The following is a 72,089-nucleotide window of genomic DNA, read 5'->3' as shown; positions in this document are numbered from 1 at the left end:
TGTGGTGTTTGGTTTTTCTGCTCCTGTGTTAGTTTTCTGAGAATTATGGGTTCCAACTTCATCCTTTTTTATGGCTACATAGTATTCCATGGTGTATATGTGCCACATTTTCTTTATCCAGTCTATCATTAATGGGCTTTCGGGTTGGTTCAGAGTCTTTGCTATTGTGAATAGTGTTGCAATAAACATACGTGTGCATGTGTCTTTATGGAAGAATGTTTTATAATCCTTTAGGTATATACCACCCAGTACTTTAACTGCATAATTGTATCCATATGAAATATCTAGTGGATTGTGAATCTCTAAACTTTACATAATTTTCTTGTAGCAGACTTTTGTTGAAACTTGTTTTTTACATTCAACATTAGGTTTTAGAGATTTTGTTATACTTATTCCTATAACAATTTATTATTTTAGTTATGATATAGTATCTTGTTGTATGGAAACCTTGATTTTGTATAGGTTTTATATTTTCTTCTTGGTGGACACTACCATGTTTCCAAACTTTATGTCATTGTTAAATACATATTGCGTGAAGTCTTTGTATATATTCCTTATGCACATTTGATATTTTTGTGTTTCGTTTATAGTTACAGATTTATAATTGTTGTAAAACTCATCTGAAATTCAATACATATTGACAAATTACTTTCCAAAGCAGTTAACAATTTAGTTTCCTGAGTGTATGATATACAATGATATCTCCTTGTTTTTCTTCTTTGGCATTTATGTAATTACCATTATTCTTAAACAAATTCAACAGTCATCTTCCCATAAATGGATTGCTTGTAGAAAACATATTTTTTACTTGGCTATGTAAAACATATTTTTTTTACTTGTTGATGTTTAAAGTTTCTAAAAAGGGTTGCATATACATTGTTTGTAAATTTGAATTTTTATTGCAATTTTGTCAGTCTCCCTATACTTCTTTTTAATTTTTATCACTCATAGCCTAGTATATTTGAGATATAGAAATTCTCCTCTTTAATAGTTTCATCACATCACTTCTAAAACTACAATTTATATATTAATCAGCAAAATTTTATTCATATTTTATATTTTCTGAATTTTTTCTATGGTAAGATATGACAAGCTATGGTAAGATTTTTATTGTGCAGTCTTGATTTGACTTGAAGTGTTTTTTTAATTACTTCTACTGTATTCACATTTTTATGGTTAATCTTGTCCATTTTCTGCCTTGATAAGTTGCAAAATTAAGGTATTATTTATATAATATACATCAATTAATTTCTACTTAGCTTTTTAACTATATGCCACTTGTTTTTACATGACATATTTTTATTGCTATTTAGTTATAGAAGTGTAAGGTCCAATGTTATCTTACTCTTTAACCTCTATAATATTTAAGAGTACTTTTATCTTTTAGTCCACATGTGTAAGGGATTTTCTCATTCTTGTTGATGTACACTTTTTTATTGCACTTTTTTTAGATTTTTCTCCTCACTTTCACTTTTTAAAATGCTGATAATTTTTTACAACATATGTTTAATTTGGTAACTTTTCTGAATAATTGTAGAATGTGTGTATATCCTCTTTTGGTATGTTTGGTGCAATCTCAGCTCCCTGCAACGGTCACTTCCCAAGTTCAAGTAATCTCCTGCCTCAGCTTCCTAAATAGCTGGGATTACAGGTGCCGGCTACCATTCCAGGCTAATTTTTGTGTTTTTAGTAGAGACAGGGTTTCACCATATTGGCCAGGCTGATCTTGAACTCCTGACTTCAAGTGATCTGCCCTCCTCAGCCTCCCAAAGTGCTATTTTTACAGGTATGAGCCACCACACCCAGCCAGATTTGTTAATTGCACTGCTAAAATATTATCCTTTTTCTAATTTTGAATGTTTTTTATTTATAAAACTTTAATTCTTTCTAGGTATTGCAACTTTTATTTTTTTCTTTACGTTTCTATAAATGTATGATTTCTATATCATTGCGGTAGTTTTTACTATTACCATTCTCTAGTATTTTTTTGACAAAAATTAACTATTATTTTTAGGTACTTATATTAATAAATGTGCTTTTGTGGTTACTTTTTAACAGAAATATATTTCTTCTTTTTCAGTAGAACTTTAAATCATTGTATTTTAGGCGAATTTCTTTTAGAGAGCATATTATTTAGCTTTGTTTGTTTATTGAATCAGAAAGATTCTATTTGGAAAGTCCTATTCACTTGTATTTATTTAGTACTTTTATTATATTTTGACACACTGTTCTTCTTTGATTCTCTAAAAATATTTTTGTAAAATATTGATTCTCATTTCTCTGCATGTATGAGAGAGAGAAAGAGGGACGGAATGAGAGCGGAGAGAGATTAATCATATGCATGTGTCGCTATGTGAATGATGGCTTAAATGAAAATGGAATTAGATATCTACATTTAATTCTGCACACGCAAGTCCATATCTGTTCTTTACCACCATGTAGAAAAACAATTCTTTAATATGCCTTTGCTTTCTCCTACTTGCTAGTAAAGACTGTTTTTACCTTTTAAGATTAATTACATTTCGACTTTAAAGTGCTATTTCGTCTTAATACTTTTATTTTTTTACTTTTTAAAAAAATGTTATTTTTGGTTTGGGGGTACACATGAAGCTGTGTTACATGAGTAAACACATGTCACAGGGGTTTGTTGTACAGATTATTTCATCACCCAGGTATTAAGCCCAATACCCAATAGCTATCTTTCCTGCTCCTCTCCCTCCTCCCCTGCTCCCCACTCAAGTAGACCCCAGTGTCTATTGTTTCCTTCTTTGTGTTCGTAAGTTCTTGTCATTTAACTCCCACTTGTGAGTGAGAATATGCAATATTTGGTTATCTGTTCCTCCGTTAGCTTGCTAAGGATAACTAAAACCAAATAATTTAAGAAGTCTTATTTTGATATTACATTTTCTTTTATTTTAAAATTTGATCTTTTTAAATCTCTGTAGACTTATTCTATAAACTCCATTTCTTACTTTTTTCTTTATTCCGTCTCCTTAATAGTAGAATTATAATAATGATATATCTTTTTTTTTTTTTTTTTTTTTTTTTTTGAGACAAGGCCTTGCCTCTGTCACCCAGACTGGAGCGGAGTGGTGCAATCATGGTTCACTGCCACCTCCACCTCCCTGATTCAAATGATCCTACCACTTCGGCTTCCCAAGTAGCTGGAACTACTGGCATGCACCATCACGCCCGTCTAATTTTTGTATTTTTTGTGGAGAAAGGGTTTCACCAGGTTGCCCAGGTTGGTCTCGAATTCCTGGGGTCAAGCGATCCCCCTGCCTTGGCTTCCCAAATTGCTGAGACTGCAGGCGTGAGTCACCAGGCACGTTCATGGTACATCTTTTGACTTTTAAGTAAGCTCACTGTTCATGGTGTAGAATTTCTGTTGCACTTTTATCAGAAATAAATTTCTACCTTAGTAACGTTTACTGTTTATAAATATCATCAACACACAACTATTCTTTTCTCTCAATGTTTACTGTATAGGATATTATTTTCATCTTAATTATCATAGTTAGCTTTTTGTAATACTTAAGATTCATTGAGATAAATAATGTCTTACTAAAAAGTATAATTTGATAAGAATAACAACCTTTGTAATTTAAAAATATTTAGCAACTTCCAATGAGACATTTTACTTTAGAGAATGGCAAGATTTCTGAAGATCTGAAAATATGGGTCTTGTTGTTTTATGCTTGAATTGATTTCTAAATAGTATATATATCTGGCTATTTTTCAGTGTTTTCAGAACTAAAACCGTTTCAATATTCTTGCCTTTATAGTTTGGGGAACAACAGAGAGATAAAAAGAGAAACAGATTCATTTTCTCACAGTAAAGTTTCTTTATGTTGCCATTTGTCCTGACTCAGTTTCACTGTCTTAATGAATCATTCAGAGTGGCCTTGTGATTGAAACCAGTTACTTTTCTGATAACAAGGATGTAATTTGACAAAAAGTATATGGGGTTTAATGAACATAAGTTCTGCCACTTTAAGTAATTTGTTGCTTTGGCAAATTTCTTAACCACTCTGTGTCATAGAACCTTGGAAATAAAATCCCTGATAAGGATGACATAAGATTATTGTGAAGACTACAGAAAATAAGTTATGCAAAAATCCATTGAAAGATTATAGTAATATAATTGTTACATACTTATTTTCATTTCCACGGGGCAAAAAAATATTTTTTTCTGACTTGCATTTTACACATTAGAAAATTGTACTAATAAAATTAGATTAACCATTATCTCTATAAGAGTAACTATTCAAACCTTAGCTTAAACAACAGATTCATTTTATCTACAATTGCTTTACCTTTTCCTATTAAACTCAACCATATTTTTATATTACGTACACTGTCTTGGATAGTCACTCTATCCTCTAAGGTTTAGGATAGAATAATGAGGAAAATACATTAAATATTTCATTATAAATGAGCTAATATTTTTTCTATAGTTCTATCCTAAACTAAAGAAATGTTTTACTATTATCATGACGTTTTATTCTTACTTAACAGTTAAATTGGCTTTCTATCTATATTCACGTTTATCTAAAAAACAGATATTGTGGGAGATATTTTATGCCTATAGGTCTATCTTTGATTGAATCATGACTTTTTATATCTACCTTTTTTCTCAGAACACTTTCTACAAAAATTCTACTCTTAAAATATTTGCCACTTTACAATCTCTATTTAATTATCTGGATTTATCCATGAGGGCTACTCTTAGATGTCTTAATTATTTCCTTAAAAACATGGAACTTCATTACTTGCTACATGACAACCCTTTGCAAGGTATTGAAATCAAAGAGACAACATGACTCATTCTAAAAGATATTATAGTTTAATGTCTTTTACAGGACATTTTAAAGACATTAACATGTAACATTAATGTAACATCTTCCCTACCCATGCTACTAGGGTATAGGTGTTACATTTTGCAACAGAGGCTGCAATTTTTCAACAGAACAAACTATACAAAATATTAAAGGTGCCAGTAAATATTTTATATATGCTTACATATGTATATATTATATACATACATATTATATTATATATGTACTTATCTATGTGTGTGTGTATATATGTTAGTTGGGTTGCAAAATATAGATCAACATAGCCTTTATGGAGAGTTGAAATTAGACAGATTCCCAGACAATAATAATGTATCATTTAGATAGATGATGGGAGAAAATTCATTGTAGGTAAATAAACCAAGGAGAGCAAAGGCAGTGTGGTATTAAAAGGTCGTTCATATTTAATACAATGGAGAAGTGAGTGAATTATTTACAACAGACAATGTGCAGATAGGTGCTTGGCAGGAGCCGCTTTTAAAGGACCACCAATGGACAGACCCTCTGCAAACCATATAGGATCCTGTTGACTCTAACATATCTTTTCAAATTTTATCAGGTAGACTGATGTACCAGTTATCAAGCAATTGGTTCCCAGCTCCAACACCACGCTTATGTAACCTGCTTTGGTAAATTGATACAGGGAATCTGCAAACCACATTGTTTCTTTTCATGCGGAATTTATGTAAGTATACACCAACAGTAAGTAGTGGACTGAGACTGTAAGATTGGAAAAGGAAGACGGGATTTACACTTCCCGTGTACTTCCCTTAGTTTCCTTGTGGGCTTCCTCATTCTGTGGGCAGCTGCCCACCAATGCTTGCTCAGCTTGGCAGCACCCGTCATTTTAACAGTTGCTCAGTGAAGTCTTCAGTTTTTCCAGCATTTGCACAACCAGCATCACTGTGTTCCACCTCAAAGTTATCTGTACCACCCATTAGGTGTCCCAGCTTAGAGGTCTCAATGTCAGCTCCATGGGGGTGAGATGGGATTGAGGGGACTCTTCTCAGCTCAGAAACACTAGTGTAAAAAAGCATCACCTCTGCGTCAGAGGTCTTAATTTTAGTTTCAGTGGCCCCTTCTAGAACTTTCTAAATTTGAATTATTAAAACCACTTCCATTTATTCCCTCAGCACAACGATCAGTAGTTGTTTCTTGCAGTTGATACTTCCATGATATCTTAGAGTTCTCTTAGAGTACTTTTAACATATACAGATAAAAACCTTGTAAATAGTTAAATTTTATTTTTCTAATTTGAAAAGATTGCTGTGCTTTCTGTTTCTGACTTGTACTGACTGGAATAACCAATGCTTCTCAAAAGCAAGAAATTGTACTTTTAAAAACTTGCTGAATGTATTCCCAAAAGATCCCAAGGCTCTTTCTTGGAGATTTTAATTTTATCCTTCTGGGTCTTTAAATATGTGTATTTTTAAGAGAAAGCCATATGATTCTGATGATTAATCAACTTTTGGAAGTGCTGCTGTAAACCCACAGGGAGCCGTTTAGGCACTTTTTAAGTGAATGATTTTAGAAAGATATTTTAACAATCCATGACTATGTGAATTAATTTTGTTGGAGAAAGGCTAGAAGCTTGGTGTCCAGTTAGAAGACATCGTGTGAAAGATTTAAGTTGAATCACGGAATTTGGGCTTAGTGATTGGAGAAGCCATTTCCAAATATTAGACTTAAGGATTAAGATGATAGTTACACCAGCACTCTGGGGGGCGGAGGTGTGAGGGTCATGAGATCAAGAGATCGCGACCATCCTAGCCAACATGGTGAAACCTGATCTGTACAAAAAATACAAAAATTAGCTGGGCGTGGTGGTGCACACCTGTAGTCACAGTTACATGGGGGGCTGAGGCAGGAGAATCGCTGGAACCTGGGAGGTGGAGGTTCCAGTGAGCTGAGATTGCACCCCTACAGAGCTAGACTCCATCCAAAAAAAAAAAAAAAAAGATAATAATTACAAAACAATTATCAGTAGTTCCATCAGTGTTTTGGGAAAATAATCTTCATATCTAGATGATAACATTTTCTTCACAGTCATTGTACATAAATGACTGTATTCTCATCAATGACATATATCAGAGACTCTGCCTTTAGTTTTCCTAAAGATAAATACAGCTATATAGTAAACACTCAATACATATTCACTGGATTAAAGAAAAAGGCTGTAAGAAAAAAAAAATCCATATGCATCCACACACGTGCACATACACACATATATATGCATATATAATCTGTTTTAATGCATAGTCTCATATATATAATTTGAATATTTTAAATTAAATGGGAAATGTAAAACTTTCATTATGCATCTATTAAATAATTCATGCATCATTGATTTTGTCTAGCCACGGAGACATTATATAATCAAGATTAGCAAAGATTCTACTTAAATAAAGCACATGTTCATAATATTCTATTTGATATCTAATTAGATTGTTAAGTATAATTCTAGCAGATACTCATTCTGAGTTTTTGTGGTCTTCCACAAACTTACCATGTGAGCCTATCCATTAACATTTTTCTTTAACTTAACTGTGTTAACATCATTCCTAATATATTCTCTTGAGCCGAGAGTCCCCTACTGCTTGTCTGTTTTAGTGTTTAATTGCTTCACATACTCCCAGATTGAATTCTGTAGCAATTTGCTCTCCTGGTAAAACAGTGAGTTTTTCAGCATGATTTAAATAAAAACGGAAATCATGACATGAAGATAACTCTATGTTAATAAGTCAAAAAGCAAGGGTTTCTGAAATTCTCTATCCTTTCACTTGATTGGACAGTAATGGTGAATTATTTAATACAATAGATTTTTCAGCATGTTTAGTATTATTTCAAGTAACATGTTAAGTCTCTACATTTAAGCCACATCCAGTTGAGCATTTCTAAGACTGTACTTAAAGGCCTTCCTAAGATAGAGGTAACCGCCTTGCATTGTAAAAATAATTCCATCAGTGTTATAAAATTATTTGTAATGATTTCAACCTACTCTTCTTTTAATAGTTTTTTCTAAAATACAAATAAACGAACAAATAAAGATGCATTCCACTATGTTCTGCTTCTATAAACATCTATGGAGCACTGTAAGATCTGAGTTTTGAATATCTATATGCCAACAAATTAAATAACTAATTGGTAAATGACCTTTCAAAATAAAAATGGCACAAATTTTGTGTATAATATAAATTCTCTGATTTTTAATTTTAAGGGCTGTCAAATAACAATTTTACATTGTGATGATGCTCAATTGCAAACCGTAGTGCCACAGTCAACATTCTAAATTGCTGCATATTCTGAATCAGTATCCAACCTTAATAGGACAGTGACATTCTAAATTGATACTTAATAATTACAACTCATTAGAAGTAAAATTAATTTTACTAGCCTAAAGTCATAGTTGCCAATCAAGGTTTCAAGAGTAACTGCCAACACTGAGATGGACTATCATAATCTCTGCAAGTCAAGGTCTGCCATCTGCTGTACCAAGAGCAAACTAACTCGAAATTTGATTAAAATAAAGGGAGTCTCACTGAATGATTTTACGTAAAACCTTCCCACATAAAAATGCAAATGCAATTTTAATCAGTAAAACTCCCCATGGAAAGTATATGTGGACTAAATTTGTAAATATTGTACAGATAATTTTATAAACCAATACCTAATCATTAAACTCTTGCCTTTTCTAGTTCAATTTATTTTACTTCAGAGTACAGGTTTTTATGATATTTCAGAAACTTTAGGAACTCTTACTTTCATAAAAAATTATATTGATTTGCAGGCCTATTAGTGCTCTATTCACTAGAAAGTGCTATGATGGTGAACATGTTTTATATCTGCACTGTCATCTACCATATGTGCCTGATGAGAACTTGGAATATGGCTAGTGTGATGGGAAAAGTAAACATTTAATTCCATCTAATTTTAAGCAATTTAAGTTTTAAAAAATCTCATGTGGATCATAGACACTGTCTATAGGACAGCACAGCTCTTTAGCATTGTTGAACTTATAGCATTGTTGGACATACAGCATTGTTGATTGACTCTGTATTATTCTCTCGTTCTTCAGAAGTTGCTAGAGAATCTAGAATTTTTATTTCTCTCTCTCTTTTTTTTTTTTTTTTTGTTACAGGGTCTCACACTGTCACCCACGTTGGAGTGCAGTGGCAAAATCACAGCTTACTGCAGCCTCCACCTCCTGGACTTAAGTAATCTTCTCTCCTGAGTTGCTGGGACTACAAGTGTTTGCTATCACTTCTAGCCACTATGTTTTTCAATTTTTTGTAGCGATGGGGGGGTCTTCCTTTGATGCCCAGGCTGGTCTTGAACTCGGGCTCAAACACTCATTCTGCCTTGGTCTCCCAAAGTGACGGGATTACAAACATAAGCCAATGAGCCTGACTAGAATTTTTTTTCTACTAAATTACATAAAGTAACATTTTGTGGTTTCTTTCCTAGTGACTTCCAAAGTTTTATGAATGAAGATGTTTGTTTTAGTTAAAAAAAAAAAAAAGAAGAAAATAAACGAAGAAAGCAAGAGGGAAGGAAAGAAGGAAGGAAGGAAGGAAGGAGACTGAAAATTTGTTAATATAAAGTAACAAACATGTTATCAATGAAATGCGTTGCCTTGAGATTTTAAAAAATATTTTCTTCACATGGTTGTGTATATCATATAATTAATAAAAACTATAGTCACTTTGTGTAACTTTTAAAAAAATCACATACATGTTGAAAATGCTCATAAAGAAAATATAATGAGGGGTTTTATCTCTCACACATGTAATGAATAAGATCTAGTATTTGATAGCACAATAGGGTGACTACAGTCAACAATAATTTATTGTGCATTTTAAAATAACTGAAAGAGTATAACCAGATTGTTTATAACACAAAGAAAGGATAATGCTTGAAGTGACAGATGTCCCAATTACCCTGAAAATGAGAGAGTCTCATTAAAATATTTTCTTTCACTGTATGCCTGTATCAAAATATCTCATGTACCTCATGAATATATACAAAAATATTTAAAAATACATAGAATTCTCAAATTTCTGTACTTATGTAAGGTTCTCAAAACAATTTACTTAATTCGTTTATGAATTGTAGGTAATGGAAACACAACCTCCAGATTTCACAACTGACTAAATTATTTAACCAATTGATAGGACTACTTAATTTCAAGGAGAGAAATTGCATCAGATCCCTTCATTTATAATAGACTGGACATATCTTTTCACATGACATGCTGCCTTCCTGATCCAGAGTATTTCCAAATTTCTGCAGTAAAAATAATTTATCTATAATCCCTTCTATCCCTGTCCTGAACAATTGGGTTTAGGGTTTGAATATTTCTTGGAATGTGGTTTTTGGAAACATTTCTCATACCTTCAAAAGCTCCGACTCTAGACTCATGCTCCATGAACTGAATTATAATTAAGTTAAACAAAGTAGGCCTTTTGTTTATAAAGGAGGTGACTACACACAACACACACACACATACACATACATCCACATGTCCATATACTACATACATACACAAAACATGTACTTGTGCATATAAACCTAGGATATAGCAAAAATGATAATTCACAGTTATTATCATATAAAGACATTGATTAATATTCTCATTTGAGGCAATCTTCACAGAATTTTCTTTTAAAAAAACAACTTAACAGTATCTTTATTAAACTGGATTACCTATTACCTGAGAGTGGATGTTAACATTTAAGACTCCAAACAATTTTTTCCCAATGTAAATATTAAAAAAATTCAGTTCATATACATAAAAGATTTGTGAGCTTCTTTGAAGTATTGTGTTACTAAAAAATGATGAAAATCAATAATTTATCATGTATCTATGCTTTGTCAATTATTCCACTAAAGAATCCAGAAACAAGGGTACTTGATAATTATATATACCTTAAAATATGAACATGTTTGTCATTTATTTAAATATTCAGTTGTTGATTTCAACGTTTTAGTTTTTATTAGGTTTTGTAAATGAAATTTATTACAGCTTAATTTGGGTACCTTAATTTATTCTTTAATCCATGCAAGTAAGAAACAGAGCTTTTATTAACTCTGCAAAAGATTTTAAGTTACAGTCTTTCATTATGTGGATTCAAAAAGTCTTCATTAAATTATTATATATTCATATCATCAAATATTCTCAATATAATTCTAATTCATTTAAACAATCTCAATATTTCTGAACGTAATATTTAACAAATTTATATGGAAATATTGACTGTATTTTCCCTAAATATTACAGCCAGCTGAATTATTACAAATTCTTATTGCAATTTTCTGCTCCGTTTCCAATGTGCAGAACTCCCATACCAGCATGCCCCACCCACTGCTACCTTGGACTCTGATTTAGCTTTAACTTTACCAGAAATTATAGCTGGTCAATATGAAAAGCAGGAAATTATAACCAGGGGCAGGAATCATTTCCCAACTCTCTCCCCTTACCTTTCAGTTAGGTGACTCAATCTAACTATTCTTTTCGATGGAATGTCAGTGGAAATAAGATGGGCCATTTCTGGGCTGAATGGCTTAGATGTTGATGTGCCATTCCACACATTCCCATCTCAATTATACATATTCCAACAACAATCTCAGAAGCTACATGTTTTAAAAGTTGAGTGACTGTTTGGAGCAAATTGCATTATCTTGAATACTATAGCACATTTGATTTTTCTGTTCATAGTATCTTCAAAATACACTGTCAATTACACACAAATAATATTTTGTCTTATACTGGTATTCTGTTTTGGCAACGAATACACCATACTTATAGAAAGCAGTTGGATAATGAGAGATTTGGCATAAAGAAAGTGGAATAAAGCTTACAAAATGAAGTATTTACCTAAATCAAAAACTATTTTTAAAAGACTGTATCCGTTATTCTACCCAATTAAAAAATAAAAATAATACATTTGTTGGTTCACTTTTTGTTATTCAATGCAAAATCTTTTAAACTGGCTGTTTGTGGTTTAAATATAATTCCCCAATTTCAGTATTGGAAACCTAATTTCCAAACTCATATGTTGATTGGAAGTGGAGACTTTGGAATGTAATTAGCATTAGATGAGGTCATAAGGCTGGGGCCTCTGTGATGGGACAAGCAACATTATTAAAAGAGAAAGAGATTTGAGCTGGCATGCATGTGTTTGCTCTCTTGCCATGAAATGATCTTCACCAGATGCTGGTGCTGTGGTTTTGGATTTTCCAGTCTCCAGAACTGTAAAACATAAATTTTTTTTTAAATAAATTACTCAGTTTATGGTATTTTATCATACAAACAGAAAAAAAAATACACTTTTTTTAATGAGAACATGAAAATAATTTGTTGAAAATTGGTAGATCAAATAATAATTAAGTACATTATCTAAGAGAAAACGGAACAAAAGTTTAAAATGTGCATGTGTGTGTGCGCGTGTTTGTGTGTATGTGGGTGTTTGTCTTTTCTGACCTTATTTTTGAGACTTCCATTATTTGAATTGTGTAGAATTTATGTGTGACATTTGTATTTCAAAATTTCTTTGAAGCAAATTGGACATCTGTGTTTGAAAATAACTATTTTAATACTTTACCAAAATAAGCATTCCAATTCTGCTAAATTTGCAAAATGATTTATAATTAGAATCTATTTTGCCTTTAACTTTACCAAGAAAATAATACTAGCCATATAAGAAACAGTAAGATTATAGCCTCTATATTTTAATATGTTTTTAGAATATTATCTTCTTATTTACTACTATTAATTTGTGAAAGAAAGAACTTCTGTACATTTGGAAGAAGAATTAACACAAGTCTTTGGTGCCTCATACTTTAGATTAATCTCAAAAGGTCATGTCAAGTCCTTCTTTTGGTTATTTTAGGTTAAAACATTCCAAGCATTCCAAGAGGTATCAACAAAAGACAATGAGTGGAAATGTCCATGAACTCATTTTATTCAGAGATGCAAAATTATCGGTCATATCCCCCATTATCTTTGTCTCTGTGTTAGTTATTTCCTATTGAAAATAACCTTTTTTACTTTGACATATTTTACTCTATTATAAAAGGCAGCCATTGACCCTGAGTTCGAACACATAGCAATCTCAAAAGATAATTGTAATTTACATACTGTATTATCATGTGTGTTCATATCATCTCTAAGCATGATCTCACTAGATGTTCTTACCCTTATCTTTAGCTATGAAATACACATTCTTTGGCCAAAACTGAAAAAGTCTCATTATAATGTTCTCTTACACTGTATACTTACATAGTTGTTTTCTTATTACTTTCTGTTTTTCTTACTTTATTATCATAACCTTCATACATAGAACCACATTTTTTATATCTAGTGTATAATAATCAAAAGGCCAAGAAGCAATAAATATTTATTAAATAAGAAATAATGAATAACTGTTGCTCAAGGAATTCAATGAAGAATCTCAATAGATCCCAAGAGCAAAATATCACTTATGTTAATCAAGGCATGTTTATCAATTCTGCTTACCTTTAAAGAAAAATATAATAATAAAGAATATTGTCTTTGGTTTAATGACTAAGCACTAGTGTTATTACAGAAGTAATTTGTTATTTGTTAATACATACATTTAGAATGATAACTAAGAATAGTGAACTATTATAATTTTGTAGAATAACTATAAAGAAACATACTTGGGTGTAAGAATTTTGATCAGATATCTTATCAGGACTTCTATTTAATCTAGTTTATGCAGCAGAAATAGTGATCAAACTTAATACTGCTTTACAATAATAATCATTTTGTCAAATAATATATAAAAACTTATTGGTCCATATGTTATTGAATCCCTAATCAAGAATAAAATTTTCTGATGTCTTAAAGCAAAAAGGGAACTCAAAATAAGGTTGACAAATAGGCATTGATACCAAATAATCTGGATGTCAGAGGCAGATAAGGATATTTTTCCTAATCTGGCCAAAATTTCACTGGGCAAAAAGGACTGGAAAACTGTATTCCTTACCAGCATGGGTGTTAGATTCAAATGCAAACTATGGATGTTTGGGAAGCACACAGCAAATACGCTCATATAAAAAGTAAATCGGCCAGGCACAGTCCTTTACCCCTCTAATCTCAGCAGCTTCGGAGGCCCAGGAGGGCGGATCACCTGAGGTCAGGAGTTCGAGACCACCCTGGCCAACATGGTGAAACCCTGTCTCTAATAAAAATACAAAAACAATAACTTGGCGTGGTGGTGTGTGCCTGTAGTCTCAGCTACTCCAGAGGCTGAGGCAGGAGAATCGCTTGAACCCAGGAGTTGGAGGTTGCAGTGAGCCGAGATCATGCTGCTGTACTCCTGCATGGGAAACAGAGCAAGGCTGTCTCAAAAAAAAAAAAAAAAAAAAAAACATAACTACTTAAAAAGTGGAGCCTTTATAACCGGCAAACACTAGAAGAGATGTACTTACTTTCACAAGACACAAATTCTGGAGAATATTGGCTTTTAAAAACTTTATAAAAAATACAATGGTATGAGAAAATGTCAACAAAGAAATAAGAAGGACCATTTAAAGTGCAATAACTATAAAAAAAGAGCATTCTGAAAAAGTTAAATATATTTATGTTTTAAATGTGAATAGAGGGAATGTTGACACCGTCTAGGATAGAGTGTTCTGAATTATACTAGAACACCCATTGAAAGCTGATATAAAAGGTGCAAGGATGTGTGTGTTTGTGTGTGTGTGTGGGTGTAAAGGCTTTAAAAAGCTGATGAGACTTGAGGTACTCAATCTCCAAGAGAAGAGAACTGAGCACCCTGAGGACAGTTAGGGAACAGGGCTGTTGAATCACAGCAGAAAGCAACAGGGCCTCTAGTGTGCAAACGGAGTTGGAGTTCAGGGTCCTCCAAAGTGACTGTGAGGCAAAATTGACATGAAATGAACCTCACAGAAGTGAGCAGATATATTTGTATACACTTCTACAAATCCTTTGCAAAATCCAAAACTTTGCATACAGAAGTCAAGACAAAGTAAGACGCTCAGAAGGCTGTAATCTCTGGGAGGCTAAATAATTAAGGAGTATCAGCAATGTAGGATGCAAACAAGAACAAAGTTGATTTTAATCTGAACACAGTAGCACTGGCACTGGCAAACCACTCAGAAATTCAGCCAGTAATCCCAAAGGGTCATGTCCTGTGGCTGAGGGAAAAATAAAAGCAACCTTACAGATCTCCGAAATGAACTCTAATCCTCGATGATACTGAATTGCTAACACTGAATTTGTTGTGAGGGGAAGGACAACAGCAATAACCTTAACCTTCTCAATAAGAAGATTTTATCCTCTAGAGTTTCTCTGAGTTCTAAAACACGAAAACAAAAAGAAAACAAATAGATAAAAAAATTATATGCTAAAATACCAAACCTAGAAATCAAACGCAGAGGAGGGGAAAATAGAAAAAGTCTATCAGGAAATGCAGATAAAGGCATTATGAGATAGACATTTAAAATATACCATTTATATGTTGGGGAAAGAGAACTTTGGAGACTCTACAAAAGTGACTAAATGGAATTTCCTTTTATTTCTAGGTATTTCATGGGTTTTGATACAATTTTTATGGGATTTTTTTTCACTTTATATTATCTTAGGTTTTTTATGAATTTCATATAACCTCAAATGTGTACTTTTTATAGGATACAAAATTGACTTGTATATTGAACTACATCTTGTAACCTTAGTATTTTTGATTATCAATCCAATCAATCCATATTCTTTTGGGCTTTCTATGAGAACAAAAGAAACTTCCAGGGTATGGATATTTTCTATGTGTGTATGTAAGTAAGTATGTAAATGTGTGCTGGTTATGGTAGTTTAAACGCAAGTGTCATGCACATTGTTACAAAGGTGTATTCATCAAGTAATTCTTTGTAATTATTTAAAAGCTACTTCATATAAAGTAAAAACAAGATATATATGATTAAGTCTTTAAATAAATTATAGACATTCAAAAAGATGAACACATAAAAGCAAAGTCTGTGATTATTTTTGGTTAAAAATGATGTGTCAATAGAAGAAAAACATGGCAAGCATAAATATAATAAATACATAAGTATAAGAGAAACATTGTGTCCAAACTGCAGAACCTGAATGACAAAATTTAAATTCTAACAATTACCAGGTAGAAGGTGAAAATTATCCAAAAAACCCAATATTAAGGTGATAACACATTTTTTTATAAGTAAAAGTAAGAGTCAAAGGACCTGAATTAACATATTCAAAGTATTTTGATAGGTATATATCCACTCAGGTTTTTATGTAAATTAAAACTTTCATTCAAGAATGAGAATTAAATCTAAACATTTTTAAGCATATAAACTGTAATTTTTTACTGTATAAATCTTAATTGGAATTTTAAAAGATTTTAAAAGCAATAGAAGAAAAGAATGTGAAGCAAGAAACACAACAGAAACATGATTTAATCACACATATAGGTCTTTGAAATTAAATATTTACATGTAAAATAATAACCACTTTTTGTGGTAAATTAGAAACAAGTAACTTTTTTGTAATCATTCATATTGGCTTCTATAACAAAATACCTCAAATGTAGTAGCTTATAAATAACATAGTTATTTCTCCCAGTTGTAAAGGCTGGGAAGTCTAAGCTGAAGGCATCAGATTTGGTGTCTAATAGGCGCCGCCCAGTTTATTGGTTTATAGACACCTTTCTTACTGTTACTTCACATGGTAGAAGAGCCAGAGGTTCTTTCTTGGTCCCATTTATGAGGGCTGCATCCCCATGACTTAACTGCCTCCCAAAGACCCCACCTCCTACCATTTGCATAGGAGTTAGGGTTTCAATAAAGTAATTTTGGGGAAACACAAACACACAAACATTCAGACTATAGCCTGCCACCCCTGTACCGCAATTTATGTTCTTCTCACATGAAACACATTCATTCCATGCCGGCATTAACCCAAAAGTCCAAATCCGAAGTCTCATTTGAGACAAGGCAAGTCTCTTCCACCTAGGATCCTATAAAACCATAAACAAGTTAGTTACTTCCTAGATACAATGGAGGTATAGACATTGGGTAAATACACCCATTCCAAGTGGGAGAAATTGGCCAAAATGAAGGGGCAATTCAAGTCCAAAATTCAGCGAGGCAGTCAAATCTTAAAGCTCCAAAATGATCTCCTTTGACTTCATGTCTCACATCCAGGGCATGTGATGCAAGAGATGGGCATTCATGGTCTTGGGCATATCCACCCCTGTGGCTTTGCAGGGTACATCCCCCCTCCTGGCTGCATTGATGGGCCTGCAGCTTTTCCAGGCACCCAGTGCAAGCTTTTTCAGTGGATCTACTATTGGCAGGGGTCTGGAGAACAGTGGCCCTGTTCTCACAGCTCTACTAGGCAGTGATACAGTGGGGGCTCTGAGCCCACATTTCCTTTCCACACTTCCCTAGCAGAGGTTCTTCATGACAGCACCACCCCTGTAACAAACTTCTTCCTAGACATCCAGGCATTTTTATACCTCCTCTGAAGTCTAGGTGGAGGTTTCCAAACCTCAATTCTTGATTTCTGGGCACCTGCAGGCCCAACACTGTGTGTAAGCTGCCAAGGCTTTAGGCTTGCAACCTCTGAGGCAGCAGTCTATGCTGTACATGGGGACATTTTAGCCACGCCTGTGACATAGTGCAGCAAGTCCCATGACTGCACAAAGCACCAAGGCCCTGGGCCCGGGTTTTACCTCTTAGTTCTAGGCCTGTGATAGGAGGGTCTCCCCTGAAGACCTCTGACAGGCCCTGGAGACATTTCCCCATTGTCTTAGCAATTAACATTTGGCTCCTCGTTACTTTTACAAATTTCTACAGACAATTAGAATTTCTCCTCAGAATTTTTTTCCTTTTCCATTGCATCATCAGGTTGCACATTTTCTAAGCTTTTATGCTCTGCTGTCCTTTTTAACGTAAGTTTAAATTCCAAAGCGTCTCTTTGTGACTGCATAAAATTGAATGCTTTTAAGAGCACCCAAGTCACCTCTTGAAAGCTTTGATGCTTAGAAATTTCTTCCACCATATACTCTAAATCTTTTCTCTCAAGTTCAAAGTTCTACAGATCTCTAGGACAGGGAGCAAAGTGCTGCCAGTCTCATTGCTAATAGTAAGAGTCACCTTTATTTCAGTTCCCAAAAAGTTCTTCAATGCCATCTGAGATCACCACAGCCTGGACTCCGTTGTCCATATCACTATCAGCATTTTAGTTACCACAATACAGTGTCATTAAACCTTAAATTTCACAAATGATCTCCTTTGACTCCATGTCTCACATTCAGGACACACTGATGCAAAGGGTGGATCCCCACAACAATGGGTAGCTCTGACCCTGTGACTTTGCAGGATACAGCAACCAATCCATTTGCTTTCATGGACTAGTGTTGAGTGTCTATGGCTTTTCCAGGCCCACATTGCAAGCTGTCAGTGGATCTACCGTTCTGGGCTCCACTTTGCAATTCCTCAGTGGGGAATGCCTATGAGGGCTCCATCCCTGCAACAAACTTTTGCCTGGATATCTAAGTGTTTCCATACATCCTCTAAAATCTAGGTAGAGGTTCCTAAAACTCAATTCTTGACTTCTGCATGTCCACAGGCTCGAAAACACATAGAACTCACTAAGGCTTGGGTTTGCACTCTCTGAAGTAATGGCCTGAGGTGTAACTTGGCCCCTTTTAGCCATGGCTGTAGACGAAACAGCATGGACACAGGACACTATGACCTGAGGCTGCACAGAGCAGTGGGGGACCCTGAGTCCATCCCAAGAAATCATTTTTCCCTCCTAGGCCTTCAGGCCTGTGATGGGAGGGGTTGCCTTAAAGGTCTTGGACATGCCTTGGAGACACTTTTCCCATTGTCTTGGTGATTAACATTCAGCTCCCAGTTATTTATGCAAATTTATCCTCTAAAATGTTTTTTCTTTTCTGTTTCATTATCAGGCTGCAAATTTTCCAAATTTTTATGCTCTGCTTCCACTCAAATGCTGTGCAGCTTAGAAATTTCTTCTGCTGGATATCCTAAATCGTCTCTCACAAGTTCAAACTTACACAGACTCCTAGGGCAGGGGCAAAATGCCATCAGTCTTTCTGATAAAGCAAAGCAAGAATAAACTTGAGTTCAGTTCCCAACAAGTTATTTATCTTCATCTGAGATTGCCTCACCCTGGACTTCATTGTCTATATCACTATCAAATGATTGTTAAGTTTCCTGAGACCTTCCCAGCCATATGAAACTGGGAGTCAATTAAACCTCTTTTCTTTATAAATTACCCAGTCTTCAGTATTTCTTTATAGAAGCATGAAAACAAAACAATACACCTTTCAATTAGTTTTAAAACTAGATCAGCAAGTGCTAGTTATAATTTTTTTCTCCTGGTATACAAATTAACAAAGGATGTTACATTTTTCTTTTAAGTACAAAAATTTTCTGTGATATAATGATCTCCTCCAATGGATGTCTTTGTAAGGTCAATATGTAGTATAGTAGTAGGTTCATTTGTAAAGACTGGAAATAGAAAAATAAATTCTAAAAATTACGTGTAAAAATTAAAGTATAGAGGATTAATTCAAAAATAATCCTTAAATACAAAAATGAGACACAAGAAATAAGAAAACAAGCTAAATTAGAATTTAACATATGAAATTAAAAAGATAAAATTCCAAGATGCTAAAAAAAATGCCATGTTAATGCAGGAGGAAAAATGAATGAATGAATCATAGCCAATATATAATTGAGAGGATAAACAACAGAAGGATCACAAACTCCCCTAAAAATCATACTCTATGAATGAATGGTAAGTGGTTATAGAAATAATATGTTACATATAGTGACTCTAGAAAAATTGAAAACCAGACTTTAATGTAAATATCAAAAATATAAAAACTGTCAAACAGAAACACACACACATATACAAATCAACCTGCACTATAGTATACTGTGTGTGCATATACAAATCAACCTGCTACTATACTATGTAACGACCTTACAAAGACATGGAGGAGATTGCTATATCATGGAAAATTTTTACACTTAAAAGAAAAATGCAAGAAAAGATGTTTCTATAAAGATTCATACCATGTCATCTGATTCTCATGAAGTCTAAGAGCTATAAAAAGACAGTGTTAACATCTCATTTAAAGTAGAGGAAGTGTAAGATCTCACTTATAAATATATTTGCAAAAATGCTAGAGATGACTTGAAGTATAAATTTCTCAGTTATTATAAAATCATCACAAAATAGATATATTCCAAGAATGAAGAACTAGCCAATCCTTGATATTCTATAAATAAAATTCATCATATTAAAAGATAATTTTTAATCATAAAATATTTTCTCAGTCTATGCCTAGGAATGTTTGCTTATGCACTGGATTTACATATGAAAATTTGTGAAAATAATTAGAGGCCCATGAAAATCACATCTTCTTCCAGAAGGGAAAGAAGGTCAAAAGGAATTTTTTTCCTTATAACACTAGTGGATTGCTAAATAATTACTTAGATTTGGGCTTGGTACTTTTTATAAATATTAATAACATATGCATTGTTCACTGAGGGCTAAGTTAAATTATTTTTATTCTAATTAGAAACTTAGAAGGCAGTTGCACTTTCTTGGAAATCATGTGTCATAGAATTGAATCAAGGCCCACAGAGGACAAAAATATCTAATTATCTGGGTTTTGAAATCTATAATTTACTTTTATCTAAGTAATTTGACTTTTGAAATGCTGATGATTCATGTCTGTTTACATATACTTATTATTATTTGCTTTTTATTTTTATCATATATATTTAAGGTGTAAAACTTGATGTTTTGATATACATATATATAGAAAAATGATTACTATAGTCAGATAAATTAATCTATCCATCACCTTTCATTGTTAATTTTGTGTATGTGTGTATGTGTGTGTTAAGAGGATCTAAAACTTACTCTAATAGCAATTTTTTTCTACATAAAATTATTAACTATAGTCCTCATACTGAAAAATGATATTGTTAGACTTCTTTATCTTATATAATTATAATTTTTACCCTTTGACCTATTTCTTCTATTTCTTTCCCCTTTCTGCTCATGGTAAACACTGATCCATTCTCAGATTATGCGTTTGCCTTTTTTATATATTTCAGATTCCACATATAAGTGAGATCATGCGGAATTTTTATTTCTGTATCTATCTCATTTTACCTAGCATAATGTCTTCTAGGCTCATCCATATTATCATAAGTAGAAATATCTCCTCTTTTAGAAATGAATAATGTTCTATTATATATGTATATATAATATATTATATATTATTATATATATATGTAATATATAATATATTATATATTATTATATATCTACTGTTATAAATAATGTTAGAATATAATGGTATATATTAGGCATAGATGAGATATATAAAGGATTATATTATTACACATTTTGTAATATATATAATATGAGATCACATATACATATAAAAGTCTATCCGTACATATGTGTATGGACACAGGTTGTTTCCATACCTTCTGAATAATGCTAGAATGACCTGAGAATACAGATATCTCTAGAAGGTGCTTATTATACTTATTTTGGGTATATATCCAATAGAGGAATTGCTGGGTTATACAGCAGTTCTACTTTTAACTTTTTTGATAAAATTTCACACTGTATTCTAGAGTGGCTATATCAATTTACATTCACACCTTCTATAATAAATTCCTGGAAAATACAATTGACCAAGACTGAATCAAAAAGAAATAGAATGCCTGAACACATCAATAACAAACAAAAAGATTGAGGCAGTAAACACAAATCTCTCCCCACAAAAAAGCCCAGGACCAGATGGCTTCAAGGCTGAATTCTAGAAGACATTCAAAGAAAATTTAGTACCACTCATTGTAAATTCTTCCAAAAAAATAGATGTAGAGAGACTACTTTGAAACACATTTTATGGGGCCTGCATCTCTCTGATACCAAAGCTGGACAAATACGTCATCTGTAATTTAAATTTAAATTACATTTGAATAACATTTGGTGTTAAGAAAATCAATGTAAGAAAAGATTTAAACAGTGGTAGTACACTACGATAACTTTTATTTATTTATTTTTTTCTGAAAAGGACAACTAAAAGAAAATCACTGGATTGAAGTTTTTTTTTGTTTTTTTTTTTTAGCAAATTAGACTTAAAGATAATGTAGAGAAAATATTACAAATGATTTAGTTAGCTCTTTTAAAAGCAATAAATTTTAAAGTAATGTATCTAGAGAAAGCAGTGCAAAATAATAAAACAAGAAGGATCTGATATAACATGTAAACATTCAAAAAATATTTCTAAAAGAATCTCTTGAATTTAAAACAAAAATATATCTAGACTGTATTAAGCTACATCACATTACATAATATGTACCATTTGAATGGATGTTTTCATCAATTTTATGGACTTTAATGAAACAATAAGGTTGCTTTTTTACGTTTATGGCACCAGTCATCCAGGGTTTTATACTCACTATTCTGGCAAATGCCACTTGCATACTTATGAGTGAGACAAAACTAAATTTTGCACCTTCATTGTACCTAATCTGAAGCACTTGGAAAGAAAGTCACTTTTGGAACTACTAAACAATGTCAGATTCAAAATCTGTGTTGCAAGTTTTATTCTCATAATTATAACACATGCACAAATCAGGTAATAAACAAAAAAAGATAAGTATTTGTTATGTGAGTACAGCACACCCAACATGGAGAAGAATCAGATTTGAATAATAACTGCAAGTATGCGTTTCCTTTTTTTTTTTTTTTTTTTTTTTGAGACATAGTCTCGCTCTGTCTCCCAGGCTGGACTGCTTTGGCCGGATCTCAGCTCACTGCAAGCTCCGCCTCCCGAGTTTACACCATTCTCCTGCCTCAGCCTCCCGAGTAGCTGGGACTACAGGCGCCCGCCACCTCGCCCAGCTAGTTTTTTGTATTTTTAGTAGAGACGGGGTTTCACCGTGTTAGCCAGGATGGTCTCAATCTCCTGACCTCGTGATCCGCCCGTCTCGGCCTCCCAAAGTGCTGGGATTACAGGCTTGAGCCACCGCGCCCGGCCTGCAAGTACGCGTTTCTGCCAAACTCACTGTGAGGGAAATTTAATTTCACTCTAGAGATATTAATGACACATCTGTAGTGTCATTAAGATCTGCGTTACCTTGGTCTATTCGTTTTGAGGGTTCAGTTTTCCTCAATTGTGTAACCCAAGGGGATATTTTAAAATTCCTCTAACAAGGTTTCTAACATTAAATATCCGTGTTACTCCATATACAATAAATAATATAGAGAATGTAAAAAAAAACTTATTACAATAAAATAGTTGAAAATGAAAAGTAGTTAACCTCTATTAATAGCTTATATTCAAATTTTAGGCTTATTTCAAATATAAAGGAATATTCAGATGCCCTGTATTCTCCATGTCAACAAAGTTATCTTACTAAAATAAAATGAGCTATTTTGTAAATTGTCTTGCCATCCCTAGATTTTGTGACATTTATTTTCCAGTGTATAACAGAGTGTATGACTGTTGTAGCTAGAACTTTGATTATCCCTACCAGATAGTAAGAAACCTCTCTCCTCAGGTCAGGGGGACAGCATGGAAAACCTGAACTTACACAGCATCTGGCGGTAATGAAGCAACTCTTCTTGCTTTGTAGTGTCAGAGGAAGCTCAATGGAGTACCAAGACTTTGACCAGGCTCCGTAGTAGCAGTAAACAGGCATCTTTCTCTCTCTAACCAATCTGGCATCCGTGGAGAATTAGTAAGGAGGCTGAACTCATCTGTACCCAGTGATAAAAAGCCTCTCCCTCATCCATGTCAATGAAGGCTGAGGGGGGCGCTCAAACCTTCACCTGAGAGTAAAGAGACACATCTCTTTTCACCAAATAAGATAGTTTGTTATAACATAATGTAAAACAAATTCAGTTTTGTTACAAATTACTTACTATAGCTCGAGGTTAGAAAATCTGAAATTGAATGAGAGAAGACGGTCAATAGATGCACACTGAGATGCCCCAGATGTTAGAATCATCTAAAAAGAATTTTAAAATAGCCATCATGAAAATATTTTAATGAACAATTCTCAGCATCCTTGCGGTAAATGAAATGCTGTGAAGAATCAGAAAAATGTGGACTCAGCACAAAGGAATATATAAAAAGGAATCAAATAAAAAAATTTGGAACTAAAATATCCAATAACCTGAAGAAAAATCATAACAGACTCAACAGCAGAATTGAAAGGATTGAGTAAAGAATGAGTTAGCTTGAAAACAGAAAATAGAAACGACCTAATCTCAACAACACAGAGAAATGAACTGAAAAAGAAAAATGAGCAGCGACACACAGACATGTGGGAATATAACAGCAATTCTATATTTTGTGATAATTAAATCCTCGGTGTGTATTTATTATCAGGCTATAAGATGCAGCACAGATGTAAAATAGTGCTTATGCATCAAGAGCAGAATGACCTAAAATTTTGTTATAGATTTTGCACCTTTTAGTGTTATGCTTGAGAAATAGCTAATATCATTTTTTTAGCTTATTAAAACATGTTTGTCCATGTCTATTTTGGTTCTATCAGTTTGAAAAAATTCAAGACCACTTATGAAATACAAGAAGAAAATACAAAATGTAACTAGAGATAGAAATTTCTAGAGTAGATTATTTTAAATGGAAATTGTTTTATACAAGCATTTGGTATTACCTGAGTAATGATTCTCAATGTTCTTAATATATATGGATGGTTATAAGGATATCCATAGATGAGAACCAATTCTGCTACACTTTCTTCAAACACAGACACAGAATGTCCAAGAATGGAGTAAATACTGGCCTTAGGAAATGTCAACTATCATGATTTGGTCTCAGCTCAGCAATTACAGGTAGGTAACAGTCTTCTTGATTTTTTTTTTAAACTCTGTAATAAGTGTGGCAAAGATTAATCTGGCATATAAATTATATGTTCTTTTTGTTATAAAATTCCTACATATTATGCAATATTTTTAGTTGATGTAGTTCATTTTCTTCATGGGCTTTTGAAGAAGCTTGCTAATTTTGTAATTAAAGTAATAAAAAACCTAAATCATTGAAACTGCATAAAGGACACGACAATGAAAGGCTGTTATCCAGACAAGAGTGCTGAAAACACACGAACAAAAAGGCACCTTAGCTGTCTCAAATTTAACGCAAATTTGAAAATATATTATCTTTCAGCCGGGAGCGTTGACTCAAGCCTGTAATCCCAGCAGTTTGGGAGGCCGAGGAGGGTGGATCACCTGAGGTCGGGAGCTTGAGACCAGCTTGACACACATGGAGAAGTCCGTCTCCACTAAAAATACAAAATTAGCCGGGCATGGTGGCGCATGCCTGTAATCCCAGCTGCTCGGGAGGCTGAGGCAGGAGAATCGCTTGAATCCAGGAGGCGGAGGTCGCAGTGAGCCGAGATCGCGCCATTGCTCTCCAGCCCGGGCAAAAAGAACCAAACTCCGTCTCAAAAAAACAGAAAGAAAAAAATGTTATCTTTCAATGTTAACATTGTAAAGTATGTTTAATTCATTTCGTACCTTTTCTATTTACTCAAAGGAAATTTTAAGGAAATGTCTATAACTGTCATGTATTTACTACAAATATTTGAACCAAATGTAAAAGTGCTTCAGCAATATTTTTATCGCTTAACTTCCTTCCTAAGACACTGCTATGAAAATATTTATACTGTTCTGCTTTAATCAAATGTTTTGTGAACCTTTTAAACGTTAGCATTTCAAATTACAGGATGTATGAAAATGTAAGTGGATATCTTGGGTCTTCGTATGGAGGCCACTGTGTTACAAATTTTAAATTCATGAATACATTCATAATTGAAACTTTATGTATTAGATTTTAAAGAATATTAATATATTTTCTAATTTTACCTAGGTGTCTAAAAACTTAATAAATTTTTTAAGGTTAAACATGTTTTAAAAAAAGATTATATTAGTATAATTTAAATTAGTCTTAAAATGATGCTAGTGATTCTCTATTTTAATTAAAATTATTGATCAAGTATATTTATAGTGCAATAATATCAATGCTACAGAGAAAATAATACTTATTTTTTAACTTGCATATAACAGTGGTATTAAAAATTCTATAAAATATTTCCAGTTTATGTTTCTAAAATCTAGTTAACTTGCACTTTTTTTAGGAAATCATTTAATTGAATTAATTATACATATAGTGCTCTGGGCTGTTCTGTTTAAATTATTATGTGTAAATTCTTAGGAAACTGAAGAAAAAACAAATATATAAAATAAAATGTAGTAAAGGCATTGTTTTTCAAGGCAGACAATTCTTAGAAAACTATCAAATATTTCAGCTGGGTGCTTAATAAATTACAATAATTAATATTTTTTCAACGAATTTCTTTTGTTTGCATTGGCATATAATGTTATTTTCTGGGAAAGAACAAAATGAAAAATTAACTGACATATAAAAGAAAAATGTGATCTGGGAACTTTTCCAATAAGTTAAATTTTTCACTTATTCAAGTTATAAATGTTTTCAAAAACTGAATCAATACTTTACTTTTTAAAATATTTAAATTTTATGAATAAAATAATTTATAAGACAAAAGGAAATTATACTATTTTTAAAGGAATCAGTTTACAATGGATTCACAAAATCCTTTTCACTTAGAAGATCTTCATGTTTCTTTAACTTCATGAGTGATCTCAACTGACTTTGGAAATCACCTTCGTTAAGTTTTCATTGATCCATAAAGATTTAATTGCTCCATATGTTGCAAATTCACTGCTAACCAAAGTGTAATCAGTAGTTTGCATTTTTCTGGTTACCATATTTCTTTGGGAATGTTTCATTAATGTTTTAAATTAATTGAAAACTGTTTTTAAATTAATAATGTTTCCCTTCATTCGTTATTTTATGGTCAGCAACCACTACTGTGACACACTATATTATGATTATGAACCTGGGAAGACACTTAAATTCAACAGTTTTATAAAGCTTTATTTGCTCAATTCAGATGAATCCCACTTTAATTTTTCTCTAACAACTAAAATGACAAAAAAATATTTTGTATGAGAATAGTATCTCCCTGACATGCCTTGTTGCAATATTTCATGAGAAAATTAACCTTACAGCACTTGTAGAACAAATATTACTGTCATTGTATTTGTAATTTCCAATGGAGCACATGACTCTAGGTTCATATAAATAAAGAGCACCATATTGTAAAAATATTTTGGCAATGATTACAGTACCTGTTTATTAGCCCCAAGGACAGTAACCCCAACAGATTTTTGTATATAATTAGAAGTGATAGTAATGTATTTAATTTATACATCTTCTTTTATGGTTGTTTTATGTAACACTTGCTCTGTTTCTTATTGCAAAATACGTATTTCAGAATGTGTAACCTGAAGAACACGGAAAACTAAAGAAAGCAATATAAACATTTACCCACAAAGTTGCCTCTTAAGAATGAATTCTGTTAAAAATGTGGTTTATATCTTTCCAGGAAAAAAATCTTTCCTAAGTTTACGCAACCCAATATCCAAAATTCAAGAGTGTGCTATGGACCTGTCTTCAGCCAACATCCACAACACTGTTGTCAAGATTACATACGGAACTCCAGATAAACAGCTATGTTGGAGATCTTATTTTGAAAACTACACACTACCTACAGTTGCAGATAAACACAGCAGTTATTCAGGATTCAACATATCTTGGAAAGTTTTAGCAATCTAGTAAAATTTGCCATGAAATAATAGTTTCTCCAACAAAGAGACATTATTATTGCATTTTGCATCTATTACCACCAAGGAGAACACACAACCCCTGGTAACCCTCTGTAGATTTTGGAGTCATTAACACTTTGAAATACAGCCCCAACACACTTGGCATGGCTGCCAGGCTTGAGTAGAGTCTAGTGTAAGAACAGCTTCTGAAACAAGTACAGGCTATCGTGTAAGTCAAGCTTGTCCATCCTACGGCCCATGGACCACATGTAGCCCAGGATGGTTTTGACTGAGATCCAACACAAATTTGTAAACTTTCTTACATTATTATGAGATTTTTGCAATAGTTTTAGCTCATCAGCTATCATTCATGTTAGTGTGTTTTATGTGTGGCTCAAGACAACTCTTCTTTCAATGTGGCCCAAGAAAGCCAAAAGACTGGACACCGTTGAGAATAATACTATCTTTTTACTGTGTAAGTAAGCCAACTCTATAGTCTTAAGATAATTCTGATGGGAAAGAGTTTCATGAATTCGAGTGTTGTATATGTTAATCCTCATTAAAAGAAAAAAAAAAAAAAAAAGTAAAGCTTAAGAGGTTTCTTTGAGGCCATGTTTCTGCAAAAAGAATTATAAACTATTCACAAAATAACTTTTGGTGTGCCCCTGGACCCAATTATGATGGAACATTAGGCAATGCAGTGACATTGTGCTGGGTTCTGTCAGACCGACTGCATCATGAAATAAGGCAGAACCATCAGAAATCAGTTGCAATAAAGTATTAATATACCATAGATTAGACATAAACCATGTACCATAGATTAGCCAGGGAATCAATAAAGTTGCATAGGCAAGTGGTTCAGTGTGTGAAATGTACCATATTTGACCACTGCCTCTTCCTCAGCGCACATCTATGACTTGAAGACAGCTTCCTTATGACAAGCTGGTGGAAACTGAGAATAACACTTGGTTCATGTTCATGGGTGGGTCAATGGAGACTGTTACCGCAAGATGAAAATATGTGACTGCAGTACAGCTATACTCAGGCATAGTCCTGAAAGGGCAGAGGACAAATTCTCCCAATAAGCAAGGTTTCAAGTAGTGTATCTATCTCTACACTTTATATTGAAAGAGATGTGACACAGAATTAGAATATATAAGTCAGATGTGCAGTTGCAAATGGCTTGACTGTTTGATCAGGACTGATAAAAGAGTGAAAAATTACTGCAAAGAACGTTTGGGAGAGAGGGATATGAAGGGATCTGCAAAAGTGAGCATGAAGTGTGGGTTTATTTGCATCATATCTAAACATGCTTTAAAGATTGTTTACTGTAGAAGAATCACAAAACAACAAGTAGAACAGAATAACACGGTGAGTTAATGTCAGCTAACCCCTGTTATTGACTGCCTGAATATTTGAACCACAGGCTCGTGGATGCTTTCTGTATGTTGGCAAAAAATAGCTTATGGAGAGGCTGACTAGGTTGAGCTCCCAACTCACTAACGCTGTGTTAGCCACAGATAATCCAAATATCCAGTCTTTCACAAGTGAGACAAATCTAAGAGTACAAAATCACTTGATGAGACCAACTGGCCACTTGGTGAGAAGTTTATTATATTAAATATCTTTCACTAAGGAAGGACCATGATTTGTTTTTACTGTAAGTAGCACAGTTTCTGTGTAAGAGTTTAAATTTCCTGTCAAAAGAGCCTCAGGAAGCTTCAGTATCTGGAAACTTACCTAGTGTGTGATACCCTGACACAAGATTTCACAAACATTACTTTAGATCAAATAACTTATTTTAGAGCAAAGCAGTTTGCCAGCATGGATATACCGTGACATTTATTGTTCACATCATACATCACATCATCTAGAAGCTGCCAATTAGAGAATGATGGAGTCATTTTTGCAGGGATAGTTGAGGGAATAGTTTGGGGACAATGCCCTCGGAAAATGAGGATCCATATTCTAGGATATGGTGTAAATCATTTTATGAGAGCAATAGTAGAATATGACATATTAGAAACCAAGGATGAAAGTAGGAATAGTTGCACTTCCCATAACTCTAAATAACCCATTAGGGAATGTGGGTTTTCTTTCCCCACAAATCAATGTTCTGTGTATCTAAAGGTGCTGGTTCCCAAAATAGAAATGCTTACTTCATGGGCCACAGGGAAGGTTCCCTTAAACTAACTCATGATTACTGCCCTATTACTTGTGTCTTGTACCAAAAGACAGCTGGAAAGGAAAACAGTTATCATTTGTTCTGATTATCTACTGCTGTGTAATGCATTATCCCACAGCTTCGTGGCATAAAGCAATACAAATTATGCTCACAGCTGCTGCAGGTCAGAAATTTGGACAGAACATATTTGCGATGGCTTATGGCTCCTCCATGATGGTAGGATTCTCAGAAGAAAAGCAGACTAGAAACATTTGAAAGAATGTTCATTTTCACATTTGATGATTGACACTGCCTAACAACTGGGATCCTTAGATCTTCTCGTGGATCCTGCCGTGTGGCATCTTTGTGTGGAATAGTTAGAGCTTCCTCACAACATTGTGACTGGCTTTCAAAGAGCCACCAGCATCCCACAAAGAGGAAAATTGAACATTGGAAGTCACACATTATCATTTTCATCATATATTCTTGGGTGAAGCTGTCATAAACCTACCAGGTTTGAGAGGAGATAGATTCTACTTTTTTAAATGGAAATTGGCACGTTTCAGAAGAGAATGCAGGAATAGATACATAGTTGTGGTCATTTATTGGAAAGGAAAACTTTGGCATCATCCTGGGGTTTGGAGTCATGTAATTGAAGATTATCATCAGGAACTGCTAGAGCTGCCATTGTCCAATGGGAGCAGCAACGAATGCTATTTTTTTCTTTTCTTTTCTTTTCTTTTCTTTTTTTTTTTTTTTAATCTAGGTAACCCACTGTCGTTTTGCTTCAGAATCCTCCACGTATACCCAACAGCATATGGACAAATACAAAAGCAAGACCTGGGAAGTTATGTAATCAGGGACTTAGAGATCTCACAGAGGAAAGTATAGTTAGCCCTATCAGATAAGCCGTAGAGATCAGCAGAGGCGCTACACAAGGATGATAGGGATCTAGAATGTTTGGTAGAAAAGGAACATAATGAGTATCAGTTGTGAACTTGAAATGGTTTGTCCCAGTGCCTTATTCATATCTTCTGAAAAAGACAGAAGGCTCTAAGGAAGTTTTCTAACTTAGCTATTCATGTGGTACAAAGTAGGTGGTTCTAAGTAGTGCAAGATATGAAATGCACTAGATTAGACTTCAATCCACGGCCCGCAGACTGCATGCAGCCCAGAATGGCTTTGCATTGTGGCCAACACAAGTTTGTAAACTTTCTTAAAACGTTAGGAAATTTTTTTGCATTTTTTTTTTTTTTTTGGCTCATCCGCTATCGTTAGTGTTAGTGTATTTTATGTATGGCCCAAACAGTTCTTTTTCTTCCAGTGTAGCCCAGGGAAGCCAAAAGATCTGATACCTCTGCATTAGATTTTAGTGGAATCCGTAGTGCTCTGTTTGGAACTCTTAAAAGACTGTAACAATCATTCCTCCAGCTTCTGGAAATAAGGACTCTTAGCAGATACTCTCCCTGGTAATTGCTTTCAACTGAAGAGAGCCCTTCATTCAAGAGCTCAGGTCAACACTACAGACAGACCAGATGTCATGATTGGATAATTTTTGAGGTACAAAACCCTTCCTAGCTTCCATCAAATTGGGAAGACACAGGCTGAGACCTCTTGAGTGGTGATGGCATTACTATTCAATTTTTCTGTACACTCAGCCCTGATTCTATGGTTTTTCAAAGATTGGGCAGTGCACTGCAACATGTTTCTTGCAAATAAACCTCATAGTCTCTTTTTGCCAAGGAAGATTGACTTTAATCTATAACTTTGATGTATAACACCATACTCAAAAAATAGGATATTAGATTAAGCCAAGTAACACAGCTCTATAAGAATAGTATTACAATATTCAATAAGAGCTAAAAAAGAAAGTTGTTGTCAAAATTACATGAATAGAATGATCTCAGTAAAATGCTATAAAATAAAATATAAATGACTTTGTTGGGGCTGTGAATGTGTGTGTGTGCATGTGTGTGGTGTAGGCAAACTCATGAAATATTTGAGCAGAATATATATCAAACTCTTTGTGGATTGTATGTCAATTATCTAGAAAGGAAGACTAGAAAATTGTTTTAAAAAGAAACTTCCACTTATTAACAGTACTTAGCTTTTAGATTTGTTTGATGTTAAAAATAATGACCATGTGCTTTTAGTTTTTAATTACAGAAAGCAGAAAGAACCAAAAGTGTGTACTTTTGAAGAAATGATCTCTCCTCTTTAAGTAAAATGCTTTCATTTTAAAAATTGCATCTTCCATATACAATTGTGCTTAATAAGATCTACTGAGACTATGAAGTAGAAAGCAAGATTATCCTTTTCTTCATAGAGAACACAGAGTTAATTAAGTCTTCTCTAGAGTGTCATCTAAAAATACTAATGCAAAGGTAGTGATTTAAATAAAGAAGTGATTATTATAAAAATAATGTGTTATATAGAAGCATTTAGGTTTTAATAATAATTATATAAACTACACCAAGATTTTCCAGAGTTTCTACAAGAATAATGTGATAGAGGAAAATTTAAATTGTCAGTTAATTTCAAATAAAAATGACAGCACCAAGTTATGAAGATTAATATAAAAATAACAAGCCATTTTTCTCAATACTTTTGTATCAGTGTTCTGCAATTCAAAAGTTAACTTCATAAACATACACACACAAGCACATATATACCTACACACATACACACATATCTCTTTATTTTTTATTTTTGGGGTTTGCATGCTCTTCCAGAACTACCAATAAGTGAGAGTTGATTATACATAAGCTAATAAACTTTCATTCTCAAAGTAAACTGTTATTTATTAGTAATAACCACTTTTATTACATAATCATGTGGTGCACTAATTTTACAGTACATGTCACAGTTAGAAAAATGACAGGTGGCATCATGATCTGTGCTGCACTTGAATAACTAACCTACATAAGCACAGTAAGAAAACTCATTGCACAACAACATATGTGGACACATCATTTCAGGATGCCATATGCTTCTAAGACACATATAAAATAATTATCACAGCTAGCCCCAGATCTTATCATGTGTGTTTCATTGAGCTTTAGCTAGGAGACTAGGAGGCTTAATTATTCCATAATCACTCCATTCCTTTTATGTCCCTTCCACTTCAAGTTACTTTGCTCTCATTATCACTGGTAATTTTATTTTTTACCAATAATCTTTTCTCTCTGTCCCTGGCCCTGAAGAAATGAAAAAAGGTGTGAGTTACTTATCTGTAAACTATAATTTCAATTTATTGTTCTCTTAGTTATTTTATTGGAAATCTTTATCTTTTTTAAATAAGTAAATAGAAGGACAAAGAGGAACCTATAATTACAACATTCACTCTATTAAAATTTACCAAACACTCAAAGCTTGGTTCACTGTTAAACTCAGTCCAAGAATTTTAGCATTATCATTACTTCCCAAACTCTGGTCCTTTAGAGCTGGGTTTCCTCAAACTACAGTGTACAAATGCCTGTAAGTACCAGAAGACTTCCTTTAGGTTTCACATACAAAGGGTAGCAAGCAAATCTATTGTCAGTGCAAAACCTGTTGTCTCTCCTAACATCACACATGCTGAGAATACGACTGCTCTCTGAAAATTAGATCAGATTCTGTATTTCTACCGCTTCATGTTGATGAACCTTTCCTACTCTTAGAAAGACACATCTCTGAGTTGTCCCAAATGTGATTTTGCTCCATCCCACTCCTATCTTGAGGTGTAAAAATTCTGGTAGCGAAACTGTAAAAGTAAATAGTTGAGTAAAACTATCCTTTTTCATACTTAATGATTTGCAATGTTTCGATGTCAGAAAAGTAAAAGTTCTTTAAGTTTGTTGTCAGTTAACAGAAAATTAAACATAATTTTGATGATTCACTATTGATTTGTTGCTTTTAATTGAAACATGTTTCAAATAATTGAAATAATTGAATGCCGTTGCATAACAAAATTTCTTTGTATTTCCATTTATTTATTTAAATCCCAGTGCCAACAGAACCAGAAACACACAGGAATTTAACAAACAGATTTCTTGACTGTTTCAGCAGGAGAAAGAGTGCTAAGGTAGTAATGAATTATCTCAAAAAATAAGAGTTAGCAATGGTTTGTAAAGGATTTAGGAACTGGAGTTACTCACAACTTGACGGGGATTGGTCAGAATTTACGTACTGTTACTGAAAAGCAGAATAGTCATCTCTTCAAAACACATAGGTTCATGTAGAGTTAAAATTTGTTTTGGTCTTATCTTAGAATGTATGAATCTGAGGAAAGGTGGGTTAAACAAATTCAAGCACACCATGACTTGACTGGAAACAATTAATCATTTTTGAGGGGATAATTGATCAACCTGTTTGAAATGGATGGTTTCAAATCTCACCATTGCCTCACAGACTAACCCCCATATGGCCATTTTTAGTTTATCAGCATCTCTCCCCTTTCAGTCCATTTTCACCTTCTAAATGATGATTTATTGCAGTTTTTTATAGATATAAACAGTAAAGCTGTAGCATTGTACTGATCAGAATGTTGTTCAGAGAATCTTGTCTATAGTTAAAAAAAAATGGGGCACAGAGATTTCTGTTGTTTTTGTAGATTGAGGTAAAAAGAAATAGCTATGGAGCAGCGTTTTACATCTTTAGTAATCACATTCTTGGCAAATTCAACAAAGATGAAAGCTTACCTTTAGGGGTTTTTAAAGAAATTTCTTTTAGGATTTTCTTTTAAGTTTGAAACATGTTTCATACATCTTATAATCTATTTGGAGATTCCTATATAACAAACTGTCCTAGTTCCTTAGTTGGGGTTATTAATGATTCAACTTTTTTAATGTCGGAAGAATTGGTTTCATATTTGGTAATTGTCAAGGACAGGAGAATATCATGGAATTATTAATTTAAAGAACAGGCCTCATTGCTAACAGCATAGATCTGGAATCAGCAGTAAGGGAAGAAAATAACTAAGAGGATGAAGCAAAAAGCACATGCGAAAATGGATGGTGGTGTTCAGTATTTAGATGTTCTTTTCCTTCAATCCTATCTTCTTGGGCAGAAAGAGTCAGATATCTGCGTACATTAAAATATATTCCACTATACTCTTGTTTAAAAAAATGTATTGTAGAAATTACTTTCCGGCCGGGCGCGGTGGTTAACGCCTGTAATCCCAGCACTTTGAGAGGCTGAGGCAGGCAGATCACGACGTCAAGAGATCGAGAGCTTCCTGGCCAACGGTGAAACCTCGTCTCTACTAAAAATACAAAAATTAGCCAGGCCTGGTGGCGGGCGCCTATAGTCCCAGCTACTCGGGAGGAGGCTGAGGCAGGAGAAATCACTTGAACCCAGGAGGCAGAGCTTTCCGAGAGTCGAGATGGCGCCACTGCACTCCGGCCTGGGCCACGGAAGGAGACTCCATTTGAAAAGAAAAAAAAAAAAATTACTTTCCAAACAATTACATATTCCTCAATATTAATAACATCTATTTATATTTTTATTTAATTCGATTAAACACTATTTTAGGCGTGTTGTAGTTTATAATATCTCATGAATACATAATTACACATTTGCCTCACATTATTTGGCATGATTCCCAAGAGTAGAATCTCTTAGTATCAAATAACACATATTTTAAAGTTTTTAATAAATTCCCACTAAAGTCATATCTAGAAAGGTTATTTCAATTTACACTCCTAGTAACAATATTTGCACAAAATGATACAAACGCCAACCCTTGTTAATTAAACTTTGCTAATATGCTGGGCAAAATTATTTCAGGTTTGGTTTTAATTTTATTATATAGTTTTTTTTGGTAAAACTAAAATTGATTACTCTTTCTTTATAGAATTATACTAGCTTTGTATGGAATTTTATAATCTGAACTATTTTTAAACCACTTTTATTATGAGAATTTTAGAATTCTGCTTATTTTCAAGAGCTGTGCAATGCTCACAATATTAATTCTTTAATAATTTATTTTCTATATATTTCCATTTTGAATTTTTATTCAAAGTGTGAGACAAGTGATTATTTCCTTTTGTTCCTGCATAGACAACTCTAATTTTCTTTCTTTCTTTTTTTTTTTTTTTGAGACATAGTCTCACTCTGTCACCAAGGCTGGAGCACAGCAGCACAATCTCAGCTCACAGCAACCTGTGCTTCCTGGGTTCTAGCTATTCTCGTGCCTCACCCGCCAGAGTAGCTGGGACTACAGGTGCACGCCACCACGCCTGGCTAATTTTTTTTTTTTTTTTTTAGAGATAAGATTTCACCATGTTGGCCAGGATGATCTCGAACTCCTGACCTCAGGTGATACACCTGCATTAGCCTCCGAAAGTGCTGGGATTAACAGATGTGAGCCACCAGGCCTGGTTGACTCTAATTTTTAAGTAGTGATATTTATTGTTTTACTTAAAGGTGCTTGATTATGACTCACTCTTAAAAACGGCTCCTTATCCATATTCAAGTAGTCTGTAACTACTTAGCTCTTTCTATGATATTGCAGAATAATATATAATTATATTATAAAACATCACTTTTTTTTTTACATATTTTCTATTGTGTGAATGATCAGTAAGCAGTATAGTAGAATTTGATACAAATGTATATAAATAAAAGTAAAAAACAGGAAAGAATAAACAAATATCATTAGTGACTATCTCTGGTTTCTAAAATTATTACTGACTTTTTAATATTTATGCTTTTATGTTTAATACATGTTTACAAAATATAATTTTTTTGTAAAATGTAAACAATGAAACTATAAGACCATTAGTATGATATGATAGCAAACTTATGGAAATATGAAGTCCTTTCTTTATTAGGTACTATTTTAGTCACTGACGATGTAGTGGTGAATTTGACTGACAAGGCACTTGCATTAAAATAATATATATGAGTCTTTATGTTGTGGAGGAAAAATAATGAACAAATGCAGGAGTAAAATAATCAGAAATGTGTTGCATAGAAAATAAAACAGGGTTCTTTTTTTTTGGGAGACAGAGTCTCACTCTGTTTCCCTGGCTGGAGTACAGTGCTGCGATCTTGGCTCACTGCAACCTCCACTTCTCAGGTTCAAGCGATTCTCCTGCCTAAGCCTCCCGAGTAGCTGGAATTACAGGTGTGTGTGCCACCACGGCTGACTAATTTTTGTATTTTTAATAGAGACAGGGTTTCCCCGTGGTGACCAGGCTGGTCTCAAACTCCTGACATCAGGTGATCCGCCCACCTCGGCCTCCCAAAGTGTTGAGATTACAGGCGTGAGTCACCACGCCTGGCCAAAACAGGGTTATTTTCGATATCTGGTTAGGAACAACTTTTTCAGATTTGGTAATCTTTAAGAATTTTCTGAAAGATAGCATTTAAGTCTAGATTTGAAAGAGACAAATCTTTCAAATGGAAGACTTGGGGAAGACTTTTCTACTTTGTTTAAACAAAATTTAATATCACAGGTATAGTAAATATTTTTTTAAAATAGCAACAACTCCTTTTTCTCCCCTCCCCTCAGACCCTGGCGACCACCATTCTACTTTCTGTTTTTATGAGCCTGACTATTTTAGATACCTCATGTGAGTGGAATCATGCAGTGTGTGTCTTTCTCTGACTGGTTTATTTCACTTAGCATAATGTCCTCGAGGTTCATCCATGTTATTGTAAATGGTAGGATACCATTATTTTTTAAGGCTGAATAATATTCCATTTATATATACATGCCGCATTTTATTTATGCATACATCTGTCAATGGATGAGTACGTTCCAGAGATCTGCTGTACTTCACAGTGCTGATGGCTAACCCTACAATATTGTGCACTTAAAAATGTGCTAAAAGAGTGGAATTCATGCTAAGTGTTTCTAACACACAAATATGATAAAACAAAGCAAAACAAAAATCACAAAGCTGACACAAAAAACTTTTGGAGTGTATTCATCCATTCTCATGTTGCTATAGGTATATACCCAAGAATAGGTAATTTATAAAGAAAAGAGGTTTATTTGACATAGTTTCTGCATGGCTGTGGAGGCCTCAGGTAATTGACAATCATGGTGGAAGGGGAAGCAGACACATCCTTCTTCACATAATGGTGGGAAGGAGAAGTGTTGAGCAAAAGGGGGAAAAGCCCCTTATAAAACCATATGATCTCGTGAGAACTCACCCACCATCACTAGAACAGCAGCATGGCGGTAACCACACCCGTGAGTCAATTACTCCCCCTAGGTGGTGATTATGGAAAACTACAATTCAAGGTGAGTTTTGGGTGGGGACACAGGCAAACCACATCAGATGGATATGTTTACTACCTTGATTGTGGTGATTGTATCACAAGTATTTACAGATGCCCAAACTTCAACTTTATAAATTAAACATGCAAATTTTTTTCTATGTAAGTTATGCCTCAATAAAGATGATGGAAATTGATAATGTATCTTTAGTAATTGTTCCATTGTGTAGTACAATAAACTGCATTGACAGTCTTGCTCAGAAAGAATAAAGCTTTCTGCTTCACATACACAAAGTTAACTCTTAACAATGTACTTTTTAGTATAAATTTATGTATGGTTCATCTGCATTAGCTGATAAAGTTCCAAGGTAAGACACAATTTTTAGTACTTAACAGTCTGTTATGGACTGAAGTGTATCCCCTTAAAATTCCTATGTTGAAATGTTAACCCTCAATGACTGTACTTGGAGATAGGTCTTGTTTAGAAATAATTAAGGCAAAATGAGGTAATAGGGTACGCTCTAATCCAATAGGACTAGAAGAAGAGGAAGAGACAGCAGAGGAAACGCCAGGAGAGGACACAGTGCAAAGTTGGCCATCTGCAAGCTAAGGACAGAGGCCTCGGGAGAAAATTTCTCTGCTGAAACCTGGTCTTGGGCTTCCAATTTCCAGAACCAAGAAAAAAATAAATTTCTGTTGTCTCAGCCATCCAGTCTGTTTTATTCTGTCATGGTAGCCTTAGTACACTAACAAATACCTCTTACATTAGCTAAAGTTATATGAAATTACTAAGTTCAGCAATCCCCCAGTGTTAATTGTCATTAATATTAATTTCTACCATCCTGGCTAACACGGTGAAACCCCGTCTCTACTAAAAATACAAAAAAAAACTAGCCGGGCGAGGTGGCGGGCGCCTGTAGTCCCAGCTACTCAGGAGGCTGAGCCAGGAGAATGGCGTGAACCCGGGAGGCGGAGCTTGCAGTGAGCTGAGATCCGGCCACTGCACTCCAGCCTGGGTGACAGAGCGAGACTCCGTCTCAAAAAAAAAAAAAAAAAAAAAAAAATTAATTTCTAAAGAGATCTATTAAACAATTCTCTTCTGCAGGTACAATTTATAATGACTTATTGTCTCAATTTAATTTAGCTTTTATACATGATCTTATATGAACTTTACAAAGTGTTTTCCTCATCTTATGAATAGGGTAGAAAAGAGAATAAATCTCTTTTTAGAAGTACCTCAAAAATTTGCTCAGAAGTTTTAGAACAGTAACTTAAAATAAGCATTGCTTTATTTTAGTTCTATTGGTATCTCCTATTACTAGTTCCACTATTATGAAATAACATATGCTTTATGTTTTATATTTCTTGAAATATTTATATGATTGTAAAGACTTGCTTTACAATCTTTAATATAGTTCACTAAAATATATGTATATATTTAAGTTTATGGGATGGTTTTATCTCTGATTCTCTCTTTTGTCTCTAAAATATTTACAAAAGTTATTTAAAAATACTTGCAGCTTAACTGTAATCTAAATTTTCCCTTTGTTTCTATTTCATTTTTCTATTGATTATAAGTCACATTTATTGTATCTTTTCCTGCCTTACAGTATGTATAAAAAGCCTTAGAGACTAAAGTCTAAGTTCCTTGTGTCCCAGCTTTTCCCTTAGGCCAATAGGATGAAGGGTGTAAATACATCCAACTGATCATTCATTGAGTTGAATCAAGTCTGAATTTGCTTTCTCAATTTTCTTTCACAATTTGCTTGATGGGCTTCACTCAATTCCTGGCATATTCGTGGTCCCCTGAGGTAGTGCTCCTTTTGTTTAGTAATAGCTTTATTGATACGTACTTCAAATACCATCATCTTACTCCCCTTAAATGTGAAATCCGGTGGGTTTTGATACATGCACAAAATTGTACAACCAGCACCGATGTCTAATTTCAGAACACATTCATCACCACAACAAGAACATAAGTTACTTCCCATTTCCCACCCTATCCTATACTCCACTCCTACCAATAGTCACTAATTTGTAAATTTCTGACATTACGAATTTTCCTATTATGTATGTTTTTATAAACGAAATCACTCAATATGTTATCCTCTGTGACTGGCTTCGTTTATTTTACCTAATGTTTTCAGGGATCATCTGTGTAGTAGCATGGAACAGTACTTCATTTCTTTATATTCCATTGTATAGATACAACACATTTTCTTTATTCATTCATCAGTTGATGGGCATTTAGATTGTTGACACTTTGGGCCATAAGGAATAATGCAGCTATCAATATCCATGTACGCGCCTTTGTTTAGACATGTTTTCATTTATCTTGGGTACATATCTAGGTGTAGAATTGCTGTCTTATATGTGATATCATTTGAGGAACCGTCAGATTATTTTCCAAAGCCACTGTACCACTTCACATTCCCACCAGTAATATAAGGTTCCAGTTTTTCTACATCATTATACTTGTTATCTGTCTTTTTTATTGCATACATTTTAGTGGGTGAAAAGCTTCCATCCATCTTTGTGTTTTTGCATTGTATCTCCTTTATGATTAGCAATGTTGTGCGTCCTTTCATGAGCTTATTCTTTGTCATGCAACTTTTTTTCGAAAAGTCTATTGAAATAATTTGCCCATTTATTTGTTGAGTTATTTATCTTTACATTGTTGAATTGTAAGTGTTCTTTATGTATTCTGGATCTTGATGGAGTTTTGACAGAGAACTTCATAGGTTTCCTTCCATGCTTCAGAGGTTTGAATTTAGCATTTTGAGAAGCTTCTTTATGTCAGCACCACAAGGTTCCTGGGGATTGCATTCTGCCCAGCCCGGCTGTCTTCTCCCAGTAAGCCTCTCTGAAACTCTTGAGAACTCTACATTTTCAAAAATTTTGAACTTAGTTCTTTGTACTTTTGAAAAAAAAATTCATGATCTGGCCAAATCCTTGAAAATCACTATTTTTTTATTTGTTTTGTAAACGTTTCCTTCCAACAGGGCTTTGCTCCTGTAACGCTTCAAGATTTCATTTTTCACTCAAACTCCACATAATATTGATGAAGACTCAGCAATAAAAATAAATTTTAGAACAAAATGTTATTAATTTTGTCGTATATTTTTAGCTTGTAGCTTTTATGTGCTGTGCCACTTGTAGAAACATACCAAAATTTGTTTCTCCAGTCTTTTGTTGATAGTCTTTTGTTGGAATGTTTCCAGTTTGGTGCTATTAAAAATAAGACTCTAAAAGCACCTCATGTATTTCTTTTAGTATCTCTTGAGAATCACTTAGTAGTGCAATTACAGAGTAATAACTGAGACAAATATGAAGCTTTAGTTGATACTCTCATACAACTTAACACAGTGATTGTACACATTTTCCCTACCACCAACAGTGTATGAGAGTGGAAGTAACATCACATCTTTATGAACATGTGATATGGATAATGCTCTGTTGTTTGTTTTAATTTTAGATACTGTGGTCGGTGTCTAGTACTATAACAACATGGTTTTACTTTGCATTTGCCTCTGGAGCAATGAGATTAAGAGCCTTTTAGGATGCATATTGGTTATTTAGATAGCCTCTCTGTGGGTGTGCCTCTTCAACCTGCAAATATTTGCTCAGTATGTAAGTTGTATTTTGTCATCATGGTATGGTTTGGCAGAAAAAATTATTATATTTTCATGCAGTCTAACGTATAATTATTTTTATTTATCTTTCCAATTTTTGAACCATGAGTTTAAAACAATTGCTTACATTTTTAGGTCATAATGTGGTTCATCTATGTTTTCCTCTAGATTTTTACAGTTTTATTATTTTTATGTTAGCTATATTTTTATAGTTTTATTTTTTACATTTATATATGCCTGATTCCTTTGCTCTCCCAAACCCCTTTAGTATTTACCCTTGGCCATAATGCTCTGTGTATTGATATTTTTATTTTCCAAATGTTTTTCCAGTTTTCCCAGCCCTCCTTGATTCTTCTACAGTTTGTTAACGAGACTCTGCGTGAGTTTTCTTCATATGTGTGTGTGTGGTTTTAGTTGTTTTATTTTAGCGTTCACCTGTAACTGAGAGCCCGTGAGGACTTTTGCTAATTAAGTACATTCTCGTCGCTTTCTCAATTAGAAAGTAGAAATAAATACAGGGAAGGAATATGACTAATTTTGTATGTATGTGTGTTTGTGTGTGTGTGTGTGTGTGTGTGTGTGTGTGTGTGTCAGTCATTTCTGTGTTGTTGATCAGAATGAAAATGAATACAGAAAATGGGAATGAGTATTTAATTCGGTGATTTCTGAGTGACCTGCATGCTGTTTCCCTCTCACCTCTGCTTGTCCTTCCGGTCAGCCCTGTGGCACTGCTGCTGAATCTGCACAAGTGCTGTTCACAGGTAGTGCAGCTATGATTCATCCCTGCCACCAATAATTATTTTAGTAATATTATCCATGGTTTCATTCTTTTTCATTACTAGTTGCTTACCGTGGCTTTTGGTGATGATCGGAAGTGATTTTTAAAATCTGTGAATTAGTTTTCTATTGCTGCACAACTCTTTACCACAAACACAGAGGCTAAAAACAAGAGCCATTCATAATCTCACTATTTCTTAGGCCTGGAGTACAAACATAACTTAGCTGGGGTCTTTCCTCAGGCCCTTCTCAGGCTGTAATCAAGGTATCAGCCAGGCTGGGGAGTTATTTGAGGCCCAGAGTTCTCTTGCAAGCTCATGTGGGTGTAGGCAGAGTATATTTCTTGATGACATAGAACAATTTCTCCAGGCTCCTTCAAAGTCAGCAGGAGAGAAATAGTCTCTGAACCCAACAGCCCTGTCCCTGTTTTAAGGATTTTCACCGGGTTAAGTTAGGCCCACTCAAGATATTCTTCCCTATTATTAATCTCAAATCAATATTTTGGCACTTAAAGAAGTTATACAAAATTTCTTTACCTTTTCCTTATATTATTTACTGGAAACAAGTCACACTTCCCCTCCACACTCAAAGCAAATGATTTACTGAATTTCAAATTGAGTCCAGTCCACTGTGTCTCCCTGATTTTTCCAAGTCCAGATCAATCTCATATTTCATACAAATATTCTTCTCTCTTTTTTCTTTTTGCTGTAGTCTGAATGTTTGTATCTCTATCAAACTCACATGTTAAAATGTTAATCCACAAAATCATTGTTTTAAGAGGCAGGGCTTTCGGGAGGTGATTAGGGATTATTGCTCTTATGAAAGAGGCTCCAGTTCTTTTCATCATTTGTGAACGCAGCTAAAAGGTACCATCTATAAATTTAGAAATGGGCTATTAACAAGCATCCAGTCTGCTGAACTCTTGATGTTAGATTTTTCAGCTTCCAAACTGAAAGAAACAAATATCTGTCGTTAATAAGACACCCCGTCTATATTTTGTTATAGCAGGCTGAATGAGCTAAGATAATCTTCATAGAATTGTTCTGCAATCTGCACTTCACCCACCTTTACTTGTTACAGCCTCCGACGTTCTCTGTGGATCAGAACTCTAATAGCAAATTGCTAAATTTTTCTGAGCTCCCTATGGACCACCTCTCTTTGTAGTTTTGTTAACCAAGCTTGACTAATTTTACCTTCCTAACTCCTGTCAGCCTCTGACACTATTTCTATACATTGCTCTAAAACACAGATTTTTACCACTTTTGAATGGGTTCCTTATGGTTATTCCAGCTCTACCTTCCATATTGTCCACCTAATCTACAGGAAATCCATGAATTGTTGATAAACAAGTACAAATATATCCCTAGCCCACTATACTTTTGTCTTTTTCTTGGCCCAGACAACTCTCTAGGTACCCCTGCCCTCTTGGTCATGGAGTATGGGTTCATATAAGCAATTACCTTGCCCAATTAGACCCTTCTGAGGAATGTCATTTCTGTCCCCTTTATAGGGAATCTAGTTTGTGTGTATGATTCTCTTTGAATTCTACTTAAATATGCAAATTCAAGGAAGAGACAAATTTCTAGGCATAAATACCACAATCCCCTCTCCAAAATTCCTACATAGAGTATGAAAGGAATGCCATGGAATGACAAGCAATCATGCAGCATTTTAACAAGTCCTAGGAAAGCTGAAATGATTCAATAGCTGGTTGATTTCATAGAACATGAGGTTCGAAGTGCATCTTGATTTTAACTGTAAGCTCTAATTCCAATGCCAGGACCAAAGAAAATTCTACTTAACTTCCAGTTACAAGTTATGTATATAAAACCAATCTAAAAGGTTGATCAATTACAGTGCTATTATACATGAACATTGTTTAGAAGGAATATGCATTTCAAGATACTAAGTGTCATCATAATTTGCTGCATAAACCCTTCCTAATTTTCAGGATTCCACCCTTTCCTTATTAATGCTTAAATTTAACATTATAGGTACTGCATGCTAATAAATTTAATTCACATTGTATTGAAACCACCAATATTTTTGTCTTTGGTTTTAATTTCCAGAAATCTCTGTCATGTGGCTATAGGAGATAAGGATTTTTATCAAAATAGTCATAATAGATTTCTGGTCTCTAATGTGGACCTTAACCTGAGAATTTTCTGGGACCTGCAAATTTTTTCTCTATGTTGCTAAGTGTTCTTAGAAGCAATCCCCGAACGCCCTTATACAATTTATTTTCACTTGTCTATTATGTCAGAAACTACTTAATGTTTAACTTTACTTTCAGCATGCACATGATTACAGGTATCTACAGAGGATACTTTAAGTAACTGTTTTTCCACTGTTTGGCATGGGCCTCCAATGACCCTTTAAATACTGATGATAGAGACATCAGTGTCTTCAAATGTAATCAGATATGATTACAAAGTAGAGATTCTCATCCTGAATTTTCAGGCCTCTGGAATAATTTCTGGTATCAAAAACTGTTTCAGTCAGGATCGAATCAAGGAAGTAGCACAATTTTTCTTCTGTATCTGGCAGTTGGCCTGAGGGAACTCGTGATGCAGAGTTGGCACTTGGGAGAAAGATCTAGACACAGAATGGTTGAGAACAATCAACATGATGAACTTTCAGGTATCTATCCATTATCTATCACCATGAAGGGGAGCAAAGACAACCTGAAAACTGACAGCAGCTCCAAATTTCTCTCTTGACTCATCTGACCACAATGGCCTTCAGAAACTAGTGATTATTGCTTTATTTCTGCCCTTCAAATTTCATGCAGTTCTCTTTCTCTCTCTTTCTTTTTTTTTTCCAAACGCTCAGTAGGAAACAGGCAGGGAAAGACATTCCTGGAGAAGCAGTTCCAGATTACCCTAGTGGACATAGTATAAAAATGTGAGAGCTAAACAATTCATAACAATATATACTTTAATTTTTTCAATAAATCCATAAGATATCAATATTAGTAAATTAATCTTTCCAGTAGATTGTTTAGTATAGGGTTACTTTCTTTGGTTTCTATGTTGTCTGAATATTTATATTCCTGATGTAACTAGATGTACAGTTGTTCAATTTGGGGTGGGGTGATGCATAGGAAAATAGGACTTAAAACTTGAGATCAGATTTAACAAGGAAACTAAGAAGCTGTGTATGAAAGAAATAATATTTTCAATACAATGAGGTCGACTGCAGGCATAAGTAAAAATTGTAGTTTACAATGTTCACCTAATAAAAGGAAGCAAAGAGCTGAATTGAGATTTAGCCTTGCAATTCTAATCTGCTTACATTTTCAAGAAATGCTGACATCTCATCAGAAACTTTGAGGATTATTATGTTTAGAAAAATATGCTTACATAACATGTAATCTTCTATCCTGCTTTATAAGTAAGGTTTTTTGCATGAAACATATCTTTGTATCTGTATGGTTAATCTTTTGATGAAATCATAAAACACTTTTCACAGCAAGAAATTGTGTCAAAGTCACTTTTTATTTTACACTGGTTAAGGAATAATACAGGGATTTAAACATTTCTCGAACACCAAGTTTCTTATGTTCGAGTTGATCTTTATCAGGGTTTTTTGATAGTGCATATTATGACAGTGGAACTGGTTTTAAATTCTTAAGAAAATATCTGAAATAAAGAAATGTAGACTGAATTGCCCCTTTGCAGAGTGGGAAATTTCCTTTATCTTTCAAATAACTTTGAGAAAACTCCATGGCCTATAGATAGTAAGTCAAATTTTCAATAAGTTAAGTGCCTTCTAATTTCAAACCCTATACATTTATCCGGTACTAGAAAAGAGCATCTTTTAACAAATTATTTTTTACTTTACATTATTTTTTAAGCTTTGGGCTTTTCAAAAGACTTGATGTCCATTATTTTAGTCACCTCTTTTTGTACATAATTAAAGGTGTATGAGCATAGGTGTTCTAGATTATCTGATGGTATTCTCAGTACCTACACAGTCAAATGCAGTAAAAATTGACTTAAATGTTCCAGGTGAGGTCCATTCTAATGTGCTGAATTTATCAACCCATTGTTGATGACATCTTCTTTCCCATTAATTAGTTTTTCTTTTTCTATACAACTAGCACACTGACTAATTTCAAGCAATTAATGAATACTTGATGAATGAATTAATAAGTGAATGATTGACATAATCTAGAGCATCCACAGAGTTTTTAAATAACTGTTGTTAACCAAGAAGAGTCTTGTAAAATATTTTGTCTTAAAATTAAGGCCAGTGGACCTGTGTTATTTTTTACTCTTGTAAATATCCTATTCCTAATTGTCTTTTGAATCTAAGAATTAGTTCTTGCATGGGCTTGTAACTTTTAATTATGCAACACCTTTGTGAAACAGGTAAGAACGCTAAAAATGCCACCTACGACAAATTAATTCTTCTCAGTCTTTCATTACAGTAATGTCACACTCAAAAAGGAATTTAGAAATCACCCGACCCAATCCTATTCTTTTTGTATAAAATCTGTGATCTCATCCATTTAATATTTCCAGTTCTGAGTTTCTTTTCTCTACTTGTATATTCATTCCAGTGTCCTGTACTCAGTTGAGACAGAGCTACTGATTAATATATTCACATTAATATAACATTTTAAATATTTTAGAATATAACCACATTTATACAATGTCAGTTTATCTGGAGAGATATACAGACTTTTTATTCTACAATTCAATAACAATATTTGATGCCACCACGTTAATAATTCCATGGCAAATATAAGGTTTTCACGCATGGGGGTGAGCACACAGTACAGTTATTTTGTTTTTATATTTTAATATGTAAAGTAACAAGAAAAACTATTTCAAAAGAGTTTTTAAGAAAACTCTTAAAAAAGCAGTACTTCATTTCAAAGTTTGAAGTTTCTATGTTTTCTGAAATTGTTTAGTGTTTCTTCCTATTTCTACATTATGATCTGTAAGTTTAGATTTATAGTATCTGATCAATTTTGGATGTCAAGATAGGAAATAATCCATTTCTTATGTGTCTATAACAACATGTACTTCTGTGATAGGAAATAACTCTATAAAGAACAGTTTATATTTTTACATACATCACAATGGCTCAATGCTTTGCCAGTTTCATAGTCAAAGTCGGGTTGATAAAAATCTGCAGTTCTTCTGATAGTGGCTCACCAAATTTTCTAGAACAATATTATTTTACCTTAGTTTGTATTGTGCTTTCTGACCTTTCTCAAATTAGAGTAATATCTATTTTTGGATAAGTGTTTGTAAAATCAATTCTGATTCAGATTTGTTAAATATTGAAAGTGGTTGGTAATTTTAAAAAACTCATCTATAAGTGCTAGAAGTCAAGTAAATCCTTACAAGCTCTACATGGTGTACATGGATGGATGTTTCTGACATTAAAAAGAAACTAGTGAGATGGAAGACTATGCTTTATTTAAGGGTTTAAGACTAAATTTAATATTATTATGTATTAATCTGTACAATTTTGCAACTCCTACGTTGAGTACTGCAAGGATAGAATCTACAGAAGAAAAGTAAATATTTAAGTAAATGGTATTTTTGTTGTTTGTAAGTAAAATCGTTTTATTAACAAAACATATAAAATTTAATACCACAGACCCACATAAGCATAATTTAGTTCATGGGGAAATATGCACACACACACACACACAAACACATAGACACAAACACACACACACAAATATATATATATATATTTCTCATATGATAACTATGTATAATATTTCCTGGTCCTATGAATTTGTTTAGTAATCACAAATGCTTATTAGTTGACTAATTTGTGCCTGGGATCATTGCAGGCCCTGAGAATGTAGCAGTCTATTAGTGATCCATTCTGCTATAGCAAAGTACCACAAACTTAATGGCTTACAAGAGGACAAATTTTCTATTGTATAGTGCTAGAGGTCAGAAGTCCAAAATGAGTTTCTCTGATCTAAAAATCAAAGATCATTCTGTAAGCACTAGTGGAGAACCCATTTCCTCACGTTTTCAGACTTTTAGAGGCTTCCTCCACACCTTGGCTCATTGCTCCTTCCATCTTCAAAGACATTTAGCATCTTCAAATCTCTTTCTGATGCTGACCATCTTGGTCTTTTTCTTTCATATATAATTTCATTTCTTCCACTTGGATAATCCTGGATAATCTCCACACCCCAAGGTCTTTAATCACATCTGCAAAGTTCTTTTGGCCTTGTTAGGAAGCACATTCACAGCTTCCTTCGCTGAGGATTTGGACATTCTTTGGGGACCACTATTTTGCCTGCTAGAAGTGGTAAATAAAACAGACTAAAATCTCCATGTTCATAAGTGTATATTTTAGTGAGAAAGGTAGACAAAAATCAAACCTATAATTTGTCCTGTTTTGTATTCCTACTATTTGTATTATCTTTTTATTTATAGTTTTCTCAAGGAATTATCTATATTATTGCCCTCCTCAACTGCTGATTTTTTAGCTTTGTAAACTCACTCAATTTCATACACATATGTTCATGTGTATTTCTCTCTCCTTCTACTTTATTTGGTTTAATTTTCTTATTATTTTCAAAACTTCATAATATGTATGTTTAGTTTAACCATTACTAGTCTTCTTTATTTTGTTTTATTTTTAAAAATCTATTTATTTAGAGACAAAGTCTCATTCTGTTACCCAGTTGGGAATGCAGTGGCACATTCATGCCTCACTGTAGCCTCGAACACCTAGGTGCAAGCAATTCTTTCATCTCAGCCTCCTGAGTAGCTGGGACTGAAGGTGCACATCACTGAGTAGGAGTACTTTTAATTATTGGTAATTTTTGTGGAGCAGGGGTCTCATTTTGTCTCCCAGGCTAGTCAGGGACTCCTGGCTTGAAGAGATTTTCCCAACTCAGCCTCCAAAAATGCTGGGATTACAGGTGTGAGCCACCACGCCCTGCCTTCTTTATTTATATAAACTTTTAGTGTTAAAATTTGCCCCACAAGTACAGGTTTTATGATATTCCACTATTTTCAAATATGATGTTTTTATATTTAATTAGAATAAAATTTTGTTTAATTTTTCCCTGGATTATAACATAGTAAAAGTTTTATTTGTGTCTGTGTGTTTGTCAGCAATTTCCAAAGGTTGTCATAATTTTCTCTAACATTTTTTTATTGTAGTAAAATATTTGTAACATAAAATTTACCACTTTAACTGTTTTTAACTGTGCAATTCAGTGGCATTAGTACATTCAGAGTGTTGTCTAACTACCATCACTATCCATTTCCCCTCCCCTCAGGAATCCCTGTTCTACTTTATATCTCTCTGAATTTGCCTATTCTAGTTACCTCATTTAGGTAGAATCACACAATGTTTGTCCTTTGGTGTCTGGTTTCCTTCAATTTTTATAAAATTTCAGGGTTCAATTAAAAACTTGATTGAATTGAGTTTAAATATCCTTGATCTGTTACAGTACCACTCATAAAATACTTTGAGATATGCCTTTGTTTAGCACTAAGTCATTTTGTTTAGTATAACCCCTGGGTGTTTATGAGAAATATGATTCTCCTAATAGTGGGGATAGACTCAATTGTAATTGTATTTTTCAAATATTCCATATCCTTACTATTATTTGGGCCTTCAGAGAAAGAAATAGAGCATGCATACCGTAGCAAAGCTATAAAGATGAAATGCAGCCATTTCATGACTTATGGAAAAGAGCAAGGAAGGAGGTGTTAATATAACACCAGATTTTTAAGAAATATAATCAGAATTCAGAGAGAATGATGCAATTATTTAAAACTGTGCTAATTGGACCATCTTTTATTTTTCACAGAATCTGTCTCAGATTGCTCTCCTTAAACTCCTACCCTTATCTCAGATGTAATTTAATGTATAAAGTCACATACACACATACATTAGATGATAAGATCACTCTGCATCTGATATGGTTTGACTTTGTGTCCCCACCCAAATCTCATTTTGAATTATAGTTCCCATAATCCCACGTGTCATTGGAGACACCTAGTGGGAGGTAATTGAATAATGGGCAGTTTCCCCCAGGCTATTCTTTTCATAGTGAGTGAGTCTCATGAGATCTGATAGTTTTATAAGGAGCATCCTCCTTGGCTTGGCACTTCTCTCTCCTGATGCCATGTGTAGAAGGACATGTTTGCTTGACCCTTCTGCCATGATTGTTAGTCTCCTGAGGCCTTCCCAGCCATGCAGAACTCTTAGTCAATTACACCTCTTTCCTTTATAAATTACCTAGTCTCGGGAATTTCTTTACAGCAGTATGAGAACAGACTAATAGATCATCTTTCTCCAAAATATTCTGATTTTATGCATACATACACAAGCACACACATATACATGTGTACAAACATAGACACATTCAAAAATGTATGGATACCTATTTTATGAAATAACTGCTTTGTAAATCTGTCTTCAAATATAAATTAGAATTCTATTTTGCCCATTTCACTTGTGTCTGTCTATGTCTAATTAAATTACATAAGCTTTGTTTTACTAAAAGAGGGCTGAGGAAAACTAAGCATTAAATGTAGACATATTTGAAAAGCTCTAAACTTGAATCCTGATTCTAGTACTCCTTTCCTCACTGACATTGATGTGGCTTGTTATCCTGGTAGGCAGTGTAATGCTTCTGCTGAAGATATCATTGCCCTAATCCTCAGAAATTGTAAATCTGTCGTATTATATGGCATAAACACATTTGCACATATAATTAAAATCATAGACCTTAAAATAGGGAGATTTTCTTGGATCATCTAGGTGGGTCCATCTACTCACATGAGAGCTTACAAGCAGAGAACTGTCTCTGGCAAGAGAGATGTGGCAGAAGGAGATCAGAGATTTTGAATGTGAGAAGGATTCAATGCACCATTGCTGACTATGGGATATAGGTTCCCACATTCAAGGACAAGAGAAAAACCTCTTGGAGCTAAGACCATCTGCCAGTTGACAGATAACAGGAAATGAAATGTCCTAAAACTGCAAGGACCTGGCTTCTGCCAATAACCTGAGCACGTTAGAAGCACGGTTTTCCCAGAGTATCCGGAGAAAAGTCCATTTGGCTGACACCTTGATTTTGGCTTTTTAAAATTCAGAGCAGAGAAATCAATAAAGCCAGCTAGAACTTCTGATATATAAAACTGTGAGATACAGAATTTGTGGGATTTTTGTTTGTTTGTTTTTTGTCTGTTGGTTGGTTTGTTTGTTTTTTGAGACAGAGTCTCGCTCTGTCACCCAGGCTGGACTGCAGTAGCATGATCTCGGCTCACTGAAACTGCTGCCTCCCGGGTTCAAGTGATTCTCCTGCCTCAGCCTCTTGAGTAGCTGGAATTACAGGCGCACACCACCATGCCCGGCTAACTTTTGTATTTTTAGTAGAGATGGGATTTCACCATGATGGTCAGGTTGGTATCGAACTCCTGACCTCATGATCAGCCCGACTCGGCCTCCCAAAGTGCTGGGATTACAGGCATGAGCCACCACACCTGGCGGTGTTGTTTTAAGCCATGAAATTTGTGCCTATTTGGTATAGCAGCAACAAAAAGCAAGTACAGTTATCTTTTTCAACTCAAACATGATTTCAAGACAACTAGAGAAAATAATGCTATGTCACAACTGTGTGTATGTCTCAGGTTTTCAAAGTGATTAATAAGTAATTTTTGACATGTATTTTAAATTTAAACTGTGGTTATATTAATCACATTTTTCCCCTTTATGTGTGTGTATACAAATGTGCACACTCATGTGTATAACACATTGATCACATTTAATTATCTTTGGGAAAAGCAGCTACCATCTGATCACTTAATACTTTCACTGATATATCCAAATCCAATACAGGGAAGTGTTACAGTGGAAAGTTCCTGATACAAAAACAATGATGAGGGTAAGTATCACTGTCTGATTCTAAGAAATAGAGGTATGCTACTCTGAAGGCAGACAGAAATGCTATCAAGTTTGCTATATTTCATTAAAATACGATACCCTTCTTTGCGATCATCTAGTTAATTTTTTATCAAAACATTTAAGAATGTTCTTACATAGTACATGAAATAACAGATGCTCTATTGTTATTCGTAAATAGATAAAAAGAGAGATGTGGCAGAAGGAAATCAGAGACTCTAAGTGTAAGAAGGATTCAATGCACCATTGCTACCTATGGGATATAGGTTCCCACATTCAACGACAAAAGAGAAACCTCTTGGTTTCTCTTGTCCTCTGAGATTTTTTTAATGTTGATTTTAAATGAAAATATAATTTACACTTTATTTGGTATTACAGGATTTTCAAATGGATATAAAATTTATATTCAACACTTTAAAATTATAATTGAATGATTTCATGTTTCTGTAGAAAATATGACAGAAGAGAGATCATGTGGCTTGTAACAGATTTTAGTGAGCCCAATGGTTCAATTTTATTTTCACAGTTTGATTTTTTTTAAAGCAAGAATGAACATGGTTTTCATTTTTAAAGGATGATTATATTTTCTTTCTTGGAAATTAAATCGTTTTGAGAATGTTATAGCAAACAGAGTTGAGAATGTTGTAGTAAAAAACTTATAAGAGATAGTATTTGCATGTAGTCATGCCATTCTGGTATAGAATGGTTTTACTTATTGATTTACTACAAATTAGACAATAAATTGTATATTACTTGATAGTATTATTCTCTCATTTTCTGTTGCTGTATATGGCACTGTCAAATAATGGAAAATTTGCCTGAGACTTTCCATTAATCCCTCACTGCCCAGATAATGTCATACTTGATTCTGTAATAATATAAATTTTATTTTATTTCAAAAAATCATTGCAAAATATTTTGATAAAAATATTTCAATACAAAGTTTTAAGTAATATAGTTTCCTTTGATTCAACTAGTTTTGAAATTATCAAATAAAAAGATTCGTGGAGTACATAATTCTACTTTCTCTGTGCTTTCTTCCACTCTTCCCATCCAATAATCTCATCTTAAATTTGAATTTAGTAGAAAGTGTTCATTGAAGTCCTCCCATAGTCTATACTTAAGGAAGAATGAATAAAAGTCCTTGTATGTTAACAATTTTCATCCCAGCATACTAGAGCCAGCGTCCCCCTCCCACGGGAATTTTTCCAGACATTTGAACCTTTAGAAACCTCTTGTGAATGAATTGTTGAATTGTTGAGATTCTAGAGATACAGGCATCTGCTTTTAATCTCCTCTATATCTTTCTTGAAGTTATGTTAACAATTATAGGAATAAATTGATGATTGAAGGAAAACAATCAGACACACAACATACATATATGCTTTACATGAAACACTGCATTCAAAAAGAAAATCTAATAAATCTACTTTTTCAATCTTTTGAATATTCAATAAATAATATATTTTTCCTTGTCAGAAGAAAAGTCTTAGAAATGTGAGAATTGGTTACTGAAAAAAAGAGGCCAAAATCTATACTAAGGTTTTAAAATTGACATAAGGTGATTGATTTAGACAACAAAAATGAGAAGACTAGCAAAACAATAGATCACAGGAGAAAATAATAAAAAATTTATGTATTATTTACTCTGCACGCATATATTTTTAATAACATATATGAATTAAATGAATAACAAAATTTATAACATGAATAAAATGTGCAGAAAGCACTTCATATATTTTGTTTATAATAATTAAAAGGGATATGCTACATATACCTCTAGATATATTTCCCTCTGTTTTCCAGTTAGAATACTGTATGAAATGTAACATTCTCATAATAACAAATAGCAAATGTTCTCAATGCTTATAATAATTTAAAAACCTAATAAAAATATTTCAAATAAGTTAACAATATGCATAACACAAAGCATTATTTCTATTTTATTGCAGATAACTTATATACATTTTATTAAAATATAATTTACCTCTAGTAAAAAGCACAGATTTAAATTGTATAATACTATGAGTTTTGAAAATGAGTATGACTCACACAACACCATCAACCTGTGGAGCATTTATCATTCCAGAAATGTCCATTGTACCTTTCAAATCAATCTCCCCAAGGGAAAACAAGACACTGTTCTGATCTCCATTTTCACAGATTAGTTTTCTCTATTATAGAAATTTAGAAATCCAAGTAAGCAGAAAGATATCATACACTATTTAGAACTTCAGTTATTCTGCAGATAAACATATTTTTGAAAATTGTTTGTAATATTGCACATATCAGTATTCTGTATCTGTTTTTGTTTCTGAGTAAGATTCCATCGTATGAATATATCACACTGTTTCTACCCATTCATCTTGGGTTGGATATTCTTTTTGTTTATAATTTTTGTTTTTTATCACCAAAAGTACTACAGATGTCTTATGAAAGTTGATATGTAGTAATATATTTTAATTTCTTTTTGGTACATAGCTAGGAGTTAAATTTCTAGATTATACACATGTTGAATTGTATATGTATATAATCAGATCATCTACTAATAAATGCAGTTATACTTCTGGTTTTCTGAAATGTATGCCTTTTCTCCTATCTATGAAATCTTTAAGAAGCTCCAGGCCATGGAAATTTTTTTCTAAATAACCTTGTAGAAATTTTACAGTTTTAATTATATTTTTTAATTCTATTAACCCATTCGAGTGAATTTTAGTATGTGGTGTGAAAATGGCAAATGTCTGGCCGGGCGCAGTGGTTCAAACCTGTAATCCCAGCACTTTGGGAGGTCGAGACGGGCGGATCACGAGGTCAGGAGATCGAGACCATCCTGGCTAACACGGTGAAACCCCGTCTCTACTAAAAATAAAATAAAATAAAATAAAATAATAAAACAAAAACAAACAAACAAACAAAAAAAACTAGCCGGGCGAGGTGGCGGGGGCCTGTTGTCCCAGCGGGAGGCTGAGGCAGGAGAATGGCGTAAACCCGGGAGGCGGAGCTTGCAGTGAGCTGAGATCCGGCCACTGAACTCCAGCCTGGGAGGCAGAGCGAGACTCCGTCTCAAAAAAAAAAAAAAAGAAAAGAAAATGGCAAATGTCCTTGTGATGTTCCTCAATATTTTAAAAAATGTACATTTAGTTGTCCTATTATCACTGAATAAAAAGAATATTCTTCTTCCATAAGTTTGCTCTGTCATCATTGCAAAAAAAGCAATTGACCATCTAAGTCAATGATAATCTATTCCTGAGCTGTCCTTGTACTATCGATCTTTAAAGATATCCCTTTGGCGATACAACACTATCTTGATTACTATAGATTTAGGGTCATTCTTAAAATGAGTGAGTATAAGTACTACAACTTTTTCTCCTTTAATTTTTTTTCTGTTATAGGTCACTTCAATACCTATATGAATATTATAATCAACCTACTAATTTCCACATATTATGTTTTAGAATTTTGATTGGGTTTCCTTTGAATAGATAGAGATATATGTAGCTAGATTTGAGAAAATTATTTTCCTAAATATTTAACTGCAAAAGATATTCCAAGAAATGTATTAGTTTTTAAGATTTTTTTTAAAATCCTTTAGGCTTTGAGGTGAAAATACCAAGTTGCTTATTAAGGTTAGAAAATAAGTTTGGCATCACACACCTCAACAAAATAATGCAAGGTAACAGTGGAGCAACATTATAAAGAGACTCAAGAAAGATAGCATAAGGTAGAAATTTTATATCTAAAATTATTTTCTTCAAATCTCTAGGTAATGGAAAAACTATTTTAACAATTCAACAATCCAGGAAAATTCCTTTCTGAGGTTTTGAGGTAGTGCCTAGCACAAATCTTTTGTTTTTTTAAGGCAAATAGCACTGATTTTAGGCAATTCAGATCATAAGACCTCTGCCACATCTATTAAATTCTGCTTTTAAAACGTAAAAGCTACCATGAAAGGTTGGTTAATGAATTGTCATGGCTTTGTTTTAATAAAACTTTATTTACAAAAACAAGAGGCTTACAATATTTCCATATATAGTTTGATGATCCTCATCTAGGGTAGCAATTATCAACATATGGTTCTTAGATCAGGCTCATCAGTAACACCTAGGAACTTGGTGGAAATTTACACTACCTCTTTCAGACCTACTGGATTAGAAACTTTGAGGAAAGTATTCAGCAATCTCTGTGTCAGGGACCTACAGGTAATCTTTATGCATTCTGAAGTTTGAGAACCACTAATCCTGAAGATCAGTGTCATTCTAACAGGGGTTGACTGAAGGAATATCAACAAACTCACACCTGGTGACCAATGAATGTAGAGGAATTTGAAGTCTTCTGGGCACTATGGTAAATGAAAAGACAAAGCCCAGATCCAACATAAGTACAACGTAGATTGACTAAATTTCTTTGTTAACAAGGTGACTGAAAAAAGGCATACCTACTTTGGATGTAAATGTTTATTTTGACTTTTACTATTCTTTGATATACAGTGTCTGATATTAAATTTTATAACTCATTTAAAAGTCAAGAAATTATGTTAACAAAAATAGTGGAAAATCGAACATGTTTGCACAGTTGGAAAAATTCAGCATAGAGATGGAAGTCACATAAAAGAGACAAATGAAAATGTACTCATAAGAACTTCTTAAAAAAAGTTTTATATAAACCAAATCAATTTTCAACATAGTTGTACCAATTACATATTTTTACCAAGAATGTCTGAGATTTACTGGTTTGACATTCCTGGAAACACTTGGTTTTGCCATGGTATATATGTATTTATTTACATGAAAATTTTCTCTCTTCTATGAAGGAATTCATCTTTGTTGGGAAAATGGGTTATACGATAAAATATTTTATTCCTGGGGAATAATAGTCTAATATGCATCTGTCAAAAAGCCCTTGTGTTGACTTTAAAATACCCAAGTAAATATTTTATTAGAGAGGTAAATGAAAATAAAATTATTGGGCCAGGCGCAGTGGCTCACGCCTGGAATCCCAGGAATTTGGGAGGCCGAGGTGGGAGGATCACTTGAGACCAGGAGTTGGAGACTAGCCTGGTCAACATAATGAAACCCTGTCTCTACTAAAAATTCAAAAATTAGCCAGCCATGGTGGCACAGGCCTGTATTACCAGCTACTCGGGAGGCTGAGACGTGAGAATCGCTTGAACTCCTGAGCAGAGGTTGCAGTGAGCCAAGATCCCACCACTACACTCCAGCCTGGCGGCACAGCAAGACTTCCTCTCAAAAAGAAAAATGAAAAAAAAAAAAAAAGTTCTTATAAAAAGCCTGCATCTGTTAGATTAATTTGGAAGCATCAAGCTAATTACCTGAAGCCATTTTTAGAGATTACAGTTTGAGAAAAAGAGCTTCAGATTACGATAAAAAGACTTCCTCTCTGGAAATTCAGAAAGAGAAAAATTCAACCACTAAACTACTTCGATGGAGTTTCCAAAGAAGTAGGAGGCAAATCAGGTAAATATGTCATGGGAGTCAAAGAAAGAGTTCAGAAGGTTACGATCAACGTTCTCCCATCATTTTAAATGTCTGAGACAGGGGTGCCAGCATAGTCAGATTCCGGTGTGGGCCCTGGTTTACAGATGGCATTCTTTTGTCTGTGTCCTCACACGGAGCAGGAAAGAGAGAGGTAACAAGCTCTCTCATGTGTCTTCTTGTAAGGGCACTAATCCCACTCAATGAGGGCTCCAGCTCTAGGATCTAATCATCCCCAAAGACTCTACCTCATAATACCATTCTTTGACAGAATTTCATCATATGAATTTGGGAAGACACAAATATTCAGCCCATAACATAGGGAAATATGTTAATATTATGTAAATATTGTTCCTTGTCATTTTTTTCTTATCGTTTTAGTATTAATCGATATTTTCTAACTCCATTACTATTTATCTTTATTAGTTGGTGTTCTACTACAAGGAAGAATGTTTCTATTTAAAATTTATATGTATTATATGAGCTCATGATTCTTAAGTTGTCCAATGGGTTATAATCCACTACTCTGTCTCTTTCTCTATGTATGTGTGTGTATATATATGTGTATATATGTATTATACGTGTGTGTATATATGTATATATGATACATATGATATGTATGCTATATAGATTTGTACATATCTATAGATACACACACATATAGATACACACATATATATTCATTATATCTAATATACATATACACACACACATATCCTGGCTCTTGCATCCTTTTGGCATGTTTCTGTCTTAGTCTGCTTAGGCTGTGATTCTAAAATATAGATGACTGGGTGACTTAAATTATAGACATTGTTTTTTCCTCACAGTTCTGGAGGTGGAACGTCTGACATTAGGGTACCAGCATGGTCAGGTTGTGGTAAAGGCGCTCTTCCTGGGTTACGGAAAGCTGCCTTCTTACTCTGTTCTTACATGGTAGATCAAGCTCTCTTTTTCTTCCTTTTCTCACAAGGCCACACCAATCCTATCAGATCAGGGCCCCACCCTTCTCATCTGTTTTTGTTTTTAAACATAAGTTTATTTTCTGTTAAGGTTTTCATGTATTTCTGTTTCCTTCTAAGATCCTTACATTTCGTATTTCTGGGATTTTAATATTCTTCTATTTCATAATATAATTGAGTGATTATTACTTTTATCTAACAAACATGTAATACTTTAGTATGTTTTTCAAATTCCCTTAAATTCCATTAGTCAGTATTAATTTCTAGTATTTATGGAAAAATTCTTAAGTCTTATCACATAACATTCCTTAGTGCACTCTGTTATTAACTAATTTAGTTGTGTCCTAACATATATACTGTAGTTCATTGATAGCAATATAGGTATTTTTAAAAGCTACATTAGTGTTTATTCCATAAGGATAGAATCATGCATATTCAAATGGAATTAAATAAAGGAAAATATGACAGTATAGTAAATGAATGTACTAAAATCAACATCTAAGTTTAGAGATTAATAAAAAATGCAGTTATATTGGTCTACTATGATTTATGATTTACTCTTGCTGTTTATTGCTCAGCAATTGGTTATGATCCAGATGTTTAAAACTTTCTATTCCACTTTTTAATTTTCAGTTTAGTTGGAAATTATCTTATGGCCACTCTAAAGGAAGTGTGTAATTTCCTTTGAAGAGAAGAATATATATTAGAAAACTGAAGCTATCCTCTGAGATTTTCTTAATTTCACGATCAGTATGCCTATAGGCGATTTCACTAACAGTTGATAATATCTCATGCAGCAATAACAGACACCCATAATCCCTACCATCTTTGGTTAATGGCCCTTTCTTTTGGATCCATGTGCATACAATCATTGCAAGACCTATTATAGATGTTTAAGTATTTTTATCTAGCTAGCAAGAAGGCAAATCCAGCAATTATAACTTAAATGTAAACTACATATTATTTGAACATATGTTATGGAGTAAAAAACTTGGAAGCTAAGAAAGAAATGAATGGTTATGTTTTTGTTTTCTTCTCTCTTATCCTGGAAAAAGAATCTATCTCATTCAGACTACTTTATTGTACTTAATGATACAAAATATAAATATGAGCAGAGAAAACAATAAATATGACAAAAGAAAAGAGTGGTAACTAATAGCAATTGGGTCAAGTAAAAGTATAAATAGAGATGTTGGAAAGGTAGTAAAACATTTTCTCTGCCTAAGGAATAAAGACAGTTTTCAAGAGTTTAAGTTTGGTATATATTTGGATCATTTGGGGTGTAGGAGGAGCACATATATTATGAAAATCAGTTTAATGATACTTAGAAAAAAATTAAAAATTTACAATAGAAAAAATAATGGAATTCTAGCTATAGAGTTATGACACATAAATCCAAGAGATCATGTATTTGTATAAGACACAAAAGAAAGTAAATGTTACATGCCTTTCAATCAAAGAAACAAAATATTTTTGCATACGAAACAGAGAAAAGAAAACCCTCCAAAAATAAATAAGTAAAAGAGGTTCTACATGCTCAGATGACTTTGTGAACACTACCTGGATAATGTTCTGAATATCGTTTTTATTTCATTTATTTATTTATTTATTTATTTATTTAAAGATGGAGTCTCACTCTATTGCCCAGACTGGAGTGCAATGATGCCATGGCGGCTCACTGCAACATCCGCCTACCAGGACCAAGCGATTATCCTGCCTCGGCCTCCTGAGTAGCTGGGATTACAGGTGCATGCCACCACACCCAGCTAATTTTTTATATCTTTGGCAGAGATGAGGTTTCACCATGTTGGCCAGGCTGGTCTCGAACTCCTGACCTCAAGTGATCTACCAGCCTCAGCCTCCTAAAGTGATGGGATTACAGGTTTGAGCCACTGCACCTAGCCTGAATATGGTTTTTAAATGCTAATATGAAAACAGAATCATTCAAACTTGATTCAGGCCTTTATTTAGGGGACACTATTGGACAATTTAGAGAAATGTAAATTAATCTCTTGAATTTTTGCACTTGCGTTTGTGAGGAATATTGCATTGTAGTAATCTTCTGCAACATTTTGTATGTGTTTGCTATTGAGGTGATTCTAGAATTCTGGCCCAACAAAATTAATTTAAAAATGTTCTCTTCCCTACTCTTTTCAGAAAGAGTTTGAATATAATCATTTTTTTCTTTCTAAAATGTTTTCTTTAATTGACCGGGGAAGTCATTTGGGCCTAAGATTTTTTTTTTAAGTATGTATTCAATTGTTTAATAGATATAAGGCTATTCAGATTATTAATTTCTTTTTGTATATGTAATTTTTATGTTTCAAAGATTTGTTCATTTTCAAATATTTTGGCATAAATTTATTCGTCATATTCTCCTATTACCATTTTAATGTCCATAGGATGTATAAATAATATTGGTATATTCCTGTATTAGTAGGTATTATTTGTGCTTTCTGTCTCTCTCTGCTTTTCATGATCATTTTATAAAGAATTTATCAATATAATTATATTTTTTAAAAACCCATATTTTGTTTTCTTTCTGGTTTTCTAATATAGAAACCATTTACTCAATGATACATTTCCTAAGAACTGCTTTAACCTTATTCTACACATTTGATGTTATATTCTGTGCTTTTATTTCATTCTATTTAGAATATTTTAATATTAAATATTAAAATAATTTTTTATGTTTACTGAAATTATGGTTATTTGGGATGTTATTAAATTTCCAAATATTTGCAGATTATTAAAATTATCTTTCTCTTCTTGATAACTAATTATATATTTTATATATATATATATAAAATTATATATATAAACCACACTATGTAAAACAACTTATTCAAATACTGTGAACTTTGGAAGTTATAGGGTTTATTCTCACATATTTAAAGAAATGAAACTTTGCACGCATACGCTTCCTGAAATTTCTGTATTCTTCATCATCAGCCAGAACCTCAGATAAGAGATGTGCTGGTCTCATACCCCAATCATATTGCTATTCAGTATGGAGCACATGGGCATGTGTTGACAAGTAAAAGTGATGGGGTAAGAAGCACACAAATGTGAAATCAAGTTTCTATTGTCTAATGACCACCTATGTGGTATCCAAAACAAAAATAAAGGAAGCATAATGTTTGTTTTTATTTTATGGTAATACTAATGTGTGAATTCTTATCTCCAATACTTTGAAAAACTAATTAAATATACAGAAAATAATTTTAATGCCCAAATAATTATAAATGCTACTATAATAAATTAATTCTTAAAATGTATCCTGCAAGCATTTTCACCTAGAAATATGTATTTAAGTGTCCTCCATGTCTTTTCATGGCTTGAAACGTATTTCTTTTTAATACTGAATATCTTTCACTATCAGGCACCACAGTTTATTTGCCCATTCACCTGCCGAAGGGCATTGTTTTATTTTGTTTGTGCTGCTATATAGGAATACCTGAAACTGGCTGATTTATAGAGAAGAAGTTTATTTGGCTCACAGTTCTGCAGGCTGTATAAGAAGTATGGCACCCGCACCTCCTCCTGGTGAGGGCCTCAGGATGCTTCCACTCATGACAGAAGGTTAAGGGGAGCTGGTGTGTGCAAATGACCTAGCAAGAGAGGAAGCAAAAGAGAGAACAGAGGAGGAGTCTGGCTCTTTTCTACAACAAGTTCTTCTGGAACTGAGTGAATACCCATTCATGGCTGCAATAACGGCAGCAAGCCATACACGGGGGATCCACCAGCAAAACCCAAACACCTTTCATCAGGCCCCACCTCCCACACTGGTGAGCAAATTTCAACAAGAGATTTGGCAGGGCCAAACAAACCATATCCAAATTGTCTGATGTTTCATCAATTATGAATAAAGCTGCTGTGAACATTCATGTGCAGGTTTTTGTGTAGACATGAGTTCTTTCACTCTTTTGAGCAAATACCAAGGACTGTAATTACTAGACTGTATTATTGTTGTATGTTTGGTTGTATAACAAATCACCAAACTGCCTACCAAAGTGGCTATACCACTTAGTATTTACATCAGCGATGATTGGAAGTTCCTATTGTTCTACATCCTCGCCAGCATTAAGCCTTGTCAGGGTTTTGAATTTTAAAGAAATGTGTAGTGGTAGCTCATTGTTGAGATAAGCAAACTCTTGACATATTCAGTGAAAGAAACATCTGTAAAGGTTAAAGCAACCTTTAGTAATGTGGTTGTAAAATGTGGGGTGGCAAAGAGAGAAGTGTTCTACAGTCCCATCAGCAGATTTAGTAAGTGTGTACCAGTGAACTGTGAACCTCACACATGCTTCTAAAATCCACCTGCCCCTCGTTGTTGAGAAAGAATGTCTAGAGTAAGCTAGAATTGTGTCTTTCCCTTCTCTGAATACAGTTAGGTTCTCATTAAACCCAGCAGGTTAGTCTCTGGTAAAAACAGTTTCTCCTTCAGGTAGGTCTTGTTAAGAAAAACAGATGCTCTGAAGTATTTCAAAATGGTTATCTTTCCCCTTCCCCTGCCAGAAAAATGAGGAAAATTTTCTCTGATATTTACTGTAAGGAACGGGTCAAGCTGGTAAGTTTCAAAAAAATGTGGGAGCCCCCAGTGACTGAGTCCCCTTGCAGTTGTTATGTCTCAGAGATGATATTTCATCTCTGATTTGTGAAATCAGAGATGCGATTTGTAAAATTTATTCCACCTGCAGGGGAAATTGTTTAACCAGAGACTAACCTGCTTGGTTTAATGAGAACCCAGCTGAACTCAGAGAAGGGAAACACGCAGTTTTAGCCTACACTATCTTGTCCACACGCCTCCAGAAATTCATCACTTATAACCCAAGTTTCCCTACACCAATATGGGTTGTCTTTGAGGTTCATGCTTGAAGGTTTCTGCTCTGGCAAACCAGGACTTTTGGCATTCACCTGTAGGTCTCTCCAATTTGGTGAGCAGTGGTTTGCCCTGTGAACACATTTCCGTGACAAACCTAAGGAAATTATTTTAGTTTGTTCAGCTTTTTACTTGTTGTTTGGATGAAGTGGTGATTTCTAGCTTCCTACGTACCGGACAGGAGAGCCCTAGTAGATGTTTTAAACGTCCTTTTTATTTTAATTGATTCACTATGCTGTATGATTATTTCATTTCAGTGAGAAAAAAATGGAGAGAAATATTCTCCAACATATATATTTATACCAGGAAAACTAATTTAAAGATAAATTATGGAAATTATAAAATGAAAGTTATTAACATATAAACTTTGATAGTGCTAGCATAATAAAACGAAACAAGGGCAATCAATCAATAAGCCAGCTAATTATAAATGCTTCCTCATTATATTATCATTAGAAATTGAGATAAATTGGAAAATGCTTAAAAATTTCCTACAGCAAAAGTCTTTTCCTTTGAAATTAATTGAGAAAACATAGATCTCTTTGAAAATTTCCAACTAGGAACAATTTAAATTTGAACACTCAATTTTGAGTAAGTATGCAAATAATTAATGTATTAATAATTTCAATATTAGTATTATACTTGCTTATAGATTAACTTATTTCAATGGCTTGGCTAACATTTGAAACAGCAATTAAAGAAAGAAAAAATCAGTCAGTCATCCAGGTGTGTTATTTTTCAAAATAAAATAAATATATGTGATAACTTGGTGTTTGGAGATACAGAATATAAATTAATTTGTGTATATTATATGTATATATATGTACTTTATATGTAAATAATTGGTTTTTATATATATGCATATACATACATTTTCAAGTCAATATTAAGTTAGTTAGATTTACACTTATTATTTCCACTAAGGAATTAAAATTTAACTGGTATTAATGTTATATGTACATATAGTGAATATTCTCTCTTAGGAAATTTATTCAAACAGAAAGAGAAAAGATGATGTTGTTCTAATGCAAACAATGACAATGTGAAAAAAAGAGCAATAATCCAAACTCTATATTCCACAATACCAGGATACTTTGATACCTTTCTTAGATAGTATGTAGGAAAATATAATGCCAAATAAAGAAAAGTTCAAGTAAGCATAAGGAAGGATTCTGAGAAACCTCTTTAGGGTTGCATACACCCCACAAAGCCAACAGAGCACCTTTCCCTAAAGAATACGGCACATTTGAGGAAAAAAAGCTTCAAGTTGTATTCCATAATCAATGTAGAGAATGTAGAGAAATTAAACCACGTTGTAAGAACTGACGGTGAGGCTGTCTTTGACATCAGGAAGATTCAAAGAAAATGGCCCCAAATTGTAAATTATATATATGAATTCTCATGAAATGGACCATTATTAAGGGATACTGGATAACAGGGTTTTGGAATTGTAAACTAACTTGAAACATATACTACAAATTTATAAACACAACTCTGTGTATATGTATTATATCTGTAAAAATATGACCGCATGGCATACCTAAGTTAATCGTACAACCTGGAGAATTACTAATAGCCTGTTACATAGTCCTTGTCTCTCCTTCACATTCATTCTCTCTATTTGCTTTTGTAGTTATTTGTCATCCTGTCATTTAAAAAATCAACAAACCTAAAATAAATAATTACAGAAACTAGACAATATCACAACAAGCAAAAAAGAATAAAGGTAAAATAACAAGCAAAGCTTCCCAAACTTTCTGGAACTTTGTACAACAAATCAAGAGAAGTTGAGCATTTAGCCAAATGAATTGCTATGAATAATAATAATAATAATAATAACAATAATGAGGTAACCACACCACAAAATGAAGCACTAAAGAAGCTACAGGTCAGGCACGGTGGCTCACACCTGTAATCCCAGCACTTTGGGAGGCCAAGGCAGGCAGATCACAGGGTTAGGAGATCAAGACCATCCCTGCTAACACGGTGAAACCCTGTCTCTACTAAAAATATAAAAAATTAGCCGGGCATGGTGGCAAGTGCCTGTAGTCCCAGCTACTCAAGAGGCTGAGTCAGTAGAATAGCTTCAACCCAGGAGGCGGAGGTTGCAGTGAGCCGAGATTGTGCCACTGCACCGCAGCCTAGGAGATAGAGAAAACTCCATCTTAAAAAAAAAAGCTACAAAAATACAGTTACATAATATAAGGAAATAATTCCAAAGATGACAGAGTGGAAGAAAAAGATGAAAGTGGAAAATAAAAGCATCAGTAATGAAGGCTACATTTAAAGCAGTGTAGGAGAATAGGCACTGTTTAAAACAATGTAAATGATACAAAGGACAGGATTAATAACCAGAAAAAGATAAAATGGATCATGGTTGAGTTAATTTAAGGAGAAAAGAAGCCCACAAGCCATACAAAGAGGTTAGGTCATGTCCCAGGAAGAGCGACCAAAGCAGTGAAACAAACTAAAGGAAATCATCAACCTTGTATAGTAGACAACCCCCAAAGGTACCCACTTTCAAATCCTCAGGACATACGAATATGTGATGTTACCTGACAAGAAAGATTTGGCAGATATGATTAAGTTTATGAACCTTGTGATGGATAGATTGTCTCAATTATCCAGTTGGGTCTGAACTAATCATATGAATTCTTAAATGCAGGGGACCATTCTGGGCTGTGGCTAGAGAAAGAAAAATGTGGAAAGAGGAAGAGTCAGAGAGATGTGAGTTCCTGGCTATACAGATGAAGGAAAGTGACATGAGCCAATTAATTAACTCAGGGATCTTCTAGAAGTTGTAAAATGCAAGGAAACAAAGCATCCCCCAGATCCTGCAGAAAGCAGTGCATCCTTACTGATGCCTTGAATGTAGTCCAATATTACCACTGTCAGACATGTGAGCTAATTTATTATCTGTAGTTTTCTGTTACTTTAACCTGCCAAGGTCCTGAGTATGTGTATGATAGGGATAGAAAACCCGCATACCACGAAGAAAACCAGACATTTCCAATGTTTGGAATATTGGCTAGTGAGCATATACTTTCCTCCTTGAACAATAAATAATGTAGAAATTCAAGAAAAAGAAATCATGAATCTATAGATTGAAATGCCATACAGCATCCCAGGAAAATGTGATAGCGTAATCAGACTTAGTCATATCCTTGTCAGTTGCTTGCACTTCAAAGATAAAAAAAGAATTGTCAAGTACGTAGTTAAAATGGTATGCCACAAATTAAGATTAGAAAACTGGGTTGATCCCAGAATTTTCCAAAGTAAAGTTATGAGTAGAAGAGAGGGAAACTTTCTTACAAAATTTTCAAGAAAAGAGCCCTGCAGATAAATGGGCAGATCACAGTGACTAACTGCCTCTAGTCTAAGAGGTTATCTAAAACCTAATTTATTTGTTATTGTAATTCTACTGTCCCTTAGGGTGTTTTACTCATTTACATGGTCAAATAGAATAATTCCTAGTGTTTCAATATTGCAGCTTGCAAAAGAAAGAAGAAATGAAATAGAGGACAAGTAATTTTCTCTTATGCATATGATCCAAATAAATTGCTTATCTCCTTTCTGCATCCAGAGCTCAGAATAAGTTAGGTGACTACTGCCATTAGATCCAAGGGAAGCTGGGAGTGTATTAGTGCTGTGTTGCCATGTACTTATTTGAAAATTGATTATTCTATTTCAGATCTGGTTTGGCTGTGTCCCCACCCACATCTCAACTTGAATTGTACTCCCATAATTCCCACATGTAGTGGGAGGGACCAGATGGGGGGTAATTGAATCATGGGGTTGGTTTTCTCATACTGTTCTCATGTAGTGAATAAGTCTTTATCAGCAGCGTGAAAACAGTAAATTGGTATCAGTAGAGTGGGGTGTTGCTGAAAAGATACCCGAAAATGTGGAAGCAACTTTGAAACAAGGTAACAAGCAGAGTTTGGAACAGTTTAGAGGGCTCGGAAGAAGACAGGAAAATGCTGGGAAAGTTTGGAACCTCCTAGAGATTTGTTGAATGGCTTTGACGAAAATGCTGATAGTGCTACGGACAATGAAGTACAGACTGAGGTGGTCTTAGGTGAAGATGAGGAACTTGTTGGGAACTGGAGCAAAGGTGACTCTTACTATGTTTAAGCAAAGAGACTGGTGGTATTTTGCCCCTGCCATAGAGATTTGTGGAACTTTGAACTTGAGAGATGATTTAGGGTATCTGGTGGAAGATATTTCTAAGCAGCAAAGCCATTCAAGAGGTGACTTGGGTGCTGTTAAAAACATTCCATTTTAAAAGGGAAACTGAGGATAAAATCAGAAAATATGCAGCCTGACAATGCAGTAGAAAAGAAAAAAAAATATATATATATTTTTGAGGAGAAATTAAAGCTGGCTTCAGAAACTTGCATAAATAACAAGGACCCGAATGTTAATTCCCAAGACAGTTGGAAAAATGTCTTCAGGGCATTTCATAGGTCTTCCTGGCAGCCCCTCCCATCACAGACTCAGAAGCCTAGAAGGAAAAAAATGGTTGCATGGGATGAGGCCTGGGTCCCAATGCTGTGTGCACCTTAGGGACTTGGTGCCCTGCATCCCAGCCACTCCAGCTATGGCTGAAAGGGGCCAACATAAAACTCAGGCTGTGGCTTCAGAGCATGCAAGCATCAAGCCTTGGCAACTTCCATGTGGTGCTGAGCCTTCAAGTGCAAAGAAGTCGAGAATTGAAGCTTGTGAACCTCTACCTAGATTTCAGATGTATAGAAATGTCTGGATGCCCAGGCAGACGTTCACACGGGGTGGGGCCCTCATGGAGAACCTCTGTAGGGCAGTGCAGAAAGGAAACGTCAGGTCAGAGCCCCTGTGCAGAGTCCCTACTGGGGTACCACCTAGTTGAGCTGTGAGAAGAGGGCCACCATCCTCCAGATCCCAGAATGATAGATCCACTGAAAGTTTGCACCATGCACCTGGAAAAGCTGCAGATACTCAATGCCAGCACATGAAAGCAGCCAGGACGAAGGCTATACCTTGAAAAGCCACAGGATGAAACTGCCCAAGACTATGGGAATCTACTTCTTGAATCAATGTGACCTGAATGTGAGACATGGAGTCAAAGTCATTTTGGAGCTTTAAAATTTGACTGCCCCACTGGATTTCAGCCTTGCATAGCACCCCCGTCCAGTCCCTTTGTTTTGGTCAATGCTTCCCATGTGGAACGGTTGTATTTACCCAGTGTTTGTATTCCCATTATATCTAGGAAATGACTATCTTGCTTTTGATTTTACAGGCTCATAGGCAGAAGGGACTTGCCTTGTCTCAGATGGGACTTTGGACTATGGGCTTTTGAGTTAATGCTGAAATGAGGTAAGACTTTGGGGGACTATTGGGAAGGCATGATTGGTTTTGGAATGTGATTTACATGAGATTTGACACGGTCCAGGGGTGGAATGATATGATTTGGCTCTATGTCCCCATCTAAATCTCATCTTGAATTGTACTTTTATAATTCCCACGTTCTGTGGGAGGAACCTGGTGAGAGATAATAGGATCATTGGGGTGGTTTCCCGCATACTGTTCTCATGGTAGTGAATACGTCTTATGAGATCTTATGGTTTTATCAGGGATTTCTGTTTTTGAGTCTTCTTCATTCTCGCTTTTCCTGCTGCTATCCATGTAAGATGGGACTTGCTCCTTTTTGCCTTCTGCCATAATTGTGAGGCTTCCCCAGCCACGTAGAACTGTAAGTCCAATTAAACCTCCTTCTTTTGTACATTTAACAGTCTCAGGTAAGTCTTTATTAGTGGTGTGAAAATGCACTAATACAATTTCTAAAAACAAAACGAAACAAAACAAAAACAGCAGGCAAAAAATTAGGAACCAGTTAAAAATGTTTACCATGGTATACTGACATTTCTATGTATGTCATTGTCAATAACTTTCTAAATAACCTACTACTTACTGAATTCATCTCATCATCCAAATGCTTGGGGGTAGGCCCTATACTTTTTAGCAAATCAAGATGATATGTCTTTTTATTTCCTGGTGATTGTTACGCTAAAAGATAAATTGTTCGCTCCACCCAATATAAATTGGTGAAGTAGAAAGGATAATTGCAAAAAGAAAAAAATGTGAAGAATGGAAAGCATAGTGCAGTCAGTATTTCATATTAGTTATCAATTACTTTGCAGAAATTATTGAAACTCCCTTCTCTTTATGGAGAAATTTTCATCATTAGCTCATTGGGCAACTCTTAATTCTACCCTTTTAAATTATCTTATGTGTTATCTTCCATGACCCCTGGATTTCCAATGAAGAAAAACCTTTCTACTGCACTATCCTGTCTGGCCCCATCTAAAGTGGGCCATGAAGTTTATAGACTAAAGTTTATGTATCTTTGGGGATACAGACACCTTCAGAGGATTTTGGTCTATTTGCTTGTCATTATTTCGACAGTAGCCAATCACATCTGGTCACAGTTCCTAAGACAGGTCAGCTGAAATAGCAGACATGGAGTGAGTTGGGGAGAGCAGCACCATTCATTCCTTCTTTGGAACTGAGCTGGCTCTCACTGTCTTTCACTTAACTGTAGGCTTTTGCAAAAGACACTCAATGACAACCCTATCTCCTGCTGCTTGGGCTTCAGAAGCCCTTGGTTTTTCCAACTTTGAGGACCAACATTACCAACAGTTCAGTCAATTTAAATTGCAGGCCATATGCACAGAAATTTTCTCAGAGAGGTGTAGAATTTCCTTCCATTTCTACTAGCAAATTCAGATTTTTGCTAGAATCAATCACTTTCTTGTATCACTCTGCTAGAAGCATCAAGGAGTATCAGTAATTGTAGTTTTCTAATCACTTTTGCAGAACTACAAGTTCAATAAACACATGTTCTGTGTTCTAAGTTATCACAGGTGACAGTCTTATCACCTGTAATTGCCAAGATGAATATGACCAACTTTCTATCTTGCACTATGTATACTGCCTGTATGCCAACTGTTAGGCCAACAATGTGTAGACTTTTTGTTATAATAGCACACACTTCCAATGATCAATTTTACATATTTATGGAGTATAAGTTAAGCTTCTGTAACAAAGAGTGCCAATACAGGACAGCCATTTCTTTATTTTTATGTAATGGCACAGAGAATATTTTGTAGTCCAGAGTGAGTAGAAACTTCTGCTCCACAAAGACATCTAGGTTCTTTCAATATTTCTAGCTTGTGAAACACTCCCTAGGTTGTAACCCTAGTGTGCATCACCAGGTGACTCAATATCTCTGCCTTCCAGCCTGTAGAATTGAAGATGTGAAGGACAATCTTCTTTTTAAGGTGGTGGCCTATAATCCAAGCATATCATTCCCACAAGACTCATTGTCCATAATTAGTTGTAAAACCAAACTCTTTGCAAACTAAGCTGAGAATGTGTTGGCAGTAATTCAGTAATTTTACTACGAAGAATATAATTTTACAAGAGAAAAAAAGGCAGCTTATTTTAGTAGAGGTGGTATTTCACCATGTTGCCCAGGCTGGTCTTGAACTCCTAGCCTCAAGTGATCCGTCCACCTCTGCCTCCCAAAGCTCTGTGATTACAGGCATGAGTCACCACACTCAGCCAATTTTTAGTTTTTCAATTTGTCTTCTTTCAGGTGACAAAATCTGCCTTACTTCCTTTGTCTCCTATAAGCGATGATAACTATCCCATCTATCCAACATCTCCCACCAAAAACAGAAGGGATTTTTTTTTTTTTTTTTTTTTTTTGCTTTGCTAGATCCACAGTTCCCTCTTAGTTTTTGTTGTATTTATTTATTTCTTTTTAATGTCAGTTTCCTCTCACAGTTCAATGAAAGACATAGGGGTTTTTGAAAAAAAAGAGTAACTGACCTCTTTCTTACTGATCCAGGTGACGACCCTCACCTACTTCTTGAACTCTCTGTTGCCATTAAAGCAGAGTCAATCTTCCCTAACCAGCAATTTCTTTAAAAATAATTTCTCTGCCATGCCCATAGAGTATCTATATCTTAACTATCTAACACATTTGTTAGCACAGTTTTAGCAAACAGTATCACCAAAAACATCTATTAGAAATTTCATAGATGATGATCAAATACCTGGAGAAGAATATTATAACTCATGAAGTGAAAAAAAAAAGGAGACAGAGAGACAGACATGAACTCTCTCCGGACAGACGTCTGGAGGACAGATAGGGACTTAGAAGTTTGGAAACCTTGCTGACATAAAGGTAACTGGCCCTAAATCCAAAGAACTGATACTGACCTAACTAGTACTATATAATAATAAAACAAGGTTATGTCTAAACATAAGGACATACACATTTCTGTAGTAGAAATATGTACTATATTTAGTAATCTGAAAGTTTAAATATCATTTTAAATTGGTGCATAAACAGAAAAAGTTTAAATTTTGGAATTAAAAGAT

The sequence above is a fragment of the Macaca thibetana genome, chromosome 6, assembly GCF_024542745.1.
Source record: "Macaca thibetana thibetana isolate TM-01 chromosome 6, ASM2454274v1, whole genome shotgun sequence".
In the NCBI taxonomy this organism is placed as follows: domain Eukaryota; kingdom Metazoa; phylum Chordata; class Mammalia; order Primates; family Cercopithecidae; genus Macaca; species Macaca thibetana.
Note: the sequence above shows the minus strand (reverse complement) of the source record.